This window comes from Schistocerca serialis, chromosome 3 (assembly GCF_023864345.2).
Source record: "Schistocerca serialis cubense isolate TAMUIC-IGC-003099 chromosome 3, iqSchSeri2.2, whole genome shotgun sequence".
Lineage (NCBI taxonomy): Eukaryota > Metazoa > Arthropoda > Insecta > Orthoptera > Acrididae > Schistocerca > Schistocerca serialis.
This window is the reverse complement of record NC_064640.1, coordinates 57,222,845-57,294,933: the sequence shown is the minus strand read 5'-3', so window position 1 is coordinate 57,294,933 and position 72,089 is coordinate 57,222,845. Positions and strand designations below refer to the sequence as shown.

At 42.3% G+C, this 72,089-nt stretch overlaps 1 protein-coding gene across 1 annotated transcript; it reads left to right on the top strand.

Annotated features, from left to right (window-relative positions):
* Positions 1-34,278: 34,278 nt before the first annotated feature.
* Positions 34,279-69,761, top strand: LOC126469707 (mesencephalic astrocyte-derived neurotrophic factor homolog). The gene is made up of 4 exons (XM_050096889.1): positions 34,279-34,489; positions 37,878-38,002; positions 44,917-45,058; positions 69,033-69,761. The coding sequence occupies exons 1-4, from the start codon at positions 34,396-34,398 to the stop codon at positions 69,197-69,199; spliced, it is 528 nt and encodes a 175-aa protein (XP_049952846.1). The 5' UTR covers positions 34,279-34,395; the 3' UTR covers positions 69,200-69,761.
* Positions 69,762-72,089: the final 2,328 nt, after the last annotated feature.

The following is a 72,089-nucleotide window of genomic DNA, read 5'->3' as shown; positions in this document are numbered from 1 at the left end:
TCCAGTTTGAGCATGTTGGTTCGTGTCGGTGGGGGAAATTCGGAACTTTAGGGCAGAAATAGCTTTTAGCCGGTCACGTGATAGAACTTTGTAGCAAACATCTTTCACCATTGTGTGATGTGAGGGAGGATTGCAGTGTCCTGGAAAACAACTTTGGCGTGAAAAGTGTGCTTTTGTCCGGGACTCAGATACGTGGTGGAACGCGGACCGATCGGCGGGTGTCTGACATGAATATGGACCTGTTCGAAACTGTCCAGAAAATCAACTTTGCTGCCAAAAGTGCGAGAGTGAGTTCTCTGTCCACCGCATGCTGGGTCAAAGGGCTGACTGTTGTGACGTAGCGATGTCCAGCGTTAAGTGCTCGCCAAAAACATGTTTACTTAAGATGAGTGGGTTGGCGGGCTCTGCGAGGCCAGTAGCCGGGGGCTGGTCGCTGCCTACCTGGCCCGGGGGGCCTAGGAGGAAGCGGAGCGCCTCAGCAGGCCGGGCGTACATCAGCTGTGCTCTGCAGTTCGTGGTGTGAGCATCTAGAGGATGTTTACTAATGAGCTGGGACACACCCGCCTGACCGTAATGCCTGAAATAAAGAGTCCTTTTCCCACCTTGTGACTTAGCGTAGTACAAGTGAAGAGATTTTAATAATTTAGCGGCGGAAGCATATGTGACCACGAAAATTCAGTCAACTAACACAGTTGGACTGCATACACATGTGAATGATACAAATAATAGTAAATGATAATGAATGTTAATAAATGATAATCAATAATAATGAATAATAATAAAGACTAGTACGGTTTTGAATGCATTATTTTGTTGGAATTTGGATTTGGCGCCAATTTCTTCTGGAGGGTAAGGTTAGTGGACGTAGCTTAATCGACCTACTTTCGCTCCAAAATTCAAAATTCCCGCCATTTTTTCTGGGGTTAGGTTAGTGGACATAGCACAATTGGTCTATCTTCCCGCCAAAATCGGCCATCTTGGATGACGTCATGCACTGTTTCCAAGTCTACATGCCCCCATCTTGGATGACGTCATCGCCTCCATATTGAATAAATTTGGCGACAATGCAGAGTGAGGTGACACATACTTAGTCCTACTACTTCTGTTATGGGCAGGAGCAAAATGGTATCCGATGATTACATTTTCGTCTCCATCATCACTTACTTCTTCAATTTCACTTCCCTGTCCCGTTGTACCAATGAGGCAAAGACGCTGTTCGATGAATGTAACTGTGGTGAAAGGGCAACCTCACTATCGTCATTGTCGTCCTCTAGTAAATAAGCAGTGAATCCTTTATATCTAGCACATCTTCATGCATGAACTTGTCTACGTTTTCTGCAATGAAACTGAAGGGTATAACTAATAGCACATAATAAGCCCCAGAAGCTTTCGTATGCCTTGTGTAAAAGGTAGTCGAATAGTCACATGTAATGATGATTACTCGTCACGACTTTCAGGATCTCTCATTCTTTAACATTCAAACATTGCAACTTGGACGTCTTTCCATATGGTTCCTGGAAGTGCTGCACTGTCCCTTATTGCTTTACTGACATGATAAATACAGACCTCTTACCCGCTTCACTGTATAGTATTTCGAGCTCTGACGTGAAGCACGCTCAGTGTTGCGAAGCGAGTGACTGACAAGCAATACTCACGTGTGTTTCTAAGCTGTACTTTCAGATGGTGATACCTGTGTATTATCAGAATAATGAGTCAACTGGAGCTGATATCCTGTGCATGTGTGTTTTTTTTCTTCTCCATGAAACTCGAGATCAAGTTGGTGATGTTTGCTTCTGAGTGAATAATAGCGTGGGGAAACATACAGCATCCTTCATCTAACAGACAGGCTTCAGCCTGCAGGGGAAATGTGCAGCCTTTGTCTCAGGTGGTAATCTGAAATCATAGTGCCAGCATTCTAGGTCTCGGATTCTGACATCATAGAGCCAGTGCCTGTATTCTAGATCGTGCATTCTGACGTCCTAGAACCTGTGTGAGTATTACAAGTCAGCCATCTTGGATCACCATGTTGGATTTCGACGTCATAGAGTCTGTGCTAGCAGTAAAGGTCCACCAGGATTGTGTTCTGATGTCACAGTGCCAGTGCAAGTATGCAAGGTCAGCCTGCATGGCAATGCACCATCTTCGATTTTTGAATTTCCCACCCTTTTATACTTAGGGTAACAGCCCTATGTCAAAGGAGTGGGGTGGCGGACACTAGCTCAACTGGACTATTTTTTTTTAATTTCCCGCCAAAAATGTGAAGTTCCTCCCAAAATCTGAATTTCTCGCCACTTTATACATACAGGAAAGGTTTCTTCTCATATGGAGGAGCAGAAAGGCGGAAAGGGGGGGACGGATGTAATGTGAGACACTTAGACTGTGAAAATTTTGTCAGTAAACTGTAGAAGTATTCATAATAAAGTTGTCGAATTTGACACCCTACAGGAAAGTTCGCCCTCTCAAATTATTTAGGACTGAGAGCTTGCTGCGACCTGAAGTGGAAAGCTCTGAGATGTTTAGCAAGTCGTACTCCGAGATGTGTAGTGGGTCGTGGAACGTATATAGAAAAGACAGATTAGAGGCCATAGGAAGGGAATGTTTATTGCAGTTGACAAAAATATCGTTTCTATTGAGGTCGAAGTTGAGTGTGACAGCGAAGTTATCTGGTAGCAAATAACGAACAGGTGTAGCTGAAACCAAGTTCGTTGTTGGATGCTTTTATATGATACCCTGTTCTGTTTGGGCAGTTCTAGAGTCATTCAAAGAAAATCTACAGTCAGTAGCGCGGAAATACCCTGATCATGCAACACTACACGGTTATTTTAAACGATGGACCCATTATCAAAACTTCGTATTTATTCAAGTACAAATCTAAAATGAACAAGCTTTATTCCAATGAAAAGAGGAAGTTTCAAAGTAGTTTTTCACAATGTTTGATATCAATTTAATAAATTCAATAATTTGTAATTAATTGGTTTTTAATAATTATCTAATAATTGTAAATGTGATAAATGTTATAAATGTTCAATGTAGCCACTGTTGGCTGTATGGAAAACATCGACGCGTAGCCAAACTCGTCCCACACACGCGAAAGGAGGTCTGCTGTTACTGAGTATACAGCAGCAGTGAATGTATTCCGCAGATCGTTCAGAGTGGTTGGTAGAGGCGGGACATAAACAGCTTCCTTCACATTACCCAATAAGAAATAGTCGCAGCGTGTGAGATCAGGAGATCTTGGTGGCCAGAATGCAGAGCCAGGTCCTCAAGTCTCCTGCGACCGATCCAATGAGGAGGGGAGTGATTCAAAAAGCCTCATACACCATGGTGCCAATTGGGCGGAGCTCCATCCTATTGCAAAATGAAGTCCTGGGAATCTTCCATAGCTTGGGGGAACGGCCATTGTTCCATCATGTCCAAGTACATGATTCCCTTTACAATTCCTTCTGCAAAGAAAAATGATCCATAAACCTTTGTATGGGATATGGCACAGAACACGTTGAACTTTGGTCAGTCTCTTTCGTGTTGCAATGATGAATGTGGATTTTCCAAACCCCATACGCGAACATTGTGTCTGTTGACTATTCCATCAAGGTGGAAAGTCGCTAAAAATTACACGCTGTAGAAATGTGTCATCCTCCATCTTCGCTAGCACATAACAACACGATGCAAGACACTTCTTTTTGTCATTGGGGTTGAGAGCCTGCACAAGCAAATGACGTCTCAGAACTTTCCATACAGTTTTTTTTGGGTATTCCAAGTTCTCGACTGGCTGTATTGGTAGACTTACTGGGTCTGCACACAAAACTTTCTTGAATACATCAGAGATCAACCTCTGACACACGAGGAAAGCCTGTGCTTTTTCCTTATCCACACACTCCAAGTCTGTTTAAATTGCTTAAACCAACAGCAAATGCTTTTGCGAGTTGGTGGCTGAATACTGAATTTGGTTCGAAATGCCCGCTGCACTGCAATTTGCGACTCAGTTTTCATGAACTCAAGGAAGCAGAAAACCTTGTGTTCCACAGTCGCCATCTCACTCACAACTGACAGTGAAACGGAATGACGGCCCTATTGCCGCGCAAACTCTGCCGGCCGCTTCTGAAACCATCACCGCCTGCCCGCCGCCACCCGCCAAAAGCTTCGAAGCTTCCTGTTTTCATTGGTGTAAGCTTGTTCATTTTGTATTTGTACTTGAATACATAGAATTTTTTTTTTAAATGGGTCCATCATTTAGAATAACCTCGTAGTTGGAGGCGCCTTTAACCTACCGAGTATATACTGGGATGTCTATGGATTCATTTCGGGGGTGGGTGGTTACAGCCAGACAGTCAGGCGAAATACTTTTGAGCACGTTTTCAGAAAACTGTCTTGAGCAGATAGCACGGCAGCCCTCACACAGTGTAAATATCTTAGATCTTGTAGCTGCAAAGAGGCCAGATCTTATCGCCAATGTCAGTATAGAAATGGGGATTAGGAATCACGCTGTCATTATACCAACTATGCCTACAGAAATTAATAAATCAGTCAAGAATGCTGGGAGAGTGTTTCTGCTAGAGAGAGCAGATAAGCAGTTGTTAGCATCTCGCTTAGACAGTGAACTGAGATCACTTAGTTTCAGTAAGACAGATGTAGAGGAATTATAGGCAAAGCTTAAGCAGATTGTAAATCGTGGTTTGTAGAGCAATGTACCTAGTAAGTGGATGAAGGTTGGGAAAGACTCATCATGGTTTAATAATGAAATTAGGAAGATGCTGAGGAAGCAGAGGCCATTGCACTCTCGGTTCAGAAGAGAACGCACAAAAGCCAACAAGCAAAGGTTGGTTGAGATTCGTGCGTATGTGAAAGGATCTGTGTGTGAAGCATTCAACAACTACCACCATTACACATTAGCAAAAGACCTGGCAGAGAACCCGAGAAAAATTTTGGTCCTATGTAAAATCACTAAGTGACTCTAAGGCTTCCATTCAGTCCCTTCTTAACCAATCTGGTGTGGCAGTTGGAGATAACAAAACAAAAGCCGAACTTTTAAGTTTCATTATCAAGAAATCGTTCATGCAGGCGCATCATACAAACATATTGTCATTTGACCATCGCTCAGACTCTCATATGGACGCCATAGTACGAAGCATCCCTGGCGTAGAGAAACAACTGAAAGATTTGAAATCAAATAACTCACCAGGTCCGGATGGAATCCCAAATCGGTTTTACAAAGTGTGCTCTTTGACATTGCCCCCTCACCTAGGTTGCATTTATCGTGAATTTCTCGCACAGCACAAAGTCCCAAGTGACTGGAAAAAAAGTGCACGTGAATCCAGCATATAAGAAAGGTAAAAGAATGGACCCGCAAAATTAGACCAATATCCCTAACTTCGTTTTGCTATAGAATCATTGTACATATTCTCAGTTCGAATATAGTAAACTTTCTTGAGATTGAGAAGCTTATTCCAAGAATCAACATGGTTTTGGAAAGCTTCGCTAGTGTAAAACTCGGCTTACCCTTTTCTCGTATGATATACTGAGAACTATAGATGAAGAGCAATAGGTAGATTCCATATTTCTAGATTTTCGGGAAGCATTTCACGTGGTGCTCCACTGCAGGTTGTTAACGAAGGTACGTGCATATGGAATAAGTTCACAGATACATGAATGGCTCAAAGACCTCTTAAGTAGTATGTTGTCTTAGATGGTGAATATTCATTGGCGTCAAGGGGATCGTCAGGAGTGCCCCAAAAAGTGTGATAGGACTTCTGTTGCTCTCTTTATACATAAATGATTTGGCAGACAGGGTGGGGAGCAATCTGCAGTTGTTTGCTGATGATGCTGTGGCATATAGTAAGGTGTCGAAGTTGGGTGACTGTAGGAAGACACAAGACGACTTAGACAAAATTTAAAGTTGTTGAGGTGAATGTGGATGAGTGGTAAGAACAAAGTTGTAATGTTCAGTTACATGCTTGATACAGTCAAGTAATTTAAATATCTGGGTGTGACGTTACAAAGCGATATGAAATGGAATGAATATGTGAGAACTGTGGTAGGGAAGGCGAATGGTCGACCTCGGTATATTGGGAGAATTTTCAGAAAGAGTGATTCGCCTGTAACGGAAATCGCATACAGGACGCTGGTGCAACCTATCCTTGAGTACTGCTTGAATGTTTTGGACCCATAATAGGTCAGATTGAAGGAAGACATCGAAGCAATTCAGAAGTGGGCTCCTAGATTTGTTACCAGTAGGTTCAAACAACAAATAAGTGTTACAGAGATGCTTCAGGGAACTCAAAAGGGAATCCTTGGAGGGAAGGCAACGTTCTTTCCGAGAAACACTAATGTTAAAATATAGATAACCGGCATTTGATGCTACTGTCACCAACATGCATTGTGTATAAGGTCCATGAATATAAGGTTCGAGAAATTAGGGCTCATGTGGACGAGACATATAGACAGTTGTTTCTCCCTCCCTCTGTTTGCAAGTGGAACAGGAACGGAAATAACTAGTAGTGGTACAGGGTACCCTCTGCCTCATGCCATACAACAGCTTGCAGAGTATCTATGTAGATGTAGATCACCCATCGATGACGTTATAGGTTATGTACTTTGGTGCAAGAATTCCCACTGCTTTGATGGGAAGTCAAGCCATCTCATTAAAGCCATGTTTCTTGGCATCTTACACACATCAAAAAATGTTTTGCATCACCCCAGTTCACAGAACTCCTGAAGATAGACGTTGACTGTGGATGTTGTATCACAGACACAGTCCCTTTGACTGCTCAGAGATGGCACTAAACCTGACCAAAGATGTAAACAACCATCCATGAGTAGCACTTATTAGACGTAGGGGGTCCGACAGTCGATAAGTTTCAGTCATTCCACCAGGAAGGAGGTACACAACTCGTGTTATCTGTAGTTCAACCATGCCTAGACAGTCAATAACGCGGTTCAATCGCGTCCGTATTGTTACTTTGTGCCAGGAAGGGCTCTCAACAAGTGTCCAGACGTCTAGGAGTGAACCAAAGTGATGTTGGTCGGACGTGGTGGAGATACAGAGAGACAGGAACTGTCGATGACATGCCTCGCTCGGGTCACCCAAGGGCTACTACTGCAGTGGATGACTGCTACCTACAGACTACGGCTCGGAGGAACCCTGACAGCAACTCCACCATATTGAATAATGCTTTTCGTGCAGCCATAGGACATCAGCGTTACGACTCAATCTGTGCGCAATAGGCTGCATTATGCGCAACTTCACTCCTGATGTCCATGGCGAGGTCCATCTTTGCAAACACGACGCCATGCAGCGCGGTACAGATGGGCCCAACAACATACCTAATAGACCACTCAAGATTGGCATCACGTTCTCTTCACCGATGAGTGACACATATTCCTTCAACCAGACAATCGTCAGAGAAGTGTTTGGAGGCATCCCGGTCAGGCTGAATGCCTTAGACACACTGTCCAGCGATTGGAGGAAAGTGGAGGTTACTTGCTGTTTTGGGATGTCATTTTGTAGGGCCGACGTACGCCGCTGGTGATCATGGTATGCGCTGTAACGACTGTACGATACATGGTTCAAATGGTTCAAATGGCTCTGAGCACTATGGGACTTAACATCTGAGGTCATCAGTCCCCTAGAACTTAGAAGTACTTAAACCTAACTTACCTAAGGACATCACACACATCTAATGCCTGAGGCAGGATTCAAACCTGGTCGCGCGATTCCAGACTGAAGCTCCTAGTAATGCTCGGCCACATCGGCCGGCTACGATACGTGAATGCCATCCTTCAACCGACAGTGCAACCTCATCAGCAATGTATTGGCGAGGCATTGGTCTTCATTGACAATTGGGGCCCCCATCGTGCACATCTTGTGAATGATGTACTTCAGGATAAGGACATCGCTGGACTAGAGAGGCCAGCATGTTCTCCAGGAATGAACCCTATCGAACCTGCCTGGGATTGATGGAAAAGCGCTGTTTATGGACGACGTGACCCATCAACCACTCTGAGGGATCTACGCCGAATCGCCGTTGAGGAGTGGGACAATCTGGACCAACAGAGCCTTGATGAACTTGTGGATAGTATGACATAACGAATACAGGCATGCATCAATGCAAGAGGACGTGCTACTGGGTATTAGAGGTACTGGTGTGTAGAGCAATCTGGACCACCACCTCTGAAGGTCTCACTGTATGGTGGTACAGGATTCGAACCTATGACTGCAGCAGCAGCGGGTTTTGGGACTGAAGTGCCTAGAACCGCTTGGCCACCAAGGCAGGCTGTGAATGAATTGAGAATTATGATTGGCTCTTATCGAATTTACCCGCTGAATTACTGTTACTGCCTGTATCGAAGCACCTTCTGCCTTTTTTCCTTCTGTAGATGAGACTTCCAGTGGCTGCCATATTGCACTTGCAATTAAATCTTACAAACTACCTTACATATCGTCAAATGCGGGAAGACTCATACACATTTACACTATTCTCCCACCGAGGACAGGAGCTTGAATATTAGAACATGAAACTGACCTGCAACCCATTAATATATCACCGCGTACCCTACATAACGTCAAATACGAAAAAACTCCTACTCAATTACACTGCTCTCCCACCAAGGACAGGAGCTTGAATATTAATGTGCGAAATCGATCTCCAACCCAGGGCACCAATATACTGCCACGTACTGTGTCATTGTAGTAAACATACAAAATCGCCCCTTTACATCATTCGCACATATACCGCGAAGACAGACAGCACCGTATATACTCATCATAGCACAAGATATTTTCCCATAGCCAATGATCACAGATCACCCAACACCAACGTGATACCAGAGCACCCTCAGAGGACTGAAGTCCATCCCAGAACTGCTCTACAAATTCGGATTAGTTTCGCCTTGGCACAAACGCGTTATTGTTTCTGGACCAAACCTGCTTCCATGCTTGCTCACTTTTCTGCACCCACCTCTAGACTCGGGGATTACAAGAAAAAATATATTTTCGCATGGTTTGCCATTTTATTATACCATATCAAGCCTACCTTTCGCTCGCCCCAATATAATTCCCAAGATACAGACTGGAAATTATTTCTCTAGAAACCCGTAACTTTAGCTAGGTAGGGCATGCTGTAAACCACTGATTAACTAGAAACTTGTCACGTATGCAAAGAAATTTACTCGGCAACTCGAAAAAAAATTAGAGAAAACTGGTATTTCCACTCACGAATACGGAAGTCGGTGATATAGTAGATTCCCAATCATCCCTATAATTTTCAAGGTCAAATGGTTGAAATGGCTCTGAGCACTATAGGACTTAACATGTGAGGTCATCAGCCCCTATAACTTAGAAGTACTTAAACCTAACCAACACAAGGACATCACATGCAACCATGCCCTAGGAAGGATTCGAACCTGCGACCGTAGCGGTCGCGCGGTTCACGACTGAAGCGCCTAGAACCGCTCGGCCACATCTTCTGGCTTACATGGTCAACTTAAAGTGTTTCTCCTGTCTAGAGAACCAGCAAACGTGTCTTTCACACGCTAGATGCACACAGCACAATCGATTTTCCCTCAACTAAATAAAGGCGTGAAATGTGCAGAAGCAGTCAACGGATGATTTATGTGAGAGAGAATAACGGTCCAGCGCAAACACACGTCCGTATTGAATCTTCTCAAATTTCCACGCGACCACGAAAACTATCCTACATGTACTAAGTACTGGTTCGCCGTTCGGTCGTCTAGAGGACAACAGTTAACTCAGCTGCACTCCTAAACTCCAACAGGCCTTTGCATTCACAAGGCTCCTACAGTTAACGGAAATAGCTGCGGTATTTTTTACATTGGAATATTAACAGTGCTACATTCCATATGACTGATAGGTTGGAAATGCAGGCGATCTGACATTATAGCCCGTTTTAAGCGCAGAACGTTGTAGCCATAGGAGTGCGTGTGTTTATGTTCTCTCTTACCAATACCTTCCACGTGCCTATCCTAGACTCTACAACAATACTTTAGAGTTGATAGCTTTGTTGATTTACGTAAAAATGCGTCGAACTCCATCATCTGTCTGGAGCTCCATCATGCATAAAAATCATTTGTTTCTTGTCCTTCTTGACTGTCTGCTATTACATCACGACACTTTGAAATCTGTTACTATACATCGATAAGGAGTGGTAAGGTCCTCGACATGGGCGCATCTCGAGACGTGGAGTGTAGCGGTCTTCTTCTGATCGGTTGCAGATTAATTCAGTAATTGTGCTGCAGGGCGGGTTGGTCAATGACAATGTGAGGAGGGTCTTTCACTCTCTAATTTTACCCTTAAGACAGCGAGAATGCTCTGTAACTTTCATCCGCAGAGAGATAGATCATAAATTAAGCACTATGCTCGAGGTGTTAGAAATATGTGGAGCGCTGTCTGGTATACTTTGATGATTTATGTGTTCGAGAATTAACACTGAATGGACGTACTGCACAGTCATCTATCCACGTTCACAATGATACTCGCAAAGTGGAGAAGGGGTGGTTTAGCTATGATATTGGGGAAACATGCCGTCACATCATTGGCCTGTGTTGAAGTTACTGTAAAAACGCTAAAATTGTTCGCGCTATCAACTGTGATGCTTATTATTACAGTACATCGGCGGTGTTTTTCCATTCCATCTGTGCATTGGCCCACTGTTGGCTACCACGTAATGATTGACTGACAGTGCTTGTTTGAGCTGGGGAATGAGTTTTATGGATGGGTGACACCTTCTGCGGGTTGCTAGCAGCGAAACAGTGATCGCGTACATGACTGCAATATGAGGAATCACTCGAAAGGGAAAGCAGAGCCATCATCTATTCCATCACTGTGACAGATAAGTTTAAATGTAGTCGTCATTCAATTTCCAACATCAGTTTGGAAACTCTCCACAACGCAGACAACTCTTCTAGTTTCCTTACGTTGAAACTCTTTTATTTAAAATCATCCAGTGGCATGCAGTAAAAAACTGATTTACACCATATGATGTCTAGTTTTCTGCGGGAGATCGTCAATCAGAGCGTCTTAATGTCTATTTAGGTCCTGACATAGAGATCGAAGTCGTGGCAGAAAAACAAAATTTATGGCAGTGTACAAAGCGTGTTAGAAAAAATTTTTTCAAACAATGACACAGGGTCACAGGAAGCGTCTCTTGCGAGTTACAATATAGTCTGTGGGATATGGCCATCCTCATATAGTACGGCTGATGAACTCTTTAACTGCCCTCTGGAATGAATCAAAAGCTGTATATTTAATAGAATCACCCTGCATCGGTAACAGAAGCAGTTTGACAGGTAAATTCGATGACTGACTGGGTGTCCCGTTAGGAATGCTACTCTAGGAAGCATTACAACTTTCACTCTGACCCGGACCCATATCGCAGCTATGCATCACTCGCTAGCATCGATGTCTAGGTGACTTCTATGTCGGATGGAGCTTTTATAGTTCGTAATTTTTCTCTGTGTGGGGGTATAGAATTACGATGATAGCATGTTGGGCTGATTGATTTGAATGGACATGGATCTGCTTCAGCCTGTAGCATCTGCATCTATTTTGGAGACGTACCACATTGCACCCATTTCCACCGAATGGTCAAAACACGGCCCTGTTGCACTAACTCAGTTCGTTCTGTTTCTACAGGGGTTGCAGAAGGTGATGGATATGTCTTTCTCCGACTTCTGCTCAGATCCGACTTAAATTGGAATGATCACATGCAGAAAGCTGTAGAAATGGGAGCAGTTGCAAGATGCATAGGGGGTGACTAAAGCTACGTTGAAATTTTACTGTAGCAGCTAGGTTCAGGAAAGGTGACTCGTTTCGAGATATGGGAGTGCCAGAAATATGAGTGCATGGTGGTTGCAATCATTAAAGGAATTGTCAATAGGATCCAACACAGGTATGGATGGACAGACTTGATTCCAAATAATGGACATCAGTTCTAGCAGATAGTGTAACACTAGAGATCTGAACAGCTAGTGTACATTTTGTTATGACCTCAATCAGCACATAATCTACTACTACTGTTTCTGTTCTTTCTCAATCAGTCATCGCCTATACCGACTATACCGCTTACACACCACGTCCCTTGGCTGTATCACTTCCTAAATTGAGTAATTTTGTTACGAGGTTGCTCCGTGGACTGCAAATGGTTCAAATGGCTCTGAGCACTATGGGACTCAACTGCTGTGGTCATCAGTCCCCTAGGACTAAGAACTACTTAAACCTAACTAACCTATGGACATCACACACATCCATGCCCGAGGCAGGATTCGAACCTCCGACCGTAGCAGTCGCACGGTTCCGGACTGCGCGCCTAGAACCGCGAGACCAGCGCCGAGGACTACATGTTGGTCTAATACTACATACTCCTGCGATCACTGTCTCGGTATTTGTCTGGGCAAAAAGCCACCTCATTCAGAGGCAATGTCGTACCTCGATTTATAAAGCCAGTATAGCTTTTAACATGGATACTTGCATGCACCTGTAGAAACACGACCGCTTGTGACAGTAACATACAGTAGTATGTTTTTTAACATCTGGCGGTTTGTAAGACGATTACGCCTATCTTTCTAAGACACAATGGTATCACTCACAAGAAAAACTTATGAGACATGTCCAGTTATGGTTGATTTTCTCTCAGTATTATTTCGTATCGCCAGCGATCAGTTATGGACGAAGTATTATACTTACTAGTAGGGGGTGTGTGATATGTTCGCATTTGAGCATCAGGCTTATAAAGCATGTGTTTGTGTTCTGACATGTGCAAAGGAAATGGCTATGTCCAGTTGTAAGGAAGGTATTAATTTGACGTGGAGTACTGTGATAGCAAAGGGAAGAGTATGTCAAGTCATAAGGATGGGTACCAATATTTTTATTTCCAGAGTCACAGCTGTCAGCAGGATGTATTTCCGATACTTTGCTCATTGTCAAATGTCATTCAACCGAAACCGCAATTGTAACATTTAATTGTAAGTATAGTGATCAAATATATACACTCCTGGAAATTGAAATAAGAACACCATGAATTCATTGTCCCAGGAAGGGGAAACTTTATTGACACATTCCTGGGGTTAGATACATCACATGATCACACTGACAGAACCACAGGCACATAGACACAGGCAACAGAGCATGCACAATGTCGGCACTAGTACAGTGTATATCCACCTTTCGCAGCAATGCAGGCTGCTATTCTCCCATGGAGACGATCGTAGAGATGCTGGATGTAGTCCTGTGGAACGGCTTGCCATGCCATTTCCACCTGGCGCCTCAGTTGGACCAGCGTTCGTGCTGGACGTGCGGACCGCGTGAGACGACGCTTCATCCAGTCCCAAACATGCCCAATGGGGGACAGATCCGGAGATCTTGCTGGCCAGGGTAGTTGACTTACACCTTCTAGAGCACGTTGGGTGGCACGGGATACATGCGGACGTGCATTGTCCTGTTGGAACAGCAAGTTCCCTTGCCGGTCTAGGAATGGTAGAACGATGGGTTCGATGACGGTTTGGATGTACCGTGCACTATTCAGTGTCCCCTCGACGATCACCAGTGGTGTACGGCCAGTGTAGGAGATCGCTCCCCACACCATGATGCCGGGTGTTGGCCCTGTGTGCCTCGGTCGTATGCAGTCCTGATTGTGGCGCTCACCTGCACGGCGCCAAACCCGCATATGACCATCATTGGCACCAAGGCAGAAGCGACTCTCATCGCTGAAGACGACACGTCTCCATTCGTCCCTCCATTCACGCCTGTCGCGACACCACTGGAGGCGGGCTGCACGATGTTGGGGCGTGAGCGGAAGACGGCCTAACGGTGTGCGGGACCGTAGCCCAGCTTCATGGAGACGGTTGTGAATGGTCCTCGCCGATACCCCAGGAGCAACAGTGTCCCTAATTTGCTGGGAAGTGGCGGTGCGATCCCCTACGGCACTGCGTAGGATCCTACGGTCTTGGCGTGCATCCGTGCGTCGCTGCGGTCCGGTCCCAGGTCGACGGGCACGTGCACCTTCCGCCGACCACTGGCGACAACATCGATGTACTGTGGAGACCTCACGCCCCACGTGTTGAGCAATTCGGCGGTACGTCCACCCGGCCTCCCGCATGCCCACTATACGCCCTCGCTCAAAGTCCGTCAGCTGCACATACGGTTCACGTCCACGCTGTCGCGGCATGCTACCAGTGTTAAAGACTGCGATGAAGCTCCGTATGCCACGGCAAACTGGCTGACACTGACGGCGGCGGTGCACAAATGCTGCGCAGCTAGCGCCATTCGACGGCCAACACCGCGGTTCCTGGTGTGTCCGCTGTGCCGTGCGTGTGATCATTGCTTGTACAGCCCTCTCGCAGTGTCCGGAGCAAGTATGGTGGGTCTGACACACCGATGTCAATGTGTTCTTTTTTCCATTTCCAGGAGTGTATGTGAACGATTTCGTGGAATCATTCTGTCTATGCTTGCTTGGCGTACAGCGCCATTGACTTGTGGCAGGAATGATTCACGTTTCCGTTAACTGTAAGAGCCTTGTGACTGCAAAGTCCTGTTGGAGTTTAGGAGTGCAGCTGAGTTAACTGTTGTCCTCTAGACGACCGAATAGCGAACTAGTACTTAGTACATGTTGGATAGTTTACGTGATCGCGTGGAAATTTGAGAAGATTCAATACGGACATGTGTTTGCGCTGGACCGTTATTCTCTCTCACATAAATCGTTCCATTGACTACTTCTGCACATTTCACGCCTTTATTTAGTTGAGGGAAAATCGATTGTGCTGTGTGCATCTAGCATGTGGAAGACACGTTTGCTGGTTCTCTAGACATGAAAAACACTTAATTTGACCTTGTAAATTATAAGGATGATTCGGAATCTACTACATCACCGACTTCCATATTCGTGAGTGGAAATACCAGTTTTCTCTAATTTTTTTTTTCGAGTTGCCGGGTAAATGTCTTTGCATACATGACAAGTTTCTAGTAAGTCAGTGGTTTACAGCACGCCCCAGCTAGCTAAAGTTTCGGGTTTCTAGAGAAATAATTTCCAGTCTATATTCTGGGAATTACATTGTGCGAGCGATCGGTAGCATGCTGCTGAGTGCTCGATATCGAGAAGTACCGCGAAAATGGTATAATATTATGGCAAAACATGCAAAAATATATTTGTTCTTGTAATCCCCGAGTCTAGAGATGGGTGTAGAAAAGCGAGCAAGCCAGGAAGCAGGTTTGGACCAGAAACAGTAACGCATTTGTGCCAAGCGGAAACTAGCCCAAATTTATAGAACAGTTCTGGGAGCGACTTCAGTCCGCTGAGGGTGCTCTGGTCTCACGCTGGGGTTGGATGACCTGTGATCGTCGGCTGTGGGAAAATATTTAGTGCTATGATGAGTATATACGGTGCTGTCCGTCTTCGCGGTATATGTGTGAATTATGTAAAGGGGCGATTTTGTCCATTTGCTACTTTGACACAGTAGGCGGTGATATATGCTGGGCTGGGTTGGAGATTAGTTTCGCTCACTAATATTCAGTTCCTGTCCTTGGTGGGAGGGCAGCGTAATTGAGTAGGAGTCTTTCCGTATTTGACGATATCTATGTTAGTTTGCAAGATTTAATTTCCAGTGCAATATGGCGATCTGTGTAAAATACCCACGGAAAATCTCATCTGCAGAAGGAAAAAAGACGGGAGATGCTTTGATACCGGCGGCAACAGTAAATCGGAGGGTAAATTCGATAAGAGCCAATCATAATGCTCGATTCATTCACATCCCTTGTGCTGGGATATAGGAGCCTCTACATAGCAGAGGGAACGTTTATGTGTGTTAAAAGCAGGAAGGGCAACATGTGATGAATTGGGAACAAAGTTAGGTCCCCGAGGAAGACTGCATTCGACGTTAATCTGTCCTATTTTCGTAAACAGGATCTGTTAGGGCAAAAATTTCCGTGCATACAAGATGAGACGTCAAGAAAGCGAGCATTATCTATTTCTGGGTCACTATACAATTTCTGCGAGGTCGACTCCGTTCTTATTTTGTACATAGTTGTGTGACAACAGTATAAGATTGAGAACCTTGTTAGATGGGCTTGCGAAGGTTTGTAGCTACGCGCGTACACTTCACAGCATTCCGTCAGCCACGCTGGGCAGCTAAGCAGGGTTACACGCGTCTCTCATGTCGTCCGAGGAACACTGCACCGTGTGCTATTCTGGGAGGCATTGGAAAATCTCTCTTGGTGCTGGTCCGTACCACAGCTATGCGTCATCGCGTATGGGACCAACGTGAAGGCGCCTTGGAGTTCTGTGACATCAGTATAACACTCAAAGAATTCTAACTGCATACACGAAAATAGACCCTACTTTCACCTGCAGCGGTGTGAGAGCGATGGCTCGACTTGGCTTGCGTCCGGCGGTGGCTCGCGGGGGCGGCGGTGGCTGTGGCGGGGGCGACGGCGGCATTTGGCGTCTAGTGGCCGGCTGTTTTTTTCATTAGCTATCTTTTTTTTAAGCTATATACCATTCATTTCACCGACCATTAGGATGCTGTGAATTAAGAAGAACTATCCCATACATGTGAAGAATACCTATTTTAGTAATCTGCATAAATTTTTTATATCAATGTGCTGTTAGCAGTACAATAGTTAATGGGAGGGAGTGCGTGAGTGAGTGACATGGAGCAGAACCGCAGTTTAAGTGCAGGACACTAGGTTTACTTGCATAATTTTTATGTTAAACGCATTACAAAAGTTTAAGGGGGTGTGTGGCAAAGAAGAAAGCGCCACAAATTGCTTTCAAAAGCATGTGAAATTCGAAAAGTGTACCAGAAAATGGTGGCAGGTTGCAACTAATTACTTAATTTGATATAAATGGCGGTAGAATATTTTAAGAAAATGGGAGTGACATGGAAAAGCACTTAACAGAACAATAGCTTAAGTGCCGAGAATGGGCCAAATTTTAGGTTAAACACCCAGAGTACAGTGCCGAACATGTATTTGTGCATCATGTTTGCTCCATGTAATTACTTCTTACAAGACCTACGTGTTTCCGGACAGCAGGAAATGATGAGCAAGAGAAATCCAACCCCCACAACCTGTTTTTTCTTATAAATAAACAATTTACCCTTGAATTTTCTGTTATGAGATTCTTCCTCTCCACCAATTTCCATATATTCCATTCAATACCTTGAATCCTCTAAATTGTTTAAATAAACAATATTCCATACACTACAATCGAATGCCCCCCAAATGATCGATCAAAAAGAGAAATCCAACCCCCACAAACTGTTTTTTTTTTAATGAATAATATATCCTTGAATTTTCTTTTATGAGATTCTCCCTCTCCACCAATTTCCATATATTCCATACAATACCTTGAATACCCTAAATTGTTTAAATAAACAATATTCCACATAATGTCTAAATTGTTTAAGCAATATTCCATACACTAGATACGAATACCCTCCAAATGGTTGATCAACTGAGCCATTTTTCCGCCAGTTCCTAGGAAGAGGTGGCGGTCAGATGACTTAGGTTCGTGGAGGTGCCCTATTTTTCCGCCATTTTCTTAGGTTAGTAAAATTTGCATTGTCCACATGGAATTTGAACTTTCTGCTGGGGGGGGGGGGGGGAGTGGCACTTTCCCAGCAGAGAGGTTAATTAATTGATCAATTTAATTAAGTGGTCAATGTGACCTGAATTATCTTCCCACCATTTTTTTAGGTTAGTAGAGCTTGCATTGTCCTGATGGAATTTGAACTTCCTGCCAGGGGGATGTGGCAGGGCAGTGTGACACTTTCCCGCCAGAGAGGTTAACTATTTGACCAATTTAATTAAGTAGTCTATGTGACCTATCTTCCTGCAATTTTCTTAGGTTAGTAGAGGTTGCATTGTCCTCATGGAATTCAAACTTCCTACCAGGAAGGCCATGCGGTTCTAGGCGCTACAGTCTGGAACCGAGTGACCGCTACGGTCGCAGGTTCGAATCCTGCCTCGGGCATGGATGTGTGTGATGTCCTTAGGTTAGTTAGGTTTAATTAGTTCTAAGTTCTAGGCGACTGATGACCTCAGAAGTTAAGTCGCATAGTGCTCAGAGCCATTTAAACAGTCAATCTAATTGATAAGAGTGAGAGGGGACTATTCCAATAACTGAGACATGAAAGTGCACCTGTACCAGCGGGGTAGAAGGGGGTTGGGGGAGGGGGAGAGGGTGGGGGGAACTATAAGTTAAATGGCTGAAAATCAAAAGGAAATGGGGGTGACATGGAAAAGCACTTAACAGGACAATAGGTTGAGTACCTGTCAATCAAAGGAGAACAATAGGTTCGCCCCTGAGTGCATACCTGCCCCTGATGTAGGCAACCCACAAGATGGCTCAGAATCTGTCTTGCCCCTCTACTCATATGTATCGCCCCGTTACAACTAAGCTCAACCATTAGTACTGCACAGAGTTCCTCAGTTCTGTCATTCAACATCTCGCCTTTTGATGGGGAAATTGTCTTAAGATTTCGTTATTGAATTTCGATGTGGCTGCTTGTAGATCCATGAAAAAATGGGGAAATATCTGGCCCCCAGTGAGACTGCAACTGTGAGCCAAAGCTGCCTTCGCTTTACAGGCGACGGCATTACTTCATTGCTAGAGCAAACAGCTGCTGCATTCGTCACTCACTTATTACTCCAATGTGGCTAGGACAGATAAATCTCAATCTGAAAGACCAGATTAGTAGCAGTTTCCACGTGGAACAACTTTCCTGCATTCAAAACCACGAACTGACAACCTATGTCCCAACTTCAGTGAAAATCGCAAAGATTATTCGGTAGAAATCACACGAAAAATGAAATGACTTTGGCACAATAATTCCGTACCATCCAGGAAGTAACTCTTCAGTCACAGAATTGTCAGACCTAGTCTGCGTTGTAGCCAACGTACAGTTATACTACCAACAGGAAGAATAACACCCAGTGTGTTTCTTGAAAGGACTCAGAGGTGACTACAGCTTGCATCTCAGAAATGTAGCTGACAAGCGTCAGAATACCGAAAGCTTACGCCACTGATTTTCCTTTGCATTTCTATAAATACATTTAGGGACTGAAGTGTAGTTATTAATAGTACTCATATGCACTGACTGCAAATTAAGTACAATAAATCACAAACTGTAATAATTATTGTTGTGAATTTTAAAATTTTCCCAGCGAATTAAATATTCGAAGAGATTTCAGGATTGCAGCCAGTAGTCGTAAAATTTATTCCACGGTATTACAACTGGACACCTGCCTCTCATCATCAGGTGAGCCATCGAAGACTGCCGAAAACGTTCTCCGCCCCACCTCATACAGAGCGCTGATAGTGTTGCCAGGCGTGCGTCAGAGTCACTGTGACAGACGGACCACATCCACACTGGGGAAACTGCAAGGATCAGCTGTCTTCGGCGTTGCTGCTCGCCGCAATTGTCGGAGTATTCTGGCGTCCTCGTCTGGAGCATATCTCGGAGATGACGGGATTCCACGCATTATCCAGCTGGTAGCCGCTTTCACGATTAATTAGATTTTTCACGATGCGTATTTCAGCGGGGTCTTTTATAACTGAGTCCCAAAAAGATTTTGCTGTGGCCAAAATTAATGTTTTGTCACACTCCATTGAATGTCCGTTGGAGATACAATGTTCCACAACTGTAGGCTTACTGGGCTGCGGAAGGCAACGTTTATGTTCTGTGCAACATTCTTCCACTCAGCATCTTGTTTGTCCTATACATGCCATACCGCACTGGCAAGGTATTTTGTTAATTCCCGCCTTCCGCAATACCAAGTTGTCCTTCACTGACCCCAGCAGGCCCGTAATCTTAGGCAGTGGGCGGAAAATCACTTTCACTTGAAAATTACTAAAGATCCTTGTAGTTTTGAAGGAAATATTTCCAGCGAAGGGAACAAAAGCTAGAGACTTTGCTGGCACGCTCTCCTCTTTATCCACTCTCTGGTTCTTAGTTTTGGCTGAGGATGCCCTGTTAATTTGTCTGGTAGAGTACCCATTGTCTTTGAACACTGGCCTTAAATGTGCAAGCTCTTTAGGTAAACTACATCCGACACTGTGTGAGCCCTGAGTACAAGGGCTTTAAGCAAACCCATGTTTTGGGCTGGGTGGTGGCAACTTGAAGAGTGCAAGTATAAATCAGTGTGAGTGGGCTTACAGTAAACAAAATGTCCCAGAGAGCCGTCACTCTTCCGTCTAAACAAAACATGCACGAATGGCAGACAACTATCTCCCTCTAATTCCATAGTAAATTTAATGTTCTCATGAATGGAATTAAGATGATGTAAAAACTCCATTAACTTATCTTCTCTGTTGGTCCACACTATGAAAGTATCATACATGTACCTCCAAAATCCAATTGTTTTGAGAACCGCTGATTGAAGTCCTCTTTCCTCAAAATCGTCCCTAAAAAAGGTAGTCATTAGGAAGACAAGCGGTTGCCCATGGCGACGCCATCAACCTGTTTAAAATATTCTTGGTTAAACATAAATTGAAGTTAAGCTTACGACTGGCTGCAATTCCGAAATCTCTTCAAACATTTAATTCGCCAGGAAAATTTTAAATTTCACATGAAACACCTTTACAGGGAGGAGGTGGCCCCACATGTAAGAGGTTTCAACAAGTTATGTGGAAGAGAGAAAAACTTTTAAGTTCTGTAAGATTTTTTAATGAGGTGTCGGGAGCACAGCATAATATAAAAATTTTCCAGAGTGACGTATTTTATTAAGACTGCCACTGCATGGAAGATAATGGAGAAGGCTAGTCTTGCTATTGTTAAGGAGACTATTTTTTATGCGAGATGAAATATGAATGCCATTTAAGAAGAACTGTTCTACCTACATCTGAAGATTGCAGCGCTTCTTCCTCCTGTATCATGTGATTGGACTCATGTAGTGACTTGAGCCAAGTTTGATTGGATATATAATGACGCAAGATCTCGTAGGATCCAAGAATTTGATCGTAGTGCCACAACGGCAGTCGCCAGAGGGAATAACTGCACGACGTTCCGTAGTTAACTTCACGGAGAAGAATTTGGACGCTACAATGCTCTCTGCACCTACACCAAGTGCACTACCACCTCTGATAAATTTTGTGAGTGGTCTCGAAGAAGCTGTACGACGTCTTCCTATGGATGCTGCTGAAGAAATAAGAAGGGAAACTTACCACACTCTTTTGAAAGCTTATCCTCAACTTTGAAGAAAGGGCTGCACTAAGAAATCTCCGAATGGATCCGGACATAGCGATGCTGAAGACTGATAAAGGTAACTCGACTGTTTTGTTACCTCGCAGTATGTATTTGGAGGAGATCTATGGCCTACTTAGTGATGCTATGCACAGGAAGACTGATCATGACTCTACAGCATGTGTGCAGCGGAAGATGTGTACACTCCTGAATTCTTCCTTGTTACCTCCACAGACCATCAAGCAGTTAACTGTATGATCTTCTTAAGGTGCACAAAGGTCTTTCCTCACAGCCTATAGCGAGTATTATTGATGCCCCCACATTTGATTTAGCCAGAAATCTTGCTTTCTTACTGAGCCCATTGGTTATGAAATGTCCACATCGTATACAGAACTCAGCCGATATTTATCAACAAATTGGGGACTCTCCATCTAAGTAGTTTCGATCTTTTAGTGAGTTTGCATGTAGTATCTCTTTTCTGCAAAGGTACCTCTTACTGATTCGTGTTGTTTGGGGGAAGAGACCAAACAGCGAGCTCATCGGTCTCATCGGTTTAGGGAAGGATGGGGAAGGAACTCGGCCATGCCCTTTCAAAGGAACCATCTCGGAATTTGCCTGGAGCGATTGAGGGAAATCACGGAAAACCCAAATCAGCATGGCCGGACGCGGGATTGAACTGTCGTCCTCCCGAATGCGAGTCCAGTGTGCTAACCAATGCGCCACCTCCTCGGTCTTGCTGATTCCTTGGCACTTATTGGTAAATAGTTTCAATTAGGCATCATTGCTTTGTTTTGGCATGCTGTTTCCTCAACCTATTTTATGTTTAACCAAGAATAGCTTTCACATTAAGGACAGCGTTCAGAGACAATGGACAGTCGACCTGAGAAAATAACAGGGAATCCTCAGCCAAAACCATGAAACGGAGAGTGGATGAAGAGGAGAACATGTCAGCAAAGTCTCTAGCTTTTCTTCCCTTCATTGGGAATATTTCCTTCAAAACAGCAAGGATCCTTAGTAATTTTCAGGTGAAAGTGATTTTCCGCCCACTGTCTAAAATTACAGACCTGCTGGGATCAGTGAAGGACAACTTGGTATTGTGGAAGGCGGGAATTAACAAAACACCTTACCAGTGTGGTATGTCCTATAGGATAAACAACATGCAGAGTGGAAGAACGTTGCACAGAACAGAAACGTTGCACCCGCCTTCTGCAACCGAGTAACTCTGCAGTTGTGGAACATTGTATCTCCTACGGACACTCAATGGAGTATGACAAAACATTAATTGGGACTCCATTATAAAAGAGTCTGTTGAAATACACATTGTGAGAAATCTAATGAATTGTGACAGTGGCTACCAGCTGGATAATGCGTGCAATCCAGTCATCTCCGAGATGTGCTCCAGACGAGGACGCCAGAATACTCTGACAACTGCGGCGAGTGGCAAGGCCAAAGATAGCTGATCCTTGCAGTTACAGCAGCGAGCGTGCTGACGCCAGGTGATGTGGTCCGTCTGTCACCGTGACTCTGATACATGCACGGCAATACTATCAGGGCTCTATATGAGGCGGAGAGGAGACCATCTTCGTCATACCAGGCTCCTCTTTAAACTCCAGACCTACGCTCTTCCTGTCAATTTCGTCCATCTCGTCGTTTCCTTGCTCTGCCACCGTCCCTCCTATGTCAATGTCCAAAATACGAAGTCTCACACTTTATATCCCGCCGCCCACGTGCCTCAAGGCTCCATCCTCTTCCCTCTCCTCTATCTCCTGTGTACTAGAGATGCGCCCAAACCTCCCCCACCTGTTTACATCCTCCAGTTTGCTGATGACACCGTCTCGCTGGCCGTTTATCCTACCCATCAATGGTCCCAACATATCCTTGAAACGCACCTCAACCAGTTCACTGCCTGGTCCAACCAGTGGCTCCTTCACATCAACCCTTCCAAGACCCAGACAATCATCATAGGTCTTACCACCTACTACTTCCAGCTCCACGATTTGTATGGCACCATTTATGGTCGTCCTATCCATCTCACTCCTACCCTGAAATACCTTGGCCTCACCCTCGACCGTCACCTCGCCTGGAATCCCCATCTCCTTAAAGCCCAACACAAAGCCCACAATAGACTGAGCCTCCGGAAACTCCTGTCCAGCCAGACATGGGGACTGCATCATTCAGCCATCCTTCACACCTACAAATCCTTGATCCATCCCATCCTTTGTTATGCCAACGTCACCTGGATTTCCGCCCTGCTCAGATTCTATAAAGCCCTCCAAATCCTTGAATGCCTCGCCTTCCGTATCTGCCTCCCATCCCCCACATGGATCCTCTACGACGTCATCCCCTTACTACACCTTCTCCTTTTCCTCGAACACATCCTCATCCTGTACATCACTCACAGACATGATCCCCCTCACCCCCTGGTGTCTTCTATCCTCTCTACCCCTGGCCCACTGCTGCACCTTTACTATCATGTCCCGCCCTCTCTCCATCTCCACACACTCCACCTCCTTTCCTTGTGAGCTTCACCCTGATATCTACCCCTCCTAACAACTCTAACACCACCTTGCCCCTCCCCCTCCTTGGGGATCCCTCTCCCCTCCTCTTCCTTTCCCTTGAGTGGTTTTTTCCTCCCTCCTCTGCCCCCTCCCTTTTCAGTGCACCCCTTCTGTGTCTCTGCACTACCTCCATACTTGCTTCCCGCTCCATCTACCACCCCGCCTGTCTCCTGGCCTTTGGTGCATCCCACATGCTCCAGCCCCCCCTTCCCCCGCTGCCCCTTCCTCTCCACTCTTTTTCCCTCGTCTCAGGCCTCCCATCCCTCGCAGGTCCCTCCTGGCAGTTTTTATTCTTTGTCATGTGTGCGCCGTCTCGTGCATTCGTTTTAAGGTGTCTTCATTCTAGAGTGTTTTAATACTGTGGCCAATTTTTAACTTGTATGTGTGACTTCACAGTATTTTACATGCTCCACAAATCGCCAATTGTGTTTTCTATCTTTATGTGGACTGTTTTAACTACCCCACATGAACGTCTCCGAGTAAGTGTATATTTTAACCCCCACTGTCTAGCCTTATTATGTTTTTATGTCCCCTTTTATCGCCTTTTATTTGTATCGTTTTCATCTTTTTATTAAATGTATCACTCAGCTGAAGAGCGACGGATTGTGCCGCTGTCAGCCCTCCCCTGCCCATATAGTGTGCAGTTTAAGACGATTGGCTGAAATCCCAAAATTTCTTCAAACAATTATTCTTGTTTTTCTGTCTGATGCAGATTGAAAACCTAAAAGCTCATTCGAGGGAGGATTCAAACGTTTGGAGCGTTCCAGTGGTTCTACTGTGAACATTAAGAGTAAGCAACTCGTCTTTTGATCATTATAGACTTTGAAAATATTTTTTCTGAAGAACAATGTTATTAACACTTATGTGAGGACAACAGAGAAAGACACCACCAATTGTAGAAGTAAACATTCAGAGAGAGACCTCGTAAGCTATGAATAACATAAAGTTCCCAATCACGAATGCCTACTGTGCCTTGAAACCATATGCTATGACCGAAAAAGCAGGCTCAAAAAGGAGAGGAGAAAATAAAACCAGCTAACACGAAAAGAAAAGCAGCTATCACTAAAACATAGAGCCAGGAACACAGAATGCTGACAATAATGTCTAGAACAAGTCATCCTTAAGCAAAACTGTCATTCAGTCTATAAGTACTGAAAGGATGACAAAAATCATCTACTCGTAATGATTCCAATATTCTCACTGCTAATGCCTTGCCAATAAAAGTGAAAATCGTCTATGTCAAGGAGCTATTCAGATTGCAGTATCCGTAAGATAGAGAGAACCAAACTGAAATGGCGCTAATTTTGCATGCAGCGCTTCACAGTCAGTGCAGAATGTTATTAATTTACTCCTTGGCGGTTTCATATGGACGCGGCCTTTAAGCTACCAAAATTTCGTATGAAAATTATTGAGGTGTACTGCAACGGCTGCAGTAGGAGGTTTCTTCTCATGATCTCGCTGGGAGCAGCATATTCCCAGAGAGTGGCGACGCTGCCCTAAACATGCACTTGTTCTTCCTCACCTCGGTATCCCAAGGTGAACATGCCCTAGAACACTCATACATCCAAATCTCTATTGATTCTCATACAACCCTCCATGTCTCCTCAGTCTACACTGGACCAGTATGAGAAGATGTCGTCTCAAGCAAGCAGAGCTCGAGAGTCGGAATCTCGTGCTGAAATGTCAATCAGGGCGATGGATTCTGGGACAGAGGAAGGTGGGAAATCCACTAATCAAATTAACCTACAAAATAAACAGAAAGGAAGTAGGAAATGCCGGCAGGTGGGGCCAAGCGGCTCTAGGCGTTTCAATCTGGAACTGCGCGACCGCTACGGATGCAAGTTTGTATCCTACGTCGGGCATGGATGTGTGTGATGTCCTTAGGTTAGTTAGGTTTAAGTATTTTTAAGTTCTAGGGGACTGATGACCTCAGATGTTAAGTCCCATAGTGCTCAGAGCCAATTGAACCATGTTTGAAGTAGGAAAAACTTGAACAAAACTTTCTATGCTGCAGCATGTAATATTCGAAGCATGAGACTTGAAGAACATCTCGGCTGTATAGAACAGCATAAGATCAAATGGAAAATAGTCAGAAGCAGTCAGACGAAGCTCAGAGGTGAAGGGACTACTTCGCTCAAATCTAGGCAACTCCTATTTCAGAGTAACTCAGACGAAAATTCGCGTATTGGCAGTGTAGCACTGCTAATTCACAGCAGAGGGGAACACCTTATCACCGAGGCCATATCCATTTCAAACACAGTGATTCTTGAACTGAATGTTAAGATCAGACTTCAAATCATTTGTGCCTACACACCTGCTTCACCTCGACCAAATAAGAACTATAACACTTCTATGAAGATTTGGCAACAGCAAAAAATTCAGAAACCACTCCTTTTCGTCAATACTTGGAGATTTTAACACCAGGATAGGAGTGGCACACAGAAGACCATCCCTTCATTGGAAATTCTGAACTTTCAGCTCGAAACCAGAGAGGAAAAATTATGATGAATTTTCTTAACATAGAACATTTATAACGCATCAACACATATCACAAGTGGAGAAAAAGGAAAATGAAGCTGACCTGAAAGAGCGGAGATGAAAGATGGCACAGTTGAGAATGAAAAAGATCACATCCTCCCATCGAACAAGCGAATGTGCTCCGATGTGTCAATGTGTCGATCATAAATCGCTTCAACACAGGCAGGGACTACAGGTTAGTTAGAGCCTGGATCTATGTTAACACTCAACTCGAAGGAAACTTACGATGGAAAAGAAGATCCGATCTACAATAAATGAGATGAAAAAGAAAAGAAGTGAGTTCAGCTGACGCAAAGACAAGAAACTACCAACAGAAAAGTTAAGAGGAATGGAACTCAACGAATTCTTGACAGAAATGACCTCCAGTATTCGAATAGCAGTAAAGAAAGTCATTGCATTCTAAAAACAGAAAGATCCTAGATTCAGCCCCGAAACAGAACAACTTAATAGGAGAAAGGTGATACACTGACAGAGACGCACCCAAAAACAGAGGCCTCAAAAAAAAAAAAATAGGAATTTAAAGAAGACTATCAGAAGAGATCAGCGAACGCAAAGTTCAAGACTGATCGAGGAGACCAACAAAATCAATGTGAGCATAAAAGACCTACGTTGCAGTCAGTCAAAGAGTGGCTTTCTGGATGTCACTTCATGGTGTTTTCCTGTATTGCTAAAGTATCATCAACAAAAGATATATATGGTAGCAGCGTTGTCCCTTCAGATAAACATTCATAAGGTGCCAGGTTCAGTTTTTTTGTGAATTACTTCACTTATAGAAGCATTCTTAAATATGCCTCCATTCTAAACTCTACCTTGGCAGCCAACATCAGCAAATAAGAAGTTATAACTGGCATCTATAACAAACAACACAATACTAAATGATCCATTGTAATTGATAAGTTCACTCCCACTAGCGACAAGGCACTGCAGGTCAGTATCCTTCCCATCAATTGCTCCCACACACTGGGGATGTGGAGTACCAGACTCAACACTTTTTTTTTTTTTTTTTGAAACCATTCGTCTTCACTGGCTGGCATCTGAAACAAGTAAATTTGATGTTACGAAAATGATGTGCAAATTCAGTTTTGTCGTCAGCTATGCTATTTATTGGTGATCTATGTAAATTTATGCTGGAGCAGGACTCGGACTCAGATTTCCTGCTCATCTCGAGTGGCTGCCTGAACCACTTCAGCTATCTGTGCATGCTTCCCAGACCGATCCAAACCCCCATAACCCACGCTGTCTTCATACCGTAATGTTCACAACATCACTTGGATTCCCACTACTGGGAATGACAATGCTCTTTTCGTCATTTTCAGCGCATCTAATAATGAAATACTTATTCTGTATTGTAAGTGATATACAATGTCATTATGCAATGTGAAACATACATAATGTATGCAGGACACTACATAAAGACATTGTACAACACATACATTGCAAAACAAGTATTTCATGCCTAGATGGGCTAAAAACGACGATTTTAACATTCTCTCTCCCTGTTGTGGGAATTCAAGTAATGTTGCGAGCATTAAATATCAAAATAACGTCGATTGGTATTTTCTGCGACCTATCTGAAGCATTTGACTGTGTGAATCACAATATTTTCCTAGATAAACAGAAGTTTTATGAGAATGATGGTACAGCCAACCAAAGGGTAATGTCATATCAAACCAAAAGAATGCAGAAAGTTGTACTTAGTAATTCAGCCAATGTAGTCCAGAGACATTATTCTGACTGGGGAAAAATCATGTATAGCGTTCCCCAAGGCTCAGTCTTAGGTTCACTATTGTTCCTTATATATGTCACCAAAATTTCTGTGTAATATACAACAAACAGAATTAGTTATTTTTGCAAATAACGCTAGTATTATAATCAATCCAAGTGTACATACAGCAACAGAAAAAGCAGTAAACAACGTTGACTGCTCTTCTGCCCATGATCTCACGCTCAATTTTGAAAAGACTCAGGATATCCAGTTCTAATCATCCAGGGGTACTACACCAGTGATAACTGTAACACATCGTGAGAAAATAATAAATACAGTGGAAACTTCAAAATTCTTAGGTGTCCTTATTGACAAGAATTTTCACTGGAAAAAGCACAGTTTGGAACTCCTAATAGAACTTGTTTCAGCCACAATTGCACTTAGAACCAAATCAGTAAGTTGACTCATTTTGTATATTTTCATTCAATTATGTTATATGGAATAATGTCCGGAAGTGACTCATCTTTAAGAAAGGAAGTGTTCATTGCTCAAAAGCACGCTGAAAAATAATAGCGGTGTTCATACACCATCATCTCGTAGACATCTGTTTAAGGCGTTAAACAATCTGATTGCTGAATGAGATTTTCACTCTGCAGCAGAGTGTGCGCTGATATGAAACTTCCTGGCAGATTAAAACTGTGTGCCCGACCAAGACTCGAACTCGGGACCTTTGTTGGTAGAGCACTTGCCAGCGAAAGGCAAAGTTCCCGAGTTCGAGTCTCGGTCTGGCACACAGTTTCAATCTGCCAGGAAGTTTCATATCAGCGCACACTCCACTGCAGAGCGAAAATCTCATTCTGGAAACATCCCCCAGGCTGTGGCTAAGCCATGTCTCCGCAATATCCTTTCTTTCAGGAGTGCCAGTTCTGCAAGGTTCGCAGGAGAGCTTCTGTAAAGTTTGGAAGGTAGGAGACGAGGTACTGGCAGAAATAAAGCTGTGAGGACAGGGCGTGAATCATATCTTGGGTAGCTCAGATGGTAGAGCACTTGCCCGTAAAGGCAAAGGTCCCGAGTTCGAGTCTCAGTCCGGTACACAGTTTTAATCTGCTAGGAAGTTTCATATCAGCGCACACTCCGCTGCAGAGTGAAAATCTCATTCTGGAAACATCCCCCAGGCTATGGCTAAGCCATGTCTCCGCAATATCCTTTCTTTCAGGAGTGCTAGTTCTGCAAGGTTCGCAGGAGAGCTTCTGTAAAGTTTGGAAGGTAGGAGACGAGATAATGTCAGAAGAAAAGCTGTGAGGACGGGGCGTGAATCGTGCTTGGATAGCTCAGATGTTAGAGCACTTGCCCGCGGAAGTCAAAGGTCCCGAGTTCGAGTCTCGGTGCAGCACACAGTTTTAATCTGCCAGGAAGTTTCATTCTGATTGTTGCTTCTCAGTATATTTACTCCCTCATGAAGTTTGTTGTAAGTAATCCACTGCAGTTAAAAAGCAACATTGATATACATAATTAGAGAAACAAAAGCAATAATAACTTTCATTATTACACAATTAGGCTGTGTTTAGCACAAACAGGGTTGTACAATGCGGCAACCAAAATTTTTGATCGCTTACCCAATGATATAAAATGTCTGAAAGAGAGTAAGTTAAAACTGGAAACAAACTGAAGAAACTCTTTGACAACTACTACGGTTCTGTACAAGAATTTCTGTTATTGTAATAGGTAAAAGGTGGTGGGTTGAAATTACTAACTTAAATCTGCATATTTAAAAATAGCAAAAACTTATAAATTTTCAGCATATATCCATATTTAAAATTAAATTGTGATGTGAATGTAAAATTACTCATTGCACAGCATTCTCCTTTGTCGTGAAAACGACCAGTGGAACATGAAACTAACTAATTAACTAGCTTAGGGGATGTAGACAGCGTGGCATATGGATGTTTAGTGTGTGCACAAACAGTCAGAGTGGTTAAGACTATTGCTCACGACAAGTGGGAAATCCTGGTTTGCGTCCCGGCCTGGTACAAATTTTCATTATCATCATTCCATTCTGCTGTTAGAGGTTGCCACTATTCGCTACTGTGAATACACCTTCTGTAAATATATGACATTCTCTTTGAGGCAAATAATGAACTTCTGGAGAAGGGGGGAGTCAACAGTGAAAGCTCATATGGCAGGGGGATCTTCAAATGCAGCTTCCTCTGTGACATTTGTTGGAACTGACAGTGACATTTTAAGGGGAGAAAATCAGTTTCTCGCAAATGATGATTTGTAATCTTAATCTGACTATAAATCTTTGGTCAAGAAAATTCAGGGTGTTTCCATAAGTGCATGCAAAAATGTAACAGTTCATAGAGTGCTCCACTGAACAATTTGAGGTAGGGAATCTGGGGTCAGAGAAGCCAGGATAAGAATATAGGGAAGTAAACTTGTCTACCGCTTTGTCTAGCATATTACTGTTTTCAAGCTTTTTTACAACTAACATGCATACAAGTTTACATGTACTGTGGTGTTTATTTACATGTACATTCTCTATTTCCTGCAAGGAAACAAGGAGGATGAGCCTGATTACTAGGAAGTCATTATTCAGGGTTTGTTTACTTTAGTTGCCCATAAAGTGATTCAGAATTAGATCCTTTATTGGTCATTCAGCATTATTACATGCAATAGACTTCGTCAGTTCACTTAACCTATTAATTTTACAAAATAAATTTTTATATATTTAAGTTGATATTGGGCATTTCTAAAAATTCTTCTAATGAATAGAATGGATTAGTTAACAAGAAGTTATGTACATTTTCTTTAAATAATTTGTCATGCTTGATTGACGCATTCTTAGACAATTTGTTATATATTTTAATTGCCATATACTTATGACTAATGTTAGTTTTAGCTAAACTATTTTGTGGTAACAGCAGAGAAGTATAGATTCTTGTACAGTAGTTATGCCTTTGATTTGTTACACTTAAATTAGGTAGTTCAGCAAGTATGAAGTTAATGCTGTCAAGAATATATAAATTAATAATTGTTAAAATTCTATATTTAATGAACAATGGTTTACAATGTGTTCTGTTATCTACCTTAGCCATTACTCTGATTGCTTTCTTCTGGATCACCATAATTCCATTTATTTTTCTGCTGTTTCCCCAGAGTATTAACCCATACTTAAAACAGATTGAAAAAAGGCAAAGTACGCTGTCCTTACGTACTCAAATGTCACACAACACATCAGTCTCTTCAACAAATATATAACCTAACCGCTATGTGATCAACATGAGAGTTCCATGTTAGACTGTTGTCAAGTATGATACCAAAAAACTTTGCCTTTTGTTTTTCTATTTTTGTAGTCTTTGATAGACTGAACCACATATTCTGGGTCTTTTCCTCATTTAATAGTAGACCATTTGCATTGAACCATGATGTTGTATTTTCTTTTGCCAATTTCATACCACTTACGAGGTTATCAAATACATGGTTTACAGATAGGAAAGTTGTATCTTCTGCATACATATACGTCTTTACATCTATATTTCCTGGTAAGTCATTTATGTGCACAAGGGAGAGAAGTGGTCCCACTCCGTGTTGAACCTCGAGTGTGTTTGACAGACAACTTCCTGAATTCACCACTTGTTACATTTTACTGAGGTATGATTTGATGAGTTTTAACCTTTTATCACATATTCCATAGTACTCAAGTTTAGAGAGCAAAAGTGAGTGGTCAACACAGTCAAAGGCTTTGCTTGGATCACATAAGGTTACCTGTATGTGGGTCTGTTGTAACGTATTTACATTACCCAATGACAGAATGTCATACGAACCAACGACAGACCCATTCATTACTCAGTGCTATTCAGAGAGGTACAGTACAATTCGATGGAGCAGTACCGATACAGTTTCGCAGAACTCACTGACATATACCTTGTATATGGGGAAGTACGTTGTAATGCTCTCAGTGCTGAATGGCTGTACAGGGAACGATTCCCTAACAGGCGTCATCCATCACGATGCATGTTTATTTCTCATTGGAATGAAGGCACGAAGGACCTGGCAACAAGAGGACCACTTGCACACCCCATTTTGAAAAGAAGGTGCTGTAACGTGTTGCAGCGGACCCCACTACAAGTATCGTCGTATTGCATGTGAAATGGGCATTGCACATACTAGCATGTAGCGAGTACTACACCAACAACAATTACATTCATATCATCCACAACGAGTCCATACAATGCTTGTGAACTCACTGACATATACCTTATATATGGGGAAGTACGTTGCAATGGTCTCAGTACTGAATCGCTGTACAGGGAACGATTCCCTAACAGGCGTCATCCATCACGATGCATGTTTATTTCTCATTGGAAAGAAGGAACGAAGGACCTGGCAACAAGAGGACCACTTGCACACCCCATTTTGAAGAGAAGGTGCTGTAACGTGTTGCAGCGGACCCCACTACAAGTATCGTCGTATTGCATGTGAAATGGGCATTGTACACACTAGCATGTAGCGAGCACTGCACGAACAACAATTACATTCATATCATCCACAACGAGTCCATACAATGCTTGTGACTGACTTTGCACCAAGGATCACATTGCGTCAATGATTGCTCCAATAGATCGACCACATTTCCTCTAACTCGTGCTGTTTACTGACGAGGCCTCATTTGATCGTGATGGTATTTTGAACAGCAGGATAGCCATGTGTGGGATGAGAAAAGCTCTCACGCTGTAGTAGAATCACACCATCAAGTACGTTTTGTTGTGAGAATCTGGACTGACATTGTAGGCGACAATTTTATTGGGCCATATCTTCTACTTGTCCGCCTGAATGGCGACCTGTACTCGAGACTTGTGCAAAGAGTTCTACCTGAGTTGTTGGAGAACTTACTCTTGGCTGCTCGTGAGAGGATGTTAATACAACATGACGGTGCACCGCCTCACTTCAGTGTGAATGTCCGCAACCACCTCATTGCTGTATTTTCTGGTCCCTGGATTGGAACGGAAGGTCCTATTTCATGGCCTGCGAAGTCACCTGAACTGAATCCCCTTGATTATTTCCTGTGGGTATAGCTACCAGGGACATTTGTCAGGGTGCGTCAGAATCTTGTTCGTCGATGTCATGATTGCATTGAGGTTGATGTCCGTCAGTTTCAGCTCATTTTGTAAGATACTAAACAAATGGTACGTTCATTGTTTCAGTGACGATATTTACAGTTAATTGTAACTAACATAAATAAAAAAGTACACAGTAACGTGATTTTATTCCTAATACCTCCTTAAGCTGGCTTCTCCGACCCCACGTTCCCTATCTAAAATTGTTCTATGGAGCATTCTCTATGTGCTGTTACATTTAAGCACGTTCTTACAGAAACACACTATATATGTTTCATAACTGAAATACCTTTACATAATTTTTCAAACTTTAGCCCAAACTCCTCAAACTGTAGGAACAATTTCAGATATGGCTGGCTTTGAGATGTGGAATAATGTGGAAATCTTTGATAGGAATCACCTTTTACCAAAAACCGAAGAGTAACAGCTAGTCTTTGCTTCACAGGACTTTTCTGAATTTGTGCCTTTCTTTTAAACGACTGGCTCTGGCATATTCATTTGAATTTAAAAATCCGACGGCGACATCTTAGTCAAGTTACAAAAACCGCAAAGAACTGTCCTCCAAACTCGTCTCACATAGCACGTAACTACCTCCACTTCTTCTGTAACGTGTTTTCGTCTACCAACAACGACTACTTTTTTCTTTCGTCTGATTATATCGTCGAATATTAGTAATGCAGTACCACACATTATTCATTCACCCTCTTCACTTATCATAGCGTAGCTCTCGATGGAAATACATAGTGTGAAATGTTTGCCGTCAGTTCAGCTTAAAAAACATTGCGAATACATGTCTAGAAATGTTTGTCGTCAGTGTACACGGTAACGTGAACAACGAACATGGTTGCAGACTTGGTTTGAAACAATATTTTGAACAGAAACATGTTTTTAAGTTTAATACAAATGCGGCGTAAGGTTCGAAGTTCGAGCGCTAGCGCAACACACAGGTTAATTTGCGAAGTTTCATAATAGTGCACTCTTCACCATAAGGTGAAAAATTCATTCTATATAACTAATTCCTCGTTTATGTTTTGTGTGCTACATCCTGCTCATCTGGGGCGAGATATGAACCATTCCTTTGTTTTATTTATTTATTTGTTTTAAAGCGCGCACGAACATCGGATTTGACAAGCTACGTGGTGTATTGGCTGCACTGTCAAGAACGTGTACCAATAGCGTTTGTGCACATTTGTATATTCCACGCTGTCTGTGATGCATGGTGTTTGAGTGTAGAAGTGTGAGTGTGACGTGAAGTATCCGGTATTTTGGTGTCTGGATTACTACAACAATGGGTGCACAAAGAAATTTGACAATGGCTTTCTATTTATTTCTGCTGGCCCTTCTTGGGTGTGGTTCCTGTCTGAAGAAATCAGATTGCGAAGGTATATTTTTTAAAAATCTTTCGTTTTTATATTTTTGCAGAAAAATACCATTTTATTCACGGGCAACTCGTGTATTTGTTGCAATTAAATCTAGAAGTAAATTACTGCGAACTTTGCTTTGTTTTATTAGTAACTTTAATTTCTAGTAAATATTAAAATACGTATATGATGGGGACGAAGTTTACACTTTGTTTATATAGATACAATCGAGCATTATCGCCGTATTTGGTTGATTTGGTGTTTAGAGAGAAGGAAATTATTATATCTTCAGAGGAATTGTAAAACTGCTTGATAGACCGCCCCGCTCATATTTCATAACCACAAATGTGATAGCTAATTCCAGTTACGTGTCCCCCGTATTCATAGTTACATTACTATGTGTTCGTTACATTTACGGTAATTTGCCCTAATTCTGAGCATAGTTTACTCTTTTTTTGTAATACGTCTGTAGAATAACCATGGATATATTTGAGATCATGAATTTAACTTTTTCTGCCCGGCAAATAGCATCATTATTGTAATTAGGCCTACTGAATACGTTGCATACTTGATGTTTAGAAGTTAATATTACAGGGCAGAAATCAAAACTAGTCTAAAAGCCAATAAATATTGCAAAATTGGACTTGTAGTTCATGTTACACAAAAAATTACTACATTACATGTTATTTATAGTGACATGGTCAATTCCTGTTGAATACTCGGTACATACAGTCCATCTTTATGGAGGACAGAAATGTATTTCAAAGAAAGAAATTAGTTAAACTGGTTTTCCAGTTGCAGATGTTCGTGTATTTGTAAGAAAGTATTGTCAATTTTTAAGAGAAAATACATTGGCTTTGCTGCTGCTCTTGCACAGTGGCGTTTTCTATTGGAGTCATTTTTATGTGCTAATACTGTATAGAGTAAAAATTTCATAAAGTTAGAGTGCATATCTATCCCCATCTTAATGGTTGCATTATATTACACTTGTATTTCCAGACTGATGTGACAGTCACATTCTTGGGTAACAACATACCATTTTCCATCTAGGCATGCAAACTCAATACTCTTCATTGTTTCGTATGGGGATGTTTAAAATCCCCAGATATCCCATTCTCCACTTTCGTGATTAGTTGACGGCACTGCAGCTGCATGTAGTGAGATTTGAGACTTCAGTGATAGGGTGGGCAGCAGAGTGCGTTAAAGTTATGTTTTGCTGCCTGCTCCCCCAAAACACACACACACACACACACACACACACACACACACAATATCTTGGGTGTGGTGGTAGACTGATCTGTAGTGCTGCCCAAGGTCTGGTTAGGTTAGAAGGTGGTAAGTCGGCGGTGAGTCGGTGATGCCAACAAATGTGAGAGTAGAAAATCTGGTAGTGAAGACTCATGTTCATGTCAGTGTCATATTGAAAAATGCAGGGGAATTCAGTACATAATTTCTATCCATTTTTCAATATGGCAAGGACTTAAACATAAGTCTTTGCTACTGGTCGGTTTGTTACCACAACCACACTTTCTGCTTTCACACTTGTTAGCTTCACCAACTCGCAACAAACTTATCACCTTCCAACCTAACCTAGACCTCGGACTGCACTACAGATAAGTCTGTCGCCACACCCAATATTTCAGTGGGGGTCTAATCTATAACTTTAACCATATTTTTTTATTAATGTGAAAAATGTCAAGTTTCTCCATGGTTTGGAATCTGTGTTAAACTGTATATCACTCCATAACTGGCTGGGTCAGTCAATTTGAAGGCTGGAACACGAGGACATCTACTGCCAATAGGACCATACCTAGTAAAGCACTGCAGTGTCCAAAGCGACACTATCTGAGAAAGCATTGGACCATTATTTGTTTTGTAGGTAAGTAATAAATATGAACCAGTTGCAGAAAGATAATATTGGAAAATATACTAGGACTCTTATCATTAGCACTATGATGTGTTTCTTGTGTAATATCCGCTCTGTGTCCATTGTGAAAAGGGGTGAACGGGACAAATTTTGCACTTTAAACTTAAATATTTTCAAACCGTTATAATTAATATATTGGTCTTTCTTTCAGACAATAGTTATTGAGCTGTAGTAATAAACTTTTTAGCCTTTATAAAATTTTGCTATGAGTGGAAAATTAAAACATACGTTGGTGTACTTCACTCCATCTGGGAGAGAATGTGATTGATTATCTGTTGTCATAATCGTGGATTGTTTGACTCTAGGATGACTTCAATTGCTCTGAAACTTTATCAATAAGTGAAAGATAAATGTAGCATAACAATTAAAATTTAATTCTAATTCAAGAGCAACATACAAAGAAAGTTGGAGGACAAAAAGCTGTGATCACAAATTTGTTTTGTTACGTTCCGAAGAAACACACAAAGAATTCTGCTCACTGTACATTGAACTCTGATGTGTCAACTTCGAAAGAAAAATCCCCTCCCTTCCAACTATTGGGTTTGGCAAATTTTTTATAGCATTTGAAACCTAGATTCTATCTGTCATCAATTACAGGCTACACAAAAGGACATTTCTACAGATGACTATAATGTCTAGCTGTCCTTGTAATTTCAAAAGAATTTTCACTACATAGTGTTTCACTATTTCCTTGGAGCTGTACTGAAGAGTCATAACTTCTTCTGTCAAGGAGTACCTTTTCTGTATATTAAAGATCCATAGCTGTAAGTGGAAATTAACAAGGAAGTCCCATCAGTAGAGCATGTTCTTCTGTAGCACTAATCATTGGGTGACTACCTTGTATTTTACCGTGAGTATTGTGAATGCTGTTTATCGGGGTTCCTGTGGGGAATTTTACACGTTAATGCCTATTTTTCCATTTCAAATTTCTGTTAGAGACCGTTCTAAATCATCCAAGCTGTATTTCTTCAATTCACCTAATTTACATTCGTACACACACAGAAGAACTGCTTGAGACAGTCATCTTCACCCCGATTCCTCCAAGAATTTGCAAAGTTTTATTTGTGTGTCTGAAAATAAGTGAGTATAATAGATAAACTTTTGCTATTCATCTAGCTGTTGTTGTTCTGTAGGGTCAGTGGACAATATAAAGATCCGGCCTCATGAGTTGGTTTATGTCAGTCACACGAATAAATTTTTAAACAGAATTCAGACTTTCTAAAAACGATTCATATTCAGATAGAAATTTACAAAAGTAAATATAACAACTAAAATAAAATAATTTTCGTTGCCAATATGTAGTTACTTAACATAAAATGTTTTTGAACTTTTTCAGTCAACTTAACCCCATTGGTCAACTTCACACCATTTGACGATACCACCACCTCTCCATCTCCCTGGCTCTGGCCGCCTCCCCTCCCACCTTCTCCATGATTTCCTCACTTCTATGACAACTAGCTAACATGGTACTTTCTTCCACAGTGTGTGTGACAGTAATGGAAAAATTTAGCGGTCAGCTAAGCGATGATGTAAGATCTAAGCCAACATTGATTGAAGACGAATTTAGGAAATTCTGCAAAGCTACGAAAGGAAAAGAGAACAGATTTGTAAGTATCTTTACAGCTGTAGTGACCAATCCTTAATAAAGTAGTCACAGAGTAAAGATGATCTGGTCATCCAGAATAATTGTTTATTCCACAGTCAGTCTCAAATGAACATTATAATAGGGAATGTTATATTTATTGTAGTTTCGCCTATGCTATATCTGTAAACTCTTGAGTGGCTGTATGTTGTTCATGTGTAAATGTCTGTCTGGGAATTATCAAATTTATGTTGAATACATTGATATCTGGTAGCCCTTTGCATTCATAGTTGTAACACTACTTTTATATACAAATTTCATAATGGGCTGGAAGTTAGAGAAAGATCAATAATGTTTGTTCTAAAATAATTTTTTTTTCACTTTTTCGTAGTGTCCTAAATAGGTTGTCAGTTAAGTAGCTGCATTCTTTGCATTCCAAAGACAAACATTCTGTAGTAGCTGTGAATATGGAACTCACTTAGAAGAAACTGTTGATTAAGTTCATTATGAGTCTTAATTGTTTGGATAGTTCTGGTGTTGTCACAGAATGTTGGGTATTGGTGAATGACTGTACAAAAAGTACATCAGATTGGTTTCTGATATCTCAAAATTAGTAGGACGTGTGACTTCTTACATTATTTCCATCCCCAAATTTACCACTAATTCTCTAACAGGGCAATTCTTGTTACAGGACTTCTATGTAATCTGTCCTCTAGATTTCAGGGAAAAAAAATCTTATATTTCCTTGTCAAATTCTTGTGTGGCTATTAAAATGTGTAAGTGGTCCTCTGCGGAACAGCTTTTCTAGTTAGGCCTATGCAAACTGTAGCACTATCTTGCATTGGCACTGAATAATTTTAAGTATGATTTAGAATATGAAGTGGCAAGGCTTTGTTATAGTGAAATTTGTGGTCACTCTATCAAGAATCAAACAATGACACATTCTATTGTTGAATAACTTAAATTGACATTGTGTCTTAGATAGTTGCATACTGTGGTGGGTCTCAAAATTGTAATGTTTTCCTGGACAGAAATGACCATGCTGCAGTAGGATGTGTCCAACAGTGAACGTGTATCCTAGTTAATACTGTATTCTGACTTGGGACATGAATTTGAGCTGTGCCTTCAACAGGTAATGGTGTAGCATTTTATTAGGCACAGAAGAAACTATGGGGTTTTGGAAAGAGGACAGTGTTTTGATGAATTTAAGCATGTTGTTATGCTTTTAATAGTAAGAGGTGTAGCACTGACATACTAGTGGATCACACTCATATTGAACCTGGGGGTCCGGGCATTTTGGCTGGCTTATCGTGAGTCAGTACATAATCAGGATTAATAGTATTTGCACAAGTAATGTGAAAGCATTGACAGTATGATGCATTTTCCTTAGTCACCACTGTATTTGTTTAATGAACACCTCACGTGTTTCCAGTAACGGCCAAGTGCAATAGTATCATGCTTATGTAGTAGGTCTGGTTCAGAATTATGACCTGGAACTCTGTTTTGGTCGTTTTGGGAGGTCTTAATATGTTGGAAATGTTTTCAATGAGACTTCATAATCTAGGCAGTGTCATAAAGCTCATCATCATAAAATCTAAATTTATTACTTACTGAAGTAAGTACTCTTACTGACAGTACTATACAAGGGACACAGTGCAGAAATGGAAATATGTAAAACTGGCAAACATTCTTTTCATATTACTTTAGGTTGTTGTGGTGGTAAACTAGGAAAAAGAGACCCACTTGGTTTTCAGGATCACAAAGGTGAAAACTGGGATGGTTCCTTAATCGAGGCCACAGCTGACCACCTTAAAGCATATTACGTATGTTGTGTGTTACATTTTAGCCCATTCATTGGCATTGTATTATCTTGACAAATGCTAGATCATTGTAAGATTTTTCCTTGCATGAATAAATAAATAAACCAAGAAATGACAGAAGACTACATAGGTATAAAAAGTGTAAATATTGACTACACATCTTTATCTTAAATAAAGTGAAGCTTTGGCACCAAAGGCATGCGGGTTATCATGTAACTGGAGAATTCCTCCCCCCCCCCCCCCGCCCCCCACTCTGTTACCCACTCCCCTCCACTGAAGAAACAGGAACTTACTTGGTGGTGAATGATATATTAGCACTGTGTACTTTAGTCAGCAAATATCATGTTGGTTCCACATGCGCAGTATGATCAGCAGGAAATATACAATATTTGTCACAGTTCAGTGAAACAAATTTCCTCCAGTTGAGTCATAGGTTATTGCCATTTCAGTACAGTCAGTTTTCCAGTATGTGTTCAATGTATAAAATATTCTTCCAGGAATTTATTAAAGGCAGGCCATAAAACTAGTGAAGGTGCAAGTGAGTTCATGATGTCTTTATGCAACAGGTCAGTAAGTTGCATCATATTGGTGACTTCTCTTGACATTGTATAATACAAAGTAAAGCTAACTGTAGAGATTCCCAGTTTCATGTATAATGATATCATCTGCATTGTTCAGAAGAAATTAAGTGTTCACTTTGTGTACATAAAATAAGAATATTTACTAAAACCTGGGGTAGCTTCTTTCTTAACATTACCTGTGAACTTCAGTGAGATGTATACGTTAATAACATTGAATGCTGTTTTAATAAAGAAAAACCTGTATCCTGATCCCATTCAGCTTTGCTGAAAGTTATACAGACCTGCTCCAAAAAATTTACTCTGTATGTTTTTGATATACAGATCAGAGAGTATGCAGATAATAATATAATTCATCCACTAGACATCTGTAAATCCTATATCACTGTCATGCAGTGGACTACAGCATTGGTTTGTCATTTGAATGAGTGGCAGATAGTGGTCTGTGTGCTTATTTCTTGGTGGAATGTGAGTGTGAGAACTGGCCCCATGGCTTTCCCCATGCCTTAGCAACAGATAAGAGGTTGTGCCCAGTGTTGATATCACATCTGAGCCAGCACGGGATGCCTTCTCTGTTGGGGCCAGAGGCCATTTTTCCTACCATGTCCATACGTGCTTAAAGAGTGTGTATGTTGATCATTGGGAGCTCCATCATCAGCCAGATACTGGAACTTCTCGATAAAAGAAAAGACACGTTGGGATAAAAGGCCAGTGTAAACTTCCTATGTTGGAGAGCTCTTGTTGGATATGTGAAGGCAGCTCTGCAGGAGCTATTGAACAAAATGAGTGCAACCAATTGCAAATCGTAGTCCATGTCAGCATGGATTATGTTTTTCATCCATGTTCTGAGGAGATACTGGTTCCTTTAGATGGTTGCTGATTTGGTAGAGAGAGCATGTGGGGTGGAAGGACGTGCCACTATCTGCTGCATCACACCCAAAATCATTTAAGGTTGTCTAATTTCAGAGTTGAGCAGATGGCCTAAACCATATCCTTAAATGATTTAGCAACAATCTCGGATGTGATTCCTTGGCTTTCACTATAAAGTAAACTAGGTCACAAGATCAAGAATGCACATTCTTAAACAGTACGTTCAAATATTCCCCATAGCTTGTCAGTTTCGATGTTTGTATGCACACCCAAAAAAGAAAAAGAAGAAGAAAAGACTCATGCAATTAAAATGTTTCAAATTGATTTAAGATAAACTACAACAGGAAGGGAAAAGCTGTTTCACATATCTGTGTAAAATATCAGGAGGCATGACATCTGATGCAGCTCACAAATGTGGTAAAACTCCCAATTAAAAGTTCCCTACAATAACTCCAAGAATCTTGGCGAACTGCACATCAAATAATAGTTTGGCGAAGGAAAACATTAAATTAACATCTCATTACCTATGTAACAGATTTCTGTTCCCATATGTCAAACAAAAGAGGCAAGGACAACAATTTTTCTAATTTGAAGAGTCTCTTGAGTTCTTGGAAAACTGTTCCCAAGGTGCTAACATCAGAGGTGTTAATACAAGTGCATAAACTTAAATGTTAAAAGGGTGACAATCATATTTGACTCTGGAGATGAAGATGTGAAGCACGAATTGATAAAATTCAGAAGCATTGTGTAGTACCCCCTTGCCAGTTGTTCCCAGCCTTTCTGTTACTATTCCCCCTAAGTGAAATTAGACATTACGTAGTAACCCCCGCCCCCATTTTTTTTTTTTTTTTACACTCCCACCATCATCATCATTAGTGCCTAACTAAACTTTAGAATGAAGAAGAATTTTATAGAACAATTTTATTTTTAAATGATAAAAGGTAAGTAATATTTAGTTTTTGTAACTGTTTTATCAAACCTCAAACTAATGAATCAAATAGACAATTGGTGCTGCTTAATTCAAACAACAGTTTTTTTTTATGGAATGATAAAGCACATCACAAAGCATCATGAGTGTTACCTACACCATTAAATACTGAGCAAGGTTTTGATGGGTGGAAAATATCTACTATGGCTTACTAGCTGTGTTAGACGTTGCTACAGAAGCAAAGAGCATCTCATCACAGAGTTAAGCAAAGTAAAAGCTTTGTTTACAAAGAAAAGCTGAGTGAAGCCTCAAAGTGCTAAAGGAAAGCAACACAAGACTTGTTCAATGAATGCAAAAGTAGATTTATGCCAGTCTCTCTCAACCATAATCCTAAGAAGTTTTGGTCTTATGTATACTCAGTCAGCAGATTGAAATCATCTTGTCAATTGCTCTGTGACCATATTGGTACCAAAACAGGTTACAGAAAGGACAGGACAAAATAATGAAATTAGACATCTGAAACTCTTTTACTACAGAAAATGTAACACAGTTCATCCTTCGTCATCACGCAAACGCCAAAATGACATGTATTACGATAAGTGATTATGGGACAGAAAATCAATTAAAACTGCTCAACATTAGAAAGTCATATAGACATGATGAGATTCTGCCAGAGATTTGAGAGATATTACATGAAAGAAATTGTTCCCATTCCAGCTGTGTTTTCTTGTAAGCCACTGAAGCATTAAGGGTACCAAGTGATTGGAAAATAGAAATACTGATAATGACAAAGGGCTTTAATACATATACTGTAAAGTAGTTATCAAAACACAGACATCTTTCAAGAGGTTTGCAGGATGCTCTGAGATTAACACCAGACATAATTTTTATAACACACATCTGTTCTCTGAAAATACTATTCATGTAACTTGAATTTCCTCAGAAAATGATTGTTTAACTTGTTAGTGAATGCGAATATTGAGAATAAACTAGTTCCTTCACTTTTAAATCATCTATAGCAGTAATCATATGTGCTGCAAACATAGCTGAACTGGGGCAGTTCATTAGTTCTGTGCCCTGTGTTTACCAATTGAGGTTGTGATCTATCTATAGTCCCAAAAACGTAGCACTTTATACTTCCTGTGTATTCTGAAAAACTTTTAGTTATAGTGTGTGGAGTTTTGTGAGAAATACTAAAGTGTATGCGCTGAGTCGTGGCACAACTGAATGATGAAGTGCATGTGCCAAGTAACAAAAAGAAGCAGCTTTGAACATAAGCTTTTTGTTTCAAAGATGTCCTACAGACAGCATATCGTTAGTGTGGCATATTTCTTTCACAGCTGTGATTTCTACGCAATATGTTAGGTAGTTCAAACATTATTTGCTATCTGCATTTGTGCAGAATACTTTCGCACAGCAAGTACTGTATTTACTATATACTTTAGGTGAATGTTATGACTTGAAAATTCTCAAAACAAATATTAATGCTGTCTGTGCAGTGCACATTGACCTCAGAAGAATCAAGATATGATAGAGTGCTGCCTGTATAAACCTGAGCAAAAGGCAAGTCAAAATACAATCTGTTTCGGCTCAGAATACTTTGCTTGCTGCTTCATGCTGACCTTGTGTTCACAGAATCATTTCAGTGTTTGTAGCTTCACACATACGTGATCTGTTTGTCAGATTGTAACTATTCGCATTTAATATTTTTTGTTAACTTCCTGTCTACATACCTTCCTAACCTGTTTTTAATTGTGCTTTTAACATTACTGTAACTTTCATAGAAAAACCTCCTTGGTCCAAGGAATTAATTTTTTTTGTTAGAAATAGCAAATTTCCATTAATATAGGTTTGAGTTTCTTTGTACTAAGTTAACAAGCGATTGCTAATTCGGTACATTCAAATTTGTACTTCAGTATTACACAAATAATACCAAACAGTGAAAACTCCGGGTTGTAATACGAACAATATTAGGGAAAGGATAGATTGCTGCCGACTTTAAAGATAGCTCATTGTGTTGCAGACAGGCACAATGTAAAGACTATTAAATGTTATAGCTTTCAGCCAAAGCCTTATTCAGCAAATTGCGCCCCCCCCCCCCCCCCCCCCCCCCACACACACACACACACAGATATAGTCACACAAGGAAGCACAACTTGTGCACACATGACCGATAACACCAGCAGCTGATATCGGTAAGTAGCAATCTGTCCTTTTCTTTATATATCTCCAGAATGTGGAAAGAGACTTGAATTTAAGGTTATAGATTGCAAAAAGGGACTGTAAAGTATTCAAAAAATGTACAGGAAGAAATATTACCACATATATAATACTTCAAGCATTGAAAATTTTGTGCGGAATTGGCTCCTCTATGTACACAACATCATGTTGATGTAATAGTGTTTGCTGAATCATGTGGTGTCCTAAGATATTTTGACAGCAGTGTTTACTGTTTTATATCTGTGTCATCTAATTGATAAATAATTTTCCTTCCTAAGACTTTCCTTAATTTCAGAACAGCAGATTATTGTTTGTTTCTTTTTTGTGTGTATGTCTGTGTGGGGGTGGGGGGGGGGGTGCAGAAGAGGCAGAGGCAGCTGGGACAAACAGATAGTTATCTAAAAAAAATCAATAATTTCACATTTCAGAAACTAACAGATATGCAAATTGCTTGTGTTGAATGTTTGAAATAAACATAATTTACATTCCACAACAGTTTATAAGTATTTTCTTATATTTTCAGTGTTACTATTTGGGTGGTCTCGAGGAGTCTGCGACTGGAATACTGGGAGAAATGTCCAAGCCAGTGTCATGGTCAATGCCAGCTGAAAAAGTGTGTGAAAAATTGAAGAAAAAAGATTCACAGATTTGCGATTTACGCTATGGTAGGCAGCTTTTTTACATTTTGCATTAAATAGCACAATTCTCTAAAATAACCAACCAATGTACCTTTGAAAGAATTCCTAGTACTTTCAGGTATTTTCCCCAGTGATCCATGTGTCCATCTGTGATAATAGACTTAGTCTCTCCTAATAAGTTGTAAGCAATAAGTCATGTTGTATCTGTCATAAAATGTTTATTTTATCAGAACAATATCTGATGCTCTTTTTGTGTTGCTGTACTTGTAAATCATACCAGGGCAAATCACTTAACTGCAGCCTTCTACCTTTACGTTGATAGCCTATACCTACTACTGCTGCAGTGTGCTCTGGATAAGGTCTATAATATCCCGTCAGATGTCTTTTATTTACATTTACATTCATACTCCGCAAACCAGCATATGGTGTGTGGTGGAGGGTACCTTGTATCACTACTAGTCATTTCCTTTCCTGTTCCACTCACAAATGGAACAAGGAAAAAACGACTGTTTATATACCTTCCTACAGGCCATAATTTCTTTTATCTTCAAGGTTCTTATGCAAAAAGCACATTGGTGGTTGTAGAATCATTCTGCATCAACTTCAAATGCCAGTTCTCTAAATTTTCTCAATTCTTTTCTCAAAAAGAATATCACTTTCCCTCCAGGGATTCCCGTTTTAGTTAACCATGTATCTCTAATATTTATGTGTATATCGAACCTACAGGTAACTAATCTAGCAGCCCGTCTCTGAATTACATTGCTGTATTCCTTTAATCCAACCTTTTGGGGATCCCAAACACTTGAACAGTACTCAAGAGCGGATCGCACTAGTGTTCTATATGTGGTCTCCTTTACAGATGAACTACATTTTCCTAAAATTCTCCCAACTAACTGAAGTCAGCCATTCGCCTTCTCTTTGACAGAACTTTTATAATTGCCAGGTCTACACTATAAACTTATGTGAAAGTACCCCAGTGCATCAGCTTACAAAGTCTTTGATGTCTTTTATGAAAATTTTTGACAGAATTGTTCCCCAGACCCTGACCACACTGCAGTCACAAACCTGACAGCTCTTTGCATGCCCATGGCCACTCATTGGGATTTCAAAAAGAAAATCTATAGCATCATTAATTATTTTAAAGTTAGTGTGCCAGTCGCACTAATGGCTCAGTTCAGACAAGGAAATGAACTTAAAATGAACATAACTTGGCCTTACTAACAGCCCAGATGACTCAATTTAGAGCTACACAAAATGAAGAATGGGATATTTGAATTACACTGTCAATAAAAATAAACAATAAAAATGGACTATAGAGCTAATGTTGGTAACTTCTGGGTCATTTGCTATGTTCAGTGGCACATCACCAAATGTCTATGCCACCCTAGTTTGAGGACAACCCATAGAAAACTCACATCAGCATAAACTTTAACTGTTGACACACTTTAATATCTTAACAGCCCAAGATTACAAGCACTTTTACCTCCATAATAATGACCCAGTGTCATAATACAAACTTCCTCCCAGTTCTTCCTCCTGCATGAGGTAGCCACACACTCTTTCTGTTCTGTACCACTGATATAACCAGTATCCTATCACCTTCACGTATTGTGTCAGAATCACTAAAAATACTCTATTTTGACCTACCTTCCCATCTTGTCAGTCAGTGGGAATCTTTCCACCATCTGCTTCAATAGCACCCTGACAAACTGGCAGACAATGGGCAGATCATCTGCAATGCTGAAAGGATAGATGGTTTTTTCACCAGGTGAAGTGAAAGCTTTTAGAACCTCATCTGCAATTGTTCACCTCAACTTCGCTTGGCTGCTAGTGCAGGTGGTGGTCTGCAGAAATGGGGCATTTTTACCGTGCTAATCCCCATTGTCACAAGAACATACTTCTTATTGATACTATGACTGTCTTGGAGTCATTACTTTTTATTTTTCTCCTAAATGCTTGTGTTTCGAGCATTCAGTGTGAAATATTGATATGCAACCCTAATGAGATATTCCACATTCTCTAACCCTTTGACAGTAACTAGGAGAGTGAAAGATGTGTAATCCATTCTCGAGCTACAAGTACATGGTGATTCTAATTAAAGTTCATTTCAAAATGCTATAAAAAATAAAAGAAATGCTGATCGGAATGATGTTAAATTTAAATGGAATATTATCAAAGAAGGGGAAACATCATTGGGGGGGGGGGGGGGGGGAACGGATGGAAAATTTTGCCACTAGTTGGCATTGTAAGCGTCATAACATAAATGAGTTCAGCTACAAATAACACATGAATTGCAATATGATACTCATGGTGCGAGTTGCACATTTAACCAACTGTACTGTGTAATGTGCAAGACTGCACAAGGCTGGCATTCAACAATTGAAGACTTGTAATAAAAAAAGGCTGTAAGTGCCAAAATAAGATATTTTGAAGTTTAGTGTGAAATGGAATCTGTATGTCAAACCCAATAATGTATAAAAGGATACAACTGTCATGAATGAAAATGCAGTACCAAATGCAATCGAGATATGGCATGTAGTTTAGCAGTCACTGCTGTTAACATATGAAAAGCTCTATGTTCCATGCACTTACTCCTCAGTGCTAGATAAAATGGTGAAGACCGCACATACTTGTAACAGTTTGAGTGGAAAGAAATAATGAATTAAATGAAGAGGTTCTGTGGGAGCAATGAGGAAAAAGCTGAAAAGTGGAAGGATTGAATACATAAGTTGAAGTAATAAGCATAATCCAGCAAAAGCTTGTCCAGCACGGGAGGTAAGTCTCGTTACTGATCACTAACCTACACCATAACTGGACATTATGTTTATTCTGGTGACCAAATGCATTGTTCCATGACAAATAAAGCCATTTATTGTCAATAACGTGAATGCATCTGACGTCTTTGATTTCAAGAAAGCAGCAAATTATAATAATTAGGAGGGTATCTCTATTTTGGGAATAGGTACAGAGTACAGGACAGGACAGCAAGAAAATGTAACAACCTACTGTGGTTGTTTCAATCCACATCTGTGAATAAAAGACGACAGACTTGATTGAAATGATGCAGTAACAGAGAAATAATGACCACATACAGCTCTACAAAAGCAGAATGAATTTTTAATATCTTTTTGCTGAGTATTGAACTGCGGCACATACATCCTTTCATTGCATTTCCACTTTCAGTAACTTTTTCATACTATTAAAATACAATATTTGTAATTTCCTTTGGAAACTAGATGCATGTTATGCTTAAATGTCAAATAAAATGCATTAACAGTGCAATTATGAGCATTAATTACCTGGTAACTTGAAACTCATTTTCCCAAATTCATGATTTTGCTGCTTAGAGCCTTTTTATTTTAAGTTATCAACTGTGGCACTGTTAGTAAAGGTCATACCACATTGGATGGGAGAAATCATTTTTTAACTGTCCTAAGTCTAGAATCAAATAAAAATCAACAATGAAAGCAGTTTTTTTGTTGTGAGCCTGGTGCAACACATGTTCAGTATACTGTCAGCTGTTTTCTGCCACAAGTTTAACTTGAGAAACGTGATGTTCCACACCGATCGGAGTGTCTCAGGGGTCTTGTTCATAATGTACTGCACAATGCACACAATCAGTTCAGCTGCGTTTGTAATTGGAGCACTGAACACAACATTTTCAGATAACCCTATTGCCAGAAGTCACACAAATTAAGATCAGGTGATCTGGACAGTCAGGCTGTAGGGAAATTATGGCTGATAATTCTAGCATTTCCAAAATGCCTTAGCAGCAACTGTTTCGCTGGCTGTGCAGTGTGCAGAGGAGCACCATCTTGCATAAAAAGATCCAATCCACACATACATCATGTGGAAATGTTGGAAAGTACGTTGGTACCCAGAAGACTGTCATAGCATTTACCAGTGACGGTACAGGTAACAGGATCTCCACATCACGCAGTTTCCTTCACGGAAAGAAGCAGTACCAATCGATGTGCATGCAAGTTTTCCATTGCCTTATTCTTCAATTCTTTGTATTGGCATGTCTTTGGAGCTGGAAATGGGCTTCGTCTGTCCACAGAATGTTCCATGGCTGTTCATTGTCCACTTTCCTGAGAGCAAGACATTCTAGAGTCTTTATGGCAGGTAAGCATGAAGCAGCTTCTGAACATGAATAATTCTGTATGGATAGCAATGCAGGACATTTCGTAGAATTTTATGCACTGTGCTCACAGGCATAACCAAAGTTTGAGAAGTTCTCCATGCACTGCATGTTTGCACACCACCACTCAACGCCCCCAGCATTGCTGTGGTCACATCTTCTACTAATAACGGATCGCTTGTTTTCCTCCCTCTACCACACTGCACTTCAAAAGAACCTTTCTTTTTGAATTAAGTAATCATTTTCTCCAGACCCTGGGCAAACATTTGACCAACACCTTTTATTATGCCCTTGAGTGTACGGAAGTTCTGTAGAGCTACTGCCACAAAGTCTCAATTCTTGTAAAAGAGGTTTAACAGCAATGGATGTTTGTGCATTGAGATAGTCATGCTGAACATCTCAAGAGACAAACTGGGGAAACAGCCATGTATCCCACGTCTTTTATTTCTCATATTCTGCCGTGTGCAGTGCCATCTAGTAGTAAAATTTTGGTTACATTTTATTTATATATTTGCCAATAACGTTTCCCCGTCTTTAATAAAAATCCATTCAAATCTTGCATCATTCTGAACAGTAGTTATTTTTTTACAGTGCTTTAAAACTATCACTTTAATTATCAGTTTGCATATCGTGTTTAGGGTGACAGGGTGGAGGAGAATGAATAAATTGCATATGAAAATAATGTAATGTAGAAAACAAAGTAAAAAGAGAAGGCAACTAGACCAAATAAAGCAAGGTGTCATTAGAGACATCTTCAAATACCAAACTGACTTCATCTGCAGAGAAGTACTAAGTGTGTTACTGTTGAAATGTTGTACACTGAAGAACCAAAGAAACTGGTATAGGCATGCGTATTCAAATACAGAGAGATGTAAACAGGCAGAATACAGCACCGCGGCCGGCAGTGCCTATATAAAGCAACAAGTGTCTGGTGCAGTTGTTAGATCAGTTACTGCTGCTACAATGGCAAGTTACCAAGATTTAAGTAAGTTTGAACATGGTGTTATAGTCAGCGCATGAGCGATGGGACACAGCATCTCCAAGGTAGCGATGAAGTTAAGATTTTCCCATACGACCATTTCATGAGTGTACCGTGAATATCAGGAATCCAGTAAGACCTGAAATCTCCGACATTGCTGCGGCCGGAAAAGATCCTGCAAGAACAGGGCTGATGATGACTGAAGAGAATCATTCAACGTGACAGAAGTGCAACCCTTCTGCAAATTCCTGCAGATTTCAGTACTGGACCACTCAAAAATCAATAATACGGGCTTTCGGAGCTGAAGGCTTACTCGGGTACCCTTGATGGCTGCACGACATACTGGCAATTCCAGCAGGACAGACCGAGCGAGGTGGCGCAGTGGTTACACACTGGACTCGCATTCGGAAGGACGACGGTTCAATCCCGCGTCCGGCCATCCTGATTTAGGTTTTCCGTGATTTCCCTAAATCGCTCCAGGCAAATGCCGGGATGGTTCCTCTGAAAGGGCACGGCCGACTTCCTTCCCTAATCCGATGAGACCGATGACCACGCTGTCTGGTCTCCTTCCCCAAACCAACCAACCAACCAGCAGGACAATGCAACACCCCACATGTCCAGAATCACTACAAAGTGGCTGCAGGAACACTTCTGAGTTTAAACGCTTCCGCCGGCCACCAAATCTCTGAGACAGGAACATTATTGTATCTGGGATGTCTTGCAACATGCTGTTCAGAAGGGATCTCCACCCCCTCGTACTCGTATGTATTTATGGCCAGTCCTGTAGGACTCATGGTGTCATTTCCCTCCAGCAGTACTTCAGACATTAGTAGAGACCATCCCATGTCGTGTTGAGGCACTTGGGCATGCTCATGGGGGCCCTACACTATATTAGGCAGGTGTACCAGTTTCTTTGGCTCTTCAGTGTATGAGAGAGAAATTGAGACAATAAAAATTACAAAAAGTTTTACTTTTTTCAAAACATTAGACAAATTTATTCGCACTCAAGAATGGTTGAGCATTTCTGGGGGTATGGGGAAGGGGGGGGGATTAGGAGAAAGAAGTAACTAAAAATTTAGATTTCACTTGCCTAGATAAGTGGGAAGGTATGTTCATAGATTAAGCAATAATTATTTTCAGCAGTTGTTTGACAGTAATATTGGCTATGTACCACAATCCAGTCTCCATGCATCTTCATCTATTCAAGTATTTCCTGATACTAAAGTGTAGACTTTCACGGCCGGAAATGTCTTGTCCATTATGATTATACAGGCTGTTATGCTATGGTCGGTTGATGAATTTTGTCTCAATTCTCAACGTTTCGTCCCTGTCTGCGGGAGATATCTTCAAGGGGGTCTGTAGCTCGATCGAAGGTCCAACACACCCGCTGGCTCACTACTGACTGCCGCTAAATTCTGTGTCTGTTTCAAAATGTTTGGAAGAGCACAAGGGCAATTGTAGAAGAGGAGAAATGGAACAATCAGCTGTTGCGGAGCATGCTTTCCAGCCAGGGAACCGCCATATTCGTTTCGAGGAGACGCAAGTACTAGCTGCCACAAGCGGATATTACGAAAGGCTCTACAGGGAGGCAATCGAAATCGCTAAACACCCTAATAATTCCAATCGAATGGAGGAGGGCGTAAAATTAAACGGTATATGGATGCCGGTGTTAAAGATGATGTGTACCACCCACCCACTACTGGGTGATGGCAACGGCGATCGACAGCAGCAGACAGCGGCCAATTGCACTGACGTTTTCAAAACACGTGACGTCATGCCGCGGCACGGGAGCACGCAGACGCGGAATTTAGCGGCCGTCAGTACCGAGCCAGCGGGTGTGTTGGACCTTCCATTGAGCTACAGACCCCCTTGAAAATGTCTCCCGCAGACAGGGTCGAAACGTTGGGAATTGAGACAAAATTCATCAACCAACCATGGCATAACAGCCCGGATAATCATAATGGACAAGTATTTCCTGTTAGCTCTCTTCTGCATTCTTTCCAGTCCTTAGGTCTACATCACTTCTTTCTTCTTGGAGGTTTCTGTGCCCACACTCAGAGACACTCTGTTAACATCACGTGTATCATATGGCCATCGCATTTTCATCTTTTCTTCTTACCCAGCGTGCTAGTCCCCACAGGGGTGTCCACAGCTCTTTTGTGGGGTACATGTGTGGAAGCCACGTCGCCCTAAGCTGTTGCAGCTTTTCATCTCTCCTGGGCTGCATTTCCTTCCTCATATCCACTCCCTATCATAGCTCATCCCCTTCCTGCTCCCGTCTTTCTCCCCTAGTGTGTCCCTTGACAACCACGTAGCTATTCCCTCAGTTCCGCTAATCATTTATGGTCTTTTCTCACATTTCCACTCTCCCTCTTTTTCACCTTCTTCCTGTCCTCCTTTGGCTTTGACCCCCTTTCAAAATTGTTTTCGTAGTGTGAGCTACCGTCACACCCCACACTTGGTCACTAGCATGTAGCCAATCCGTGTGGTGGGGCTTTTATGTACCCATGTGGCTGAGACCCCTTACACAGGAATCCCACTTCTGAGACTTGAGCTGTCTCTGTCTCGTGTATGTCTGGGAGTAGTTGCTCATCTTTGTGGGGCACTGGAACTCCCCGCAAAGATCACTGTGCCAAGCGGCCTTTGCTGTGACTGGGTGCCCCCAAGGGGGGGGGGGGCCTTATTGAGGTGGGTTGTACCAGGACATATGCTCTGCACATGAAGTGTGCTAAGCTCGACACTTCTGGCCGCTCTTCTGTGGCCGTCTCTACCAGTAGGAACATACCTCTCTCTGCTCGTTTTTTTGCTTCCTTGGCCTTCGGTCCGCAGCTCGCGGTCGCGTTCTCGCATCCCGAGCACGGGGTCCCAGGTTCGATTCCCGGTGGGGTCAGGGATTTTTACCTGCCTCAAGATGACTGAGTGTTTGTGTTGTCCTCATCATTCATGAAAGTGGCGAGTTTGGACTGAGCAAAGGTTGGGAATTTGTACGGGCGCTTATAACCGCCCAGTTGAGCACACCACAAACCAATTGTCATCATCATCATCATCATCATCATCATCATCATCATCATCATCCTTATCCTTGGCCTTCCCCTCCCTGGCTGGCTACTCCCTGAGAAGAGAGCCAGGCCTGCCAGCTTGGGGCAAAACCTTTTCTCTATTACTTGGTTTGTTCCAGGACAGGCAGGGAGAGTATCACCATTACCAAACTGCTCTTTTTTTGTAGAACACATTGAAGATAAGTTTGGTGAATCTGGCGAAGATAAGTTTGGTGCATCTGGTACGTCCAGAGAGTGCTGAGGACAATTGTGTTGATACTGGTGCTTTCATACTGGTTTTTGAAGAGGCACCCCTCCAGAAGAAGCAAAAGTAATGGTTTATCATTGCAAAATGAATCCCTACATCCCACCTCACATTTGCTGTTTCCGGTGCCTCCATTTTGGCCACATATCTTCACAATGTGAAGTGACTCGTATTTGTGGCGACTGTAGCCACCCTCTCCTTGTGGAGAGTCCTTGCACGCAATCGCCCAAGTTTGTGAACTGTTCTGGCCCCCATTCTCCTCACTCGCCAGATTGCCCACTCTATAAAAAGGAAAGGAAGATTCACTAATTCAAAACTCTTGACTGTCTGACAGACAACACAAATTAAACCAGCTCCACTTGGTATCTTTAACATCTGCTGTTGATTCTGCAGTGTCTTTTCCTCCTCCTCCTCCTCCTCCTCCTCCTCCTCTTTCCTTGTTACTTCCATCCTGCCCCCTTCGTTTTCCTCCTCCCTGACAGTTCCCGTTTCCTCCCTTCACAGAACCGCTTCTTCTCTTTGACCATAGAAGAGACCACCTTCTCTGGCACCTGCTGAGAATGAGGCTGTCTCTAAGAGCCTCCCTCCCCAGCGTCTCCAGGATAAGAAAGCTGTATCTTAGTCTGGACCAGCACTCTGTGGGCCTCAAGGCCGCTTGTTTACTTTCATATCCCAATATTGCTGCAAGTTGCTCTCTTCCTGACCACACCTCCACTCATCCCCCAAAGGAGAAGAAGAAGATCCACGAGTCTTGGTGTGAGGCATACCCAACATCCCATGGGGTGTTGTGCCCTCCCTCTCAATCAGGGTCTGATCTTACATTCGTGGACGTCACTCGGTCCTTACCAGTGATGGACACTGACATGGCACAATGATCAATTCTGGCCCATTCGACATTCATCCAGATTCTTGTACTACACTACTGTAATTGTTTCTATTGTCATGTTCCTCAATTGCAGTCCCTACTTCCTCTCTACCCTGTAGCTTGTGTGGTATTGCAGGAATATTGTATTGTGTATACTCATTCGCCAGTTCTGAGTGTCTTCCAAGCCTTCTGCCGGAACTGGGTTGGCCCTTTGTGAGCCTCTGGTGGTGTCTGTATGTTGGTCTACACAAATTTCGTGGTTCCAGGGTTTTTCTTCAAACCACAGTGGAAGTGGTGGCTATTTGATTCCATTTAGACTCTGCAGTAACAATATGCAATCCTTATCTCCCTCCAGACCTGCCTCCTACACTTCCTGCTCTCCTTGCCCTCCTTAGACAGCTTTCTCCTCCCTTGGTCATCCTCAGGGATTTTAATGCCCGTAACCCTCTGTGGGGGTGGTACTGGGACCACTGTCCGGGGCAGGATTGTTGAAGACCTGTTGGGAGGACTTGATCTCTCCCTTCTGAAACTCCCCCACACTTTGGGGGTGGGGGGTGACATAGCACCTTCTGTCATTGATCATCACAATTTGTGTGACAACAATTATTTTCCGTTTTTCTTATCTTTTCTTCAGCATCATTCACCTGGATGCCCTTCCAGGTGGCCATTTACTGACGTAGATTGGGATGCCTTTCCCTTGGCTGCCATCCCAACCTTTCCAACACATGATGACATTGGTGTGTCCACACAGAGTTTGATCGGGGACACCCTTTATCAGCTGCTTTAGGGATTCCCTCCTCCTCGGGATCTCCCCTATGGAAGACTGTCCCTTGGTGGACCTGTTAATTTTCTGTAGCTATTAAAGACCCTCCACCACTACAAATAGCATCCATATCTTGACCACCTTCTGGCCTTTAAACAGCTTTGTGGTTGGGTCCTTTATCTTATTAATTGCTAGAAACAGATTTATTGGGAACGATATGTCACTGCCATAGGGCCACATACTCGCTCTTCACAGGTATGGGTGAAGATAATGCACATTTTTGGATGCTGTCCTCCTTCAGACGTCACAGGAATTTTCTTGAATGGTGTTAACCTCATCAATCCAGACTTATCGCTCAGCATTTCATTTAGGCCTCGGCCTCAGTGCACTATATGCTCACATTCCATCTTCTCAAACACCCTCTGGAACGACTCCCTTTATCGTCGTTCTGCATTGCCTGGAGCCTTATAATGCCCTGTTTAAGTGGGAATTCACCAGAGCTCTTGCTCTCTCCCCTGACAGGCTCCTTGACCAGACCAGGTGCACAACCAAATGCTTCAACACTTACTGGAAGTCCACAGGAGCCAGGTCTGGACAGTAAAGGATGATTTCGATTTTTGTACAACTGTCGCGCACCGACAGGGATAAATGTGCAGAAGCATTATCGTGATGCAGAATTGCAAGCTGTTTCTTTATCTCATTTTCTCACAACACTTCCCGATAGTACAAGTGATTAACAGTTTGCCCCAGTGTGGCACAAATTCATGATAAAATAATCCGTCAGAGTCAAAGAAAACTATCAGTATGGCTTTGACCTGACCCGACAAGCTTTTTGGGTCTCGGAGAACCTTTCCAAACCCATTGTGAAGACTAAACCTTGGTCTCATAACAATAGAACCATGTCTCACCACCACTTATGATTCTCTTAAGAAACATCTCATTCTCATTTGTGTGATCCAAAAGCTCCTCACAGATTGCGAGGTGAAGATCTTTCTGGTTGTGGTTCATGAGCTGTGGTATGAACTTGGTAGCAGCACAGTGCTTTCCAAGATGCTGTGTCAGAATTTCATGGCATAATCCAACTGAAACGTTACATTATTCTGCAATCTGTAGGGCAGTTAGTCTTTGATTGAGAAGCACAATTTTGTTGACATTCCTGACATGAATGTCATCGGTAGATGTCGAATGGTGTCCTGAATGAAGGTCATCTTTAGCTTCCATCTGGCCATTTCTAAATCGTGTGAACCATTCATAACACCGAGTATGGCTTAAGCACTTAGCACTGTAGGCACTGCATCATTTGGTGTCTCTCTGTAAAGGTTTTTTTCCCACACACAATTTAATGCAGATGTGTTGCTCTTCTAACTCTGCCATCTCAAAATTTGCAAACTGTGTAACACAATGTCCTACTCAATACAGCATTGAACAATAACTAACAGACATACAACAGTGAAACGTCCAGCAGTTACATAGGCGTGTGCAGGAATACCAACTGTGTTTCGCTCCAACACACCATTGGCGCAAAATTACAGGTGTTCCAGATTTTTTTTTAACAGACCTGTTACTTATACTTTCCATTTGTTTGTGGAGAGATAGGGAATTCCCTTCCCTATGGCAAGAAAATGGTGTTATTCCAGTTTGGAAATTGGGTAAACTGCCTCTTCAGATGGCAGCTATCGTCAGATGAGTTTAACCAGTGCCCTCTGCAAGTTACTAGTATGGCAAGTCAAAGGCTGTATTTAATCCTTGAGTCCCAGGACCTTCTGGCTTTGACCCAGGGTGGTTTTCGCTGATACCGTTCTACTGCAGACAATTTAGTCCGCCTGAAGTCTGCTATCCGAATGGCTTTTGCCAGGCGCCAACACCTAGTTACAGTCTTCTTTAATCTGCATAAAGCTTATGATACCACAAGGCTCTGTCACATACTTGCCACCTTACATGAGTGAGGCCTTGGTTGCCCCCTCCCAGTTTTTATCCAGAACTTTTTTTTCTTATCACACTTTTATGGTACAGGATGGCGCCTCCCATATTATCTCCCATCTGCAGGAGAATGGGGTTCTGTGGGGATTTGTTTTTAGTGTCCCTCTCTTTTTAGTGGCTATCAATGGTCTGGTGGTGGCTCTGGGGTCTACGCTGTCCCCCTCTGTGTGTGCTGATGACTGTTGCTTTTATTTTTGTTTATCCGTGATGGGCGTTGCTGAACACAGACTGCAGGGAGACATACACAGAACACAATCTTGGGTTCTTACGCATGGCTTCCAATTTTTGGCTACTAAGACCTGCATTATGCATTTCTGTCATCGCCATACAGTGCGTCGCAATCCAAATCTGTACCTTGATGGCCAGCCCCTCAATGTGGTGGACTCTCATCATCATGTTTTAGGACTGGTCATTGATGCCCAGTTGATAAGGCTTCCCCATCTTTGTCAACTAAAGCAGACATGTTGGTTGCACCTTAGTGCTCTTAAACACCTCAGCAATACCAACTGTGGCACAGATCGCTCTACTATGCTACAGCTCTACAAAGCATTGGTCCAGACCCATCTGGATCATAGGAATGTCTCGTACGGCTAGGCTTTACCTTCGACGTTACAGATGCTGGACCTGATACACCATTATGGGGTATGACTGGCAGCAGGCGCTTTTCAGAGTAGTAACCCCATGATCAGCCTCTGGTGGATGCAGGGGCTCCACTGTTGTGGTTCTGCACCAACAGTGCTTATGCGTTACGCATTCGCTGCTCCCCGGAGCACTCAAAGGCCCAGCTCCACTTTCCAGTGTGTCCTGGAATAGTGGCCGATGTCTGGTGTTATGATCACCATATGCATCTGGTCCCTTTTTCGGAATTCGAGCTTTCCCCTCTACAACCTCTTCTCTGGACCTGCTCATTTAATGCCTCTGTGGTGTGCACCCGTCCACAGCACTGTCTTGACCTATCATAAAGCTCGAAATACTCAGTACGTCCAAGGCCCTCCACCAACAATTCTTCTCCATTCTTGGCACATTTCGGGGATCAGAAGTAGATTATACGTATATGATACGTCGGGTTGCTAAAGAGACAAAATGACACATGGAGAAGTAAATATTACTTTATTTTCACTTATCAACATGACATTAATGTCTTTTCATGCTGTGAAATTCAAAAAAATTGTTACAAATTTTCGCAATTCTAATTCATGTTGAAAGAAGAGCTGTTAACAAATACAAAAAATTAAAAATTATGTTACAATTTTTTTAAAATGTTACAGCATTGTCTTCTGTTATGAAGTATGAACCTTTTCAAAAAGGTTTCTTTCTGAATTAAAGCACAAAACATCTTACATTCAGAACACCTCACATTTGTTAGCTTTGAGCAAACCATTCCTCTGCACTGTCATCTGCTCTTCCTTTCTGTAGACATTTCTGTCATCTGCAGTGCACATTGAGTCTTTTCGCCAGTAGTGGTATTGACTGAACTGATTTTCTGTTCCTTCCATTCTTCTGTTCCATTTCTTTAGTGCAGCATTCTTATATTCAATATATGATGCAGCAAAAAAAAAAAAAAAAAAAAAAAAAAAACGTGTAGTACCGCTATTGTCCACTTCTTCATTCTACCTTTCATCTCTCATTGTCTATTTGCTAATGATCCTGTCCAGAAGATCCACACCTCCCATGTGAGAATTATACATCTTTGCAGCAAATTGACGAGGAATTTCTGTGTGTTTACCTTGCTGCTTGCTCCACCTTTGACAAGTTTCAGCAGGATCTACTCAACAGTAGATAAAGGCCCAATGAATTATACAGTTATCATGCCATTTTATAGTTGCAGTAGCATCTTCACCTCTCACTACATGGTCAAAACTTCCTCTTCCTTCATGTTGATGTAGGCCATCCTTTTTCAGGTCAATACTTTGTGGTAACCTTGAAGTTGTCATTGTTTCACACCTTCGTACTGCTCTGTGATTGAGGAGAGAACTTAGAAGAGGCAAAGAAGTGTAGTAGCAATCCATGAAAATTGTTGTTCTTGCTGGCAACATATCAGACAATTTCAGGATGACTTCCCCTCCAATCCAGTCTCGGAAACTGACATACACCAGGGAGAGTGTTGTGCTGACCGCATGCGCCTCCATATCTGCATCCAGTGATGCCTGTGGACTGAGGATTGCACGTCGGCTGGTTGATACCATTGGGTTCACCAGGACCTGTGGACATAGTTTATGTTTCCCTTCAATATCTAATTTTGCAAGCGTAGATGTAGTCTCTGAAGTAATTGGTTGCTGTCCACCCTTACACATATAAAAATCTAAAGGCAGTTAACTTGATGCTGCCATAACAAAGTTTTGAATACCAACAGGTTGAGGTTTCCCTTAAACATATTTCTTCATTCAGACTTGCACATGACATGACATCATTTGTTCATCAATGGAGGATGTTGATGACATGATTTTCTAATAATAGACAACATTGGTCTCACTTTCCAGTATCTGTCATTTGTCTTTTTGTTGTCACTGACAGCCTTGTCATCCCCCCCAGGGGATCCACAACTCTTTTGTGGATACGTGCGTAGCGAGCGCGGGACCCCGAGCTAATGTGGCCTTCCTTCCTTTCCAGGCTGCATACCTTCCCTTTCCGCATCCTTCCCCATCCCCCATCTTCGCCCCCCCCCCCCCCCCTCACCTCTGGCTCTTTCCTTCCCTTTCTCCCCCTCTGGGAGTATGGTTTGTGCCTACGTCCGGAGACGGACGCTTGTAAATGTACCACATTCTTCGCCTTCCGTGCTTGTATGTCTTCATCTTTCTTCGTCCTTCTCTTTTCCTTACCTCTTCTCTTTACCTCTTCTCTTTACCCTTTTCTCCGCTGCGGCGTTTGAGACCTCTCTTCTTTCCTTTCCCTGTCTCTTTCTTCCTCCCTGTGCGTGTCTGAAGGCCGACCCACGCACTTCCATGCGTAGCCGGTGATGGGGTAACGCGTAATTCCCCGCCCCGGGTAGACAGGTAGGACACGTACGTACCCCCTGGTAACGGCCAGGCCCAGGGAGGGGTGATTACCCGAGCTGATACCTTCAGAAAGTGCCGATTGGTCCCTCCGTCCGTTTGTCGGGAGGTGTGACCTGAGGTGTGAACAATCACCTAAGGCGGGAGTGCCCTCAGTGAGGGCCCCCACAAGGGAGGAGCGCGCCATCGGAGACGCCGGTAATCATGGGGGATTCTTCCACAATGGTTTCCTCACCTTCCACTATGTCTGCTCACAAACGTAAGTTCACTGAGTCTCAGCCACAGACAGTTCTTCCATCGTTGCCACAGTTCCTTGTTGTTTCTCGGTCTGACGAAGGTCACGACTTCTCCACGGTCAACCATTTCATTATTCAGAAAGGTGTCGACGCAATTGCAGGTCCTGTAAAGTCTTGTTCCAGATTACGGAATGGCACCCTGTTGTTAGAGACAAACAGTGCCCTCCAGGCACAAAAATTGCTGCGTACTTCTCTGCTCCACACCTTCCCCGTCCGGGTGGAACCGCATCATACCTTAAATTCCTCGCGTAGAGTCGTTTATACACGCTCCCTCGATGGATTGTCTGACGAAGAAATTCAGCACTACCTATCTGACCAGGGCGTAACGGCTGTTCATAGGGTTATGAAAAGGGTTGACACGAACATCATTCCAACCCGCACTGTCTTCTTGACATTTGACAAAGTTCAACTCCCATCGAAAATCAAAGCAGGCTATGAGATAATTTCCGTTCGCCCTTATGTCCCAAACCCTACGCGTTGCTATCGGTGTCAGCAGTTCAGTCACACCAGCCAGTCCTGTTCCGATCCGGCCAAATGTGTTACGTGTGGCAAGGATGCCCATGAGGGTGCTTGTCCACCTCCATCCCCTCGCTGCATCAACTGTATGGGTGACCACGCTGCTTCCTCTCGAGATTGCCCTGTTTTTAAGGACGAAAAGCTCATCCAGGAAATCAGAGTGAAGGAAAAGGTGTCGACCTTTGCTGCTCGAAAATTATTCGCCAGTCGACAGCCCACCGTGCCTCAGACAGGAAAATACAGCACTGTCCTTGCTTCTCCTCGGGCAACAAAGGAGGCGGCCACGCAGACACGGTCGTCAGATCGGCCAGCGCAAAGATCGCTCGTTCAACCTCCCCACTTTCGCCTGCCCACTCTATGGCTCACCCTTCGTCGGGTTCTGCTAAATCTCGAGCCCAAAAGTCAGACACCAAGTCTTCGAAAAAAGAGCATACTCGTGAAGAGTTTTTACGTACCGCAACTTCACAACCATCGCTTCCTCCTTCATCTAAACATCATACTTCCAAGAAGGCTACAAAGAAACCCAGTTCCTCTCCTTCTCCGCCAAGGCGTGTCCCATCTACAGCACCACCTGGCGGAAATCGCCCTCGGCCGTCTTCTGTGTCGCCGAGGCGCACTGCTGGTGGCCGGTGAACCAGCCGATCGCTGGTGGCAGGAGCTGCTCCTGACCAACATATGGATCAGGATCTTCTGCCTTCGGCTGAATGCCATTCCATGCTGTCGGTCGCAAGCTCTGAGTAGTCGTTGAGTTGACAGCGACCTTGGTCACAGTCCTCAATTTTCTGTTCACCCTATGTCCATTATCCACTGGAATATCTGCGGCATTCGAGCCAATCGGGGTGAATTGTCGATCCTCTTACGATCCTACTCGCCGGTCATCTTCTGTCTTCAGGAAACAAAGCTGCGTCCCCATGACCGCTTTGTTCTCCCTCATTTTCAGTCCGTCTGATATGACCTCCCCTCTGTTGAAGGCACTCCAGCCCATGGAGGACTCATGATTCTTCTCCATGATACTCTCCATTATCACCCAATCCCCTTAAACAGTTCCTTCCAAGCTGTCGCCGTCCGTCTTTCTCTTTCTGGATACACGTTCTCTCTTTGTACTGTATACATTCCATCCTCCACACCCATGGCACGAGCTGATCTCCTTCATCTTCTTGGTCAGCTTCCACCCCCCTATTTGCTGGTTGGTGACTTCAATGCCCAACACCCGCTTTGGGGATCTCCACATCCTTGTCCACGTCGCTCCCTATTGCTTGACGTCTTCCACCAAGCGGATCTAGTTTGCCTCCACACTGGGGTCCCCACATTTTTGTCTGCCTCCACGACAAATTTATCTCATTTGGATCTTGCCGTCAGTACTGTTCCGCTAGCTCGGCGCTTCGAATGGTTCGCCCTTGATGATACACACTCGAGTGACCACTTTCCATGTGTCCTTAGACTGCAGCCTCAACTGCCATATATGCGCCCGCGACGCTGGAAGTTTGCCCAAGCCGATTGGACACTTTTTTCGTCTCTAGCGACATTCGATGACCGTCGCTTTCCCAGCGTCGACGATGAGGTCACACATATTACCGACGTTATTCTTACAGCTGCGGAACGTTCAATACCACGCACCTCCGAATTGCCCCGGCGCCCCCCAGTTCCTTGGTGGAACGAGGCATGCCGTGACGCAATACGTGAGCGGCGACGTGCTCTTCGCATTTTCAGTCACCATCCTACTTTGGCCAACTGTATCCGCTATAAGCAGCTCCGTGCGCGATGCCGTCGCGTCAGCCGCGATAGCAAGAAGGCAAGCTGGAAATTCTTTATTAGCTCATTTAACACCTTCACTCCCTCCTCGGAAGTTTGGAGTCGGCTTCGACGGTTCTCAGGCGCGCCTAGTTTCTCCCCGGTCTCTGGGCTCACTGTCGCGCATGATACCTTAGTGGTCCCCGTCGCAATTTCTAACTCATTGGGTCAGCACTTTGCTGAGATTTCGAGCTCTTCAAATTACCCGCCAGCATTTCTCCCGAAGAAACGTGCAGCGGAAGTGCGACATCTTGCTTTCTCCTCTCAAAATCACGAAAGCTACAATACTGTTTTCTCCATGCGGGAACTCCAACATGCCTTCTCTTCTTCTCGCTCCTCCGCCCCAGGACCAGATGGTATCCATGTCCAAATGTTGCTGCATTTATCCACCCATAGTCTGCGTTTCCTCCTTCGCCTTTATAATCGAATTTGGACCGACAGTACTTTCCCCAGACAATGGCGGGAAGCTATCGTCGTTCCCGTTCCGAAACCTGGAAAGGACAAACATCTCCCCTCTAGCTATCGCCCCATTTCTCTCACGAGTATTGTCTGTAAGGTTTTGGAGCGTATGGTGAATTACCGTTTAGCTTGGTGGCTGGAATCCCGCAGTCTTTTAACACCTGCCCAATGCGGATTCCGAAAGCATCGTTCTACAGTTGACCATCTTGTTGCTCTCTCCACTTATATCATGAACAATTTTCTCCGGAAACACCAAACGGTAGCAATATTTTTTGATCTGGAGAGAGCATACGATACCTGTTGGAGGACAGGCATCCTCCGCACACTGTTCTCTTGGGGCTTTCGAGGCCGGCTGCCCCTTTTTCTTCGCGAATTTATGGCAGAGCGCACATTTAGGGTGCGGGTGAACACTACTCTCTCCCGTACTTTCTCCCAAGAAAACAGGGTACCCCAGGGCTCTGTGCTGAGTGTTGTACTTTTTGCCATCGCCATAAATCCAATTATGGATTGTCTCCTTCCTGATGTCTCGGGCTCCCTCTTTGTGGACGATTTTGCGATCTACTACAGCTCTCAACGGACAAGCCTTCTTGAACGACGTCTTCAAGGATGTCTCGATCGCCTCCACTCTTGGAGCATCGAAACCGGCTTCCGTTTTTCTCCCAGTAAGACCGTTTGTGTAAATTTTTGGCGACGAAAGGAGTTTCTTCCACCCTCCTTACATCTAGGACCTGTCAACCTTCTGTTTTCAGACGTCGCTAAATTCTTGGGTCTTATGTTTGACAGAAAACTGTGCTGGTCCTCCCACGTTTCCTATCTTTCGGCTCGCTGTCTGCGATCCCTCAACACCCTCCGTGTCTTGAATGGTACCTCCTGGGGAGCGGACCGAATGGTCCTTCTCCGCCTTTATCGCGCCTTAGTGCGCTCGAAATTGGACTATGGAAGCATAGTCTACTCCTCTGCTCGGCCGTCTATTCTTCGGCGTCTCGACTCTATCCACCATCGTGGATTACGTTTAGTGTCTGGAGCTTTTTACACCAGCCCTGTGGAAAGCCTTTATGCTGAGACTGCTGAACCTCCGCTCTCGAATCGGCGAGCAGTCCTTCTGAGTCGTTATGCTAGCCATCTGTCTTCCATGCCTGCTAATCCAGCCCATGACATTTTTTTCGACGCCTCCTTTGATGTAGGGTATGCAGGCCGCCCCTCCTCCCTACTACCAGCGGGAGTCCGCTTCCGTCAACTGCTCCGTTCTCTTTCCTTCCGCTTTCCTAAAACCTTCTTGACAACTTGGGGTACAGCACCGCCTTGGCTCCGTCCCCGGATCTGCCTGCTCCGAGACCTTTGTCGATTTCCCAAGGATGGTACCCCTTCACTTGTTTATCGTCGGGTATTTGCTGCTCTATGTGCACAAATGACGGACGCCACATTTATTTACACCGACGGCTCGAAAACATCGTTAGGTGTAGGGAGTGCCTATATTGTTGGCGACACACCAAATCACTTTCGGCTTCCCGACCAGTGTTCGGTTTATACTGCGGAGCTTTACGCTGTTCTCCAGGCTGTCCACTACATCCGCCGCCATCAGCGGATACAGTATGTTATCTGCTCGGATTCTCTCAGCTCTCTCCTCAGTCTCCAAGCTCTTTACCCTGTGCACCCTCTGGTCCACCGGATTCAGGACTGTCTGCGCTTGCTCCACCTGGGGGGCGTCTCGGTGGCGTTCCTCTGGCTCCCGGGACACGCTGGTATCTGTGGGAATGAGGCGGCCGATGTAGCGGCCAAGGCTGCAGTCTCTCTTCCTCGGCCAGCTATTCAGTCGATTCCCTTCACCGATCTACGGAGCGTTTTATGTCGCAGAGTTGTTCGTTTATGGCACACGCATTGGTCGACACTTACCCATAATAAATTGCGGGACATGAAAGCTCTTCCTTGTGCTTGGACCTCTTCCTCCCGAACCCGTCGTCGGGAGGAGATAATTTTAACTAGACTTCGGATAGGGCACTGTCTTTTTAGCCATCGACATCTTTTAAGCGGCGATCCTCGCCCACTCTGTCCCCACTGCTCTCAGCTGTGGACGGTAAGACACCTTTTAATTGAGTGCCCCTATTTTAATCTGTTACGCTCCCGTCTACAGCTATCGCCTGATATATCGTCGATTTTAGCAGATGACACGCGCTCAGCCGACCGCGTTCTCAAGTTTATTAGTGCCAGTGAAATGACGTCAGTCATTTGAACCTTTTTTTGGGGACAACCAACCCCTTTCTGTAGTGGATTTTTAAGCCTTCCTTCTGCTTTTAGTTTCTCAAATTTTATGACTTTCGTTCCCATTGCTGCTGGTTTCCATTTCCGGTTTTTTATTGTTTCCTAAGTCACGGACCGGGCGCTAATGACCATAGCAGTTTTGCGCCCTAAAGCAAAAAAAAAAAAAAAATGCCTTGTCATCAACCACCATGAGACACACTCTAAGGCAGTAGAACTGATCTCAGCTGATGTCTACTACCATTAGATATTTTGTACCTTGTTCCCAACACATCCCAAGTGTAGGAAAACCAAAAAGTTATATCAGAATGCTTGCAGCCCAGCACTTCTTAATTTCACCTAGGATGCTGTTGAGAGGTTTTCCATGTGGTGAAACATGTTTCATGTTGTCCTTTCAGTCATATCACTAAGAAAAAGTCTTAATGTATGTAGTGATTAAAGTATTCAAACGGTTTCTTAACTTGTGTATTGATAGTCTTCATCAGTGCTTGTTAATGTTGACATCATGGAAGGCAAGATACAAGGTTGAAAATCTAAAATAGAAAGAACAAAATTGTTTAAAATTTATTGTTCTTCAATAATTACCATTCATGGCTCCGTTCTGTGACACCAGGTTTGTTTTGGATCATTATGAGATGGAGTTTCATGAGCCTATGTTGGCACTACTGAACTTGCATTGTCTGAAACATCCTCATCTTCTTCTTCAGATGCTGTCAATTGTGATCCCTGAATGAATGTAAGCTCCAGCATTGTCTTCATCAATTTCTATGTCAGAACTATTAACATCAAAGACCTCATCCAGAAGCGGAGTGATTAATGAATCAGATAGATCTGTTAATAAAATTTAAATTTTCATTTTTAATTCGCATTTCTGATGTTGTATTTGTACTGGAAGCATTAGAAATGTCTGGTGTGTTATTACAGCTGTGAAATGCATATTAAAAATAATAAAAAAATGTTGAAACTACGAATCAACAGTGTAAAATGCAGTTGACTGCCATTTGCTGATAGGTGTGTGAAATGTAGTTGCAGAGACCCAATGTATCATACGTAACACATCTAATAAAATTCCATTTTTTTAACTAAAATCATCTTTCACGTCACTCTTTGATAGAATTATAGTCTGGGAACTGTTACCAACATTTCAGTACTGCTTTATAAAGAAACAAATGATAAATTAACAATACTAACCTTTCTTTCTTGAAGCCATGTTGAACCACTTGAAACACCCTTGTTACTGATTGCTTCTGACACCTAATTGTCACTCTGAGAACTACAAGTAGGTGATCTGGTCATTCTGCAGAGTTTATTGAATAAGATACAGTCAGCATTGTTACAAAAAATTGCATACAGTAAGAAGGAACCTAATTTTAATGGATGTATCATATATGGTGCAAGGGGGTTACAAGAGGCTAGGGTCTGGCCTTATTGGCCCATTTAAGGGTTGGCAGGACACCCTGTTGCCCCTCTGTCCCAACCAGGCAATGACTATCTTTGCTTGGTGGTCTGTCACAGCCCTTGCCCTATCCATTGTTTTGCTCTTCTTCCCTTTCTTGTGTGTTCTGTCTGACTTGGTGTTCTTCTCTATTTTCTTGTGCTTCTCGTGTCCTGCCCATGTCACTAGTCTTTACTGTGTATTGTTGGGTGGGGTGCCTCTGGCAAGTTGCATGGGATACTTTTCCCGATAGTGGCTTCTGCCTTGAGCACCTCCGCTGCTCACAGGATGGAGCACCTTGCCCGTCTTTCTTCCTTTCCCCATTCTCTTCTTCCTTGTTCCTTTCTCTAGGTTTTGTTGTCCTTAGATAGAACTAGAGGTTTTCTTTCCTGGGTTTCCGCACACTATGTCCCTCTTTGGTGCGTAGTATTGTTGACTTGCCTGTTCCAGGTAGGAGGGACTAATGACCTCATAGTTTGGTCACTTTAATCCATAAAGCAACCAGCCAGTGTACAAGTGCTGTATTTAATTTCATTATTCATATGATATCTTCATTCCTTACCATATCAGTTATTCTAATTCTACAGTATATCATTTCCATTATGTGATATTATCAATCTCCACAGATCTACCCCCTTAAGACTCGGTGCTTTCTAGAAATCACTGACACAGTCACTACTTTGTAACTTTGAACACAGTGTCATTCCATAACACTGGATGTACCTTTTTAGTTCCTACCTTTGCTTTCCTTATTTTGTTTTGCACATTTTGAACATCCCTTACATCTATAGTATAGACATTGTGTAAAACGTTGCACATAGCCATGGAAATAGGAGCATGTAACCACATTTTCACTATGGAAAATTAACATTGATGAAAGTTGCAAACATTGTGTGTGTCACAGATGAGTTACTACTTTTTCTGAATAGATCCCCAGACTGATCAGAACCTGTAGAATACATATTCAAAATTATTCTGAGTAGTGTTGTCACCTTAGTGGCGTGCCAAGCCTCAATCTGCAAAAATTATGAACTTGTAATAGGTCTTACACTAAGAATTTTCATGTTTTATTCCCTTCCCCAAGTTATACGAACCTTTTGCCCTGTGGAACTTTGCCATAGGTATAATACATTATTAGCAATGATTTGTGAAAGCGGTAATGTTATCTGCTAGATATACATAATGTTATCTGCCAGATATACTACACTAAATTTCCCTTATATTTAATATTTTGTTACAACTGTTTGATAATTACAGAATGTCGTAGTAGGCATGACAAAACCTTACAAAACACTTGGAGCTCCAGTGTTTAAATGAATGTTTGCCCACTGTTGTTACTCTTTCATAACTCCTCTTCTACTAACACTGAAAATGGAAAAGAATTTTCTTGAAAGTTTAATTTTGTTAATGGCCAATTTACCTCCCAAGATGTTTTGCAGTTGTGTAACTATGTAGTCTATTAGTGAAGGATATTTTCCGTGTACAGTCAGTTGAGGATCACCATTAAAAAAAAATCCCTTGTCATTGTCTGTTTCACTTTTGTCATTGATTCCAACCATTTTCTTATGAAATGATTTTGTCCTAACAACATAAAATTTCTTCTGAAATTTGTTTTCCTGCTTCATTTAATGCTCTTTCCCTCAAACAGCACATTATAAATGTTTCTTTACACCCTTATCACTCATTTAACTAGCCAGTAACAGTTTGTGGTTCCTGATCTGCTGGTTGCCTGAGAAGCTTAGCTACACTTTGTAAAGTGAAAGATATCCAGTTTTTCACCCTAACTGCCTTTGTTCAGTTGACAGTTGGTAGATTAATGTTGTTGTAGAGTTAGTTCACTGTAGTAACAAATAGCATCTGTACTGTTATTTAATAGTATTCATACATTGGAGGAATGAATAAAAATCAGAAAATCTCTTACTCATTGTTTTCTTGAAACTGAGTACACAATATATATATCATCACAGTGCTTTGATAGAGAAAAGCTTGCTTTAAACATGGACACAGATGTAGTCAGTACAACGATTGAACACTAATATTGGATTCAAGCTCCAATAAAAAATAAAATTAATTGAAACTGCTGTACAAAATGGACAGATTCCACTTAGTTCCGATGCTATTGAAGTTTGATACATTATATTGTAAAATTCAATGATGTAGTTTTAGTTCAACAAGATATATGCAGACATCTTCTTGCAGCTGACTGTTTGAATCTAATTTGCAGATAAGACCATTGACTTAAAAACAGTGGACCTCAAGAAACTGAAAGTGCGTGACCTGAAGAAAATTCTCAGTGACTGGGATGAGACCTGCGAAGGATGTATAGAAAAAACAGATTTCATCAAGAGGATAGAGGAGCTTAAACCCCAGTATCTCCGCCAGGAACTTTAATTATTAAACCTGTTTTTCCTCAGGTGGATCTGATTTAATTGTTTTATACAAAAAATTATGTTAAGACATTTTGTGCTGGCTATATTTTAGGCAGCATTATCCATTGGTTCCATAAAGATAAACTGAATGAAACAGCAAATACGTTGAGAAAGGAAATGTGCTGAGCCTGGAGAGATGATGTGTATGTAACTTATCGCAGTATGTATGTGTGTGCTTAAATGACATGAAGGACCTTTTGTTAGACTCATTATTTCTGAACGCCAGATATTTGCATTTGTTTACCAAAGATAGAATTCCTAACTGTGCAGCAGATGTTTAAAGTTTCTCTCTGCCTTATAGTTAATTGCAGATTATTTGTAAGGGAGGTATGTTTTTGTCAGTGACTTTCATTTAAAATAATGTATTAAGTACTTAACTCTCATATTGATACATTGATATTTTTTTTCCTGTTGAGAAGTTTCATGCAACACATTTTCTAAAATGCCATCTTTGTAAAGGATGCACTTTTTTGTTTTGTTAATTCATTGCACAGTGATGGAATAAAGGGCAGTGACTACAGTAAGTTCATTTTGTTTTTAGTTTTGAACAATGAACCCATCAATAAAACAAAATGTCTTGCATAAGCGCCCCCCCCCCCCCCCCCCCACACACACACACACAGTGCATAATTTAAACATTTCTTGGGGCTGGTTGCTCTCTATAATTTATAGTATTTGTATTGTGGCTGCTGATGTCTTATTTTAGTGTTTTAACAAGAAATTTTTTGAGCTTATCTTGGTGTCGGTAACACATGCTTATTTTTAGCCTTTTGCATAATTTCTCACATTGTTGGCATTCTGACATCTGTCTTAACTGTTACTTGTTTTGGCTGGTAGCTAAATGACATTAATTTCTTACTGGTGTTCTCTAACTAACTGAATTTTGTAAATTAAATAATACAGTGTACTCCTTATTATTCGGGGTAATGTAGGGTAAGAAGATGCACGAATAATTGAAAAACATGGAGAAATAGATGTTTTCAATCGTACTCTTTGTTTGAAATTTTATCTGAGTTCTGTTCATAGGTAGTGTAGGCCCGTTTATTTCTTAAAATAGTCTGTGATGTTGGTCTGCTTCTGAGAAGAGTTGAAATTTTTCCACGCGGCATTTCAAATTTTTCTTGCAGCAATAATGTCATTGTACTGAAACCCCCTCTGGCCCATATAATCTTTGTTTAGTTGTGAAGCAGTGGTCACAATTTTGGCATCACTTGTGCACTGGAAGCCGTGTTCACGTGCATCGATCTTCAGTCCCTCATTTGTGTTTCCTTCATAGGCACCTTCAAAACCATTTAAACATGTTGCCAGCTTCATTATTTGTACAGTTGTTATTTCTTCATCATTGAAACCTTGAAAATCGCTTTCTTCTATAGCTGGATCCTTCACAGAAGACATTCTGCGTATTGTTAGGTTTTGTACTAGTGGTCGTGCTGCACCGTTGTTATTGCCTGTACAATCTTCAAAATAGGCTGGCTTTTAATCAAGCCCCTCTCCTTTCCGTACACAATAGTGAAGGACACGTGTAGATTTGATGACGAAATCCACATTTTTGGGATGGCTGATGTGAATAGGACAATTTAGAACAGAAAACTTTTTGCATACCATGCTAATAGCACATTCAGTTGTTTCGTTCATGGCTTAACCTGTAGTTGAATATTGTTTTTATTTACATTATCTAAAATTCATTGAGGGTATGGTCTCATTAAATATTGTAACAGCGGAAATGCATCATCATCAATGAAGTAATATGGAAAGGGATTACCATTGTCATCATTTTTCAATGCTGGTGGTGGAGGGATCTAAAGTCTGTGATTTTGCAACCAATATTTTATAGCAGATTTATTGACTATGCCTCCATCGCTGTTCCTTCCAGCAAAACCAGTTGTAATGGACATACCATTGGCATTGGAACAAGCCATCAGCACTATGGAATGATACGATTTGTAATTGAAATTAGCAGAACCACTGTTTCAAAATTTCTCAATTTTGACATGTTTGCCGTTAACTGCACCTAAGCAATTTGGAAGGTTCCAGAGCGATTCAAAACGCTATGCAACTTATTTCTATTTTTCACTACTTGTTATCTACGTATGAATCTCTTTCAGCACTTGTGAAATTACTCTTGATGTCTTCACCAATTGTCTCCCCTCTAGCAAAATAAAGAGCAGTTGATGAAAATGTTGAACCAGTTCCCAATACCTGTAACATAAATAACAGAAGCTACTTTAAAAAGAAACTGACATTGAAAATTAAGTTGGTTACACAATACCTACTACAGAGTATCTAAATTTGGCCTGTCTGCTTTAGTGACCACTTGTGAACAAAGGTGGAAGAATTTGTGAGCCATTTTTGTGTGGAATATGAGGCCACCTTAAAGTGGTTCAGGAGTTAAAAAAGCTTATTATTTAACAGAAACAATGCAATTTACAGTGCCCTACATTAGAGCATTATGGATGCCTCCTGGAAATTTGCCCAATCTGCCACAAGAACAACAATCTGGTCAGTTCGAGAAGGCTGATAGTGTCTATAGTTTCACAGACAGAGATTCTGTAAGAACAAGCATTCTTGCTGTCACCCTTGGTTTCCTCAGCTTCAACAACACAGGCATCTGGTCAATGAAAAAAACTTGGCACAAAAGACGAGGGTGTGGACACAGCACTTCTTGAATATTTGCAATGGGAAAAAAGCTAGCTTGTCACATGCAGAGCAAAGGACCCAAGGAGTTAAAATATACTTGTTAAATTTGCTGCCTGGTGTCATAAAAATGTCAGACATGTGCATTGTTTTAAAAGAAAACTACTGGTAGTAGTGTATGAGATTTTGTCACCCTCCTCAGCTGATTCTCCTCATGA

What these genes read in the sequence shown, in the direction of transcription:
- LOC126469707 (XM_050096889.1), top strand. Translation starts at nt 34,396, where the DNA reads ATGGGTGCACAAAGAAATTTGACAATGGCTTTCTATTTATTTCTGCTG. An exon ending in GAAGAAATCAGATTGCGAAG is followed by an intron (nt 34,490 to 37,877) that starts GTATATTTTTTA and finishes TTTCTTCCACAG; the next exon opens with TGTGTGTGACAGTAATGGAA. An exon ending in GATTTGCGATTTACGCTATG is followed by an intron (nt 45,059 to 69,032) that starts GTAGGCAGCTTT and finishes TCTAATTTGCAG; the next exon opens with ATAAGACCATTGACTTAAAA.